Below are 72,089 nucleotides of genomic sequence, written 5' to 3'. Positions count from 1 at the left end.
AACCTTACGAATCCTCTATTTCTATAATCTGCACTTAAGCTAGATTTGATGTTTCTCCTTCTAGGAGCCAGATTATCATTCTCATGAAACTTGTTCTTCTTCCAGTCTTATCCATCTCAGTGAATGAATCCACCCAATTCCAAGAAAGAAAGCTCAAAATCATTCCTAATTTCTCTATCCTTTTCTCTTTTATGGTGAGTCAATACCCAAGTCAGGTAAATCCCATTTCCAATAGGCATTTTAAAAACCATGAACTTCTTACTTTCTTCATTCCTATTACCCTAATCTATGTCCTATTATATCTTAACTGGACTTCTGTAGCTGTCTCTTCAGAGTTCTTACTTTGTTCCACAAAGCACTCTCTGGATAGCTTTTCCTCTCCACCCGGAAGCCAGAGAAATGTTTGAACAATGGGAATGTGATTAAGTCAATTGCCTTTCTGAAGACCTTTAATTGTCTCCCATTTCCTTTACATGATTTTCGAATATCCTTAACTACATGAGTTTCTCCTCTCTGTCTGGTGTCTCTCTTTGGAGCATTTTCCCCTTTTGTATGCAATCCTTTCAGCCAGCCAACTTATATTCACCATTCTGGTCTCAATTTAAATGCCTCATCCAGGTGCCTGGGTGAAGCATTCAGATGCTTCAGTTGGTTAAGCATCTGTCTTCTGCCCAGGTCATGATCTCAGGGTCCTGGGATTCAGCTAGGCTTCTGGATCCCTGCTCAGTGGAGAGTCTGCTCCTCCCACTCCCTCTGTCCCTCCCCATTGTTTGTATGCACACACACTCTCTCTCTCATGTTTTTTTTTTTTCTCTCTCAAATAAATAAAATCTTTAAAATAAAAATAAATAAATAAATGCCTCATACATAGACGATACTTTCCCTGATATCACTCAAGCTAAGTAAGAACCTGCTGTTCTATATTCTTATAACATCCTGTCCATAGCAGCTATCACAATGTAATTAACTATATTTGTTGTGTAATAGTGGGTTAGTACTCCTCTTCCTTCAAGCTTTAAAACCTCAGAGACATGGTTTATGCAATATTGGATTCCCCAGTACCTACAAAATTGCCTTGCACGTGTTAGACTCTCATTATTAAATGAGTAAATCAATGAATGTTTGTCAAAGATATTAATACCAATTTTTCTGATTTTGAAACTAATACTGCTAGACTTACTTTGACAAGAGCGCAAGATTAATCTAATTTTTATTTTAAAAATTTTCTCTTTAAAAATTTTTTGAAAGTTTTCTTTATTTTTTACTTTTTTCATTTTATTTATTTTTTAACATTTATCTAAGTTCAATTTGCCAACATATCATATTAACATCCAGTGCTCAATATTTTTATTTTAAGATCTATTTTTAAAATTTTAATATAATTTTATTTACAATTAATCAACATACTGTATTATTAGTTTCATAGGTAGATTTCAGTGATTTATCAATTGTAGATAATACCAGTGCTCATTAAATCTCATGCTCTACTCAATGCCCATCACCTAGTTACCCATCTGTTCACTCCCCTTCTTTTCCAGCAACCCTCGGTTTGTTTCCAATGGTTAAGAGTCTCTTTTGGTTTGTCTCCCTGTTTGGTTTCATCTTATTTAATCCTTCCCTCCCTTCCTCTATGCTCCTCTGTTCTGCTTTTCAAATTCCATATATGAGTGAAATCATGATGATTGCCTGTCTCTGATTGACTTATTTTGCTTAGCATAGTATCCTCTAGTTCCATCCATGTTGTTGCAAATGGCAAGATTTCGTTTTTTGATGGCTGAGTAATATTCCATTATATATGTATACCACATTTTCTTCTCTTTCTCTTAAGATTTTATTTACTAGAGAGAGAGAGAGAGAGCACAGAGGGAGAGGGAGGAACATACTCTCAGCTGACCAGAGAACCAGATGTGGGGCTTGATCCCAGGATGCTGAGATCATGACCTAAACCAAAGGCAGATGCTTAACTGACTGAGTCAACCATGTGCCCCTATATCACCTCTTCTTTATCCATTCATCTATTAATGGACAGCTGGGCTCTTTCCATAGTTTGGCTATTGTGGACATTGTTACTATACACTTTGGGGTGCAGGTGCCCCTTTTGATCACTACTATGTTGGTGTCTTTGGGGTAAATGCCTAGTAGTGCAATTTCTGAGTGATAGGGTAGCTCTATTTTAAACTTTTTGAAGAACCTCCATACTGTTTTTCCAGAGTGGCTATACCAGCTTGCATTCCCAATTGCAGTGTAAGAGGATTCCCCTTTTTCTGAATCTTCACCCACATTTGTTGTTTCCTGACTTGTTATCTTTAGCCATTCTAACTGGTGTGAGGTGGGATCTCATTGTGGTTTTGATTTGTATTTCCCTGATGCCAAATGATGTGAAGCATTTATCAATCCCAAGGCTCAATCCCAAGGCCCATGAGATCAGGACCTGAGTCAAAACTAAGAGTCAGTGGCTCAACCGAGTCACCAGGCACCCCTAAAATTATTTAAATTCCAGTTAGTTAACATATAGCATAAAGTTAGTTTCGGGTGTATAATGTAGTGATTCAACACTTACATTGAACTTAACTGGTTAGAATTAAATCACATATATTTTCATGTCTCCAACACCTTCTTGACTCTTGGTAAATCTCAAGAGTCATGTGTCAGTATGTGTGTGAATGCTAAAGGTAGTTTTGCTGAATTTTGCCAGTATTCTGTGTCTAGATATAACCTATTTTAGAAGAAAAAGATTGGAAGAGGATTTCTTTAAAGCCATCACTTTCCAAGAGTAAATGACTTGCTCAAAGCTATAAAAGACAGTTAATGGTAGGCAGAGCAGGGCTTCCCACTTTAAACTTGTGAATTTTTTCTAAGATAATGTTTAGACTTGCCTGTACTATCTTATAAATTATGGCTGCACACAGATGTTGTAGTGGGATACTGATCCTCTAAGCCAAAATGTTTACAGTTTAAGAAACCATGATATGATACAGTATCAAATATTTTAGCATATTGATTTATGAAAATGGAAAATATCATGGGCTTGAAATCTAGGACAAATTGGATACACATCCAGCGTTGGCCACATTCTCTTCTGTTACATTTCTTTCTGCTTTTGGAACTCAGGTATAAAGTGGGTGTTTCTCTTTCTCCTTAGTTCATAGCACAGTTTATTATTTGCATAGTCAAGGTTCTGTTTATTTTATTTTATTTTATTTTATTTTATTTTATTTTATTTTATTTTATTTTAGTATTTTTTTATTTCCCTTTTATCCCCTTCATTCTTGATCCCAAGTTCCACTATGAGCATTGACTCTAATGTGTTTGACATGTGTCTATAAATATGCACAGATATCTTGAGTAACATGAGCATTGTTCTTTGTTTGTTTCCAAAGCTTATATTGGTCTTTTGCTATAGATCACAACTGTTTCACTCTTTTAACAAAAATTTGACTATCTGTAAGACCTATTCATCTTACTGTTTGTATGTCTAGTCTTTATTTCTAACTACTCATGTTCTGTAATGCAAATGTGCCACATTTTATTTTTTTTTTCTTTTCTTTAAATAATTGTAATTGGATATCTTGTAGTGCTCTTCTACAAAAAATAACACTATTTTAATAGGCATCCAACTATATGCATCTTTATTGATCTCTGAGAGTATTTATTTAGAATATAAGTCCTGGTGAGAAATATCTGGGTTTGGACATATGTACACTCAAAACCACTTGATTCTTCCAGAATTATTTTCAGAATAGCTATGTTAGTTCACATTACTGCTCATAGTACATGGGAGTTCTTGTTCATACCTTTGCCAGGCCTTAATATTATCTACCTCTTTAATCTTTCATAAACTCACAGTTTTAATGTTGGTCCAATGTTTTTCTCTGCATTCTTTGTTTAGATATAATTTACCTTATATATATAAAGCAGATTTCAAATGTGCAACTCAAAGAGATCAACAAATGAATACACCTGTGTATCCACTAACCCAATCAAGACATTTATCATTTCCATCACTGTAGAAATTCCTCTTGATTTCCTATTTGTGTTTTCATTTGAATTTTCATGGTTTTCAATGAGTTTCTGTATCTTTTCACATGTTATTATGATATCACTTGATAATTATAGTTTCTATGTTAAATAATGTATTTTCTGTCATATTTCCTAGATAGGTTTACTGGTGCAGGAGAATATTTAAATTGGTCTTACATCTGGCAATGGTCAGGAACCCTTTTATTAGTCTTGATAGTGTGCTTATTCTATGGAGTTCTAGGAAATCAAATCATCAGTTAATAATAAGAGTTTATCCCTTTCTTCCCAAATTTGACACTTCCACTCTATTTGCAGTTTTTCTTGAGTTGACTGATCACTTGTTTTCAATGTCTCTAAGCTTTTGAATAAAAGCTACAGATTTCTTTTACAGTATCAGTTTATCGGTGCCCCACACAACCTTTGTATGTGGTCTGAGCACAATGAAGATTTGGGCATGCATTCTGCTGTATATTGTGTCTCAAGTACTACTAGCTCTAAGACATTGGTCAAAAAACAAAAAACAAAACAAACAAAAAAATGGCTGATGGATAGTTTGTTCACTCAGAGCACTCATTCTCAACTGGAGGTGATTTTATCTCCCCAAGAGACATTTAACAATATCTGGAAACATTTTTGGTGTCATAATCTGGGAAGTGCTACTGACATCTATGTGGATGTTGTTAAATGTCTTTCGCTGATGTAGACAAGCCCCCACAACAAAATATCAATAGTCACATGGCTGAGAAACTCTTATCTAAAATATAAATAAGACTATATGTAACATGCAGTGTTGTTTTGAATGTATTCTATCACTTACTAGCACTTTGATCTTGGAAAACTTCTTTCTGAACCTCAAAATTCCTCAGAGTGGAAGATGATACTGCTACCTCTGAGCGATGGCATGTAATATATGACAAGTGATGTGACATGAGTGTTCCGTGAAAGATGCTTGTTAGTGCTTTGCTCTTAGCTTTTTTAAGAAGAGTATAAGAAAGAGCTAAACAAAAAACATTTGTGCATCTTCTGTAGTTATGCTGTGGAATACTTTGCCACAGTGCAACTTTGTATCTCTGGTTATGTAAGTTTTCTCATAATGAATTTTTTTCACTAAAAACTTAAGAATTTCACATAACGTTACCTGTAAGAATATGCTACTACTGGGATTTTTATTAATTAATATTAACCTGCTACTGAGGTTCTATTATAATAAATTTTCTGGGATGTGTCTGTTTTATCCTGCTATAATTGGTAGGATTAAAAAATACATAGCATTTGTTAATATATGTATTTTTATGAGAACTTGTCCTTTCCATTATGCTATATAGCTTCATAGCCCTTGGATTATACATTGGTTTTAGCATATTATCTACTTATTGTAATTGATCTGATTATTTTTGTGTCTTCTGTCTGCTACTAAAATATGTGAATTCAAGTGGCTCATTCTTCTTTTCCTCCCTGACAATTATCACATGTAAGGAAACCCTCCATGCCATAAGGAAGAGCTCAGGGAGGGATGATTATGGACTGGGGATTAGACAAGTTTGAGAGAAACAGAGTTCCTGAGCAGGAAAGTAACAGAATATAATAGTGAGAAGGTGGGGTGAGGGCAAATAACAGAGGAGCTTGGATGTCAGGCAGATTGAGGGGTTTGATTAATGAAATACTGAGTCTGAGTAAGGGATTGACATGGTAAAAAGTAGATGTTTGGAAAGATTAAAGCCACTCTGGAAAACTGTGTGGAGGTTCCTCAAAGAGTTAAAAATAGACCTGCCCTACGACCCAGCAATTGCACTGCTGAGGATTTACCCCAAAGATACAGATGTAGTGAAACACTGGAATACCTGCACCCCAATGTTTCTAGCAGCAATGTCCACAATAGCCAGACTGTGGAAGGAGCCTTGGTGTCCATTGAAAGATGAATGGATAAAGAAGCTGTGGTCTATGTATACAATGGAATATTACTCAGCTAATAGAAATGACAAACACCCACCATTTGCTTTGACATGGATGGAACTGGAGGATATTACGCTGAGTGAAATAAGTCAATCGGAGAAGGACAAACATTATATGGTCTCATTCATTTGAGGAATATAAAAAATCGTGAAAGGAGATAAAGGTTAATGGAGAGAAAATGACTGAAAATATCAGTGAGGGTGACAAAACATGAGAGACACCTAACTCTGGGAAACGAACAAGGGGTAGTGGAAAAGGAGGTGGGCAAAGGGTTGGGGTGACTGGGTGATGGGCACTGAGGGGGGCAGTTGATGGGATAAGCACTGGGTGTTATGCTATATGTAGGCAAATTGAACTCCAATAAAAAAATAAAATAAAAATAAAACCATTATACTCGAAAAAAAATAAAGTGACTACAGTATGCAGGGTAAAGACAGAAAGAAAGGAGCTGGAAAGAAAAGGGACAAGTTGGGGTAATTTAGTAACTCACACAAGAAGTGATTTAGACTACTTTATCTAAATCAAAGACAAAAAACATTTATATTCATTATACAAAGAATTCATTAAACAAACATTATACAAAGTTCAGGGGAGACTTACGGAAACTGAATTAATAGGACCTGGTGACTGCTTATGGCAAATGGGGAAAGGCCTTATATATGGACTCAAAGGTTTTACTCCTGGGAATGATGGTGCTGGTGACAGGAAAAAGGAAACAAAGGAGTTAAGCCAATTTTTCTGTAGGAGGTGAAAAAAAAAATGAACTAACAACTAAGAACTGAATGTGTGCCTAATTCTAGTCTTTCTGTTTGGAGGTAAGTGGTTTACTTGATATATTTCTCCTAGAGAGATGTTTATATTTTAGAAAATTTGAATTTCAAGTATTGAAAGGCCATTTATGTGGAAATGTGTAATAGATAAATAGAAGTGCAATATGAAGCCTGGATATAGGGTAGAGTCAGTATAGAAGTGATAGTTAAAGCCTTGGACACAGACAAGATTTTCCAGGTAGAAAGCAGAGAGCATCACCAAATTTATATTGAACACTGAGTAAATCCACAATCAAAAGAGAACAGAGAAGGAACACAATACATACAATTTATTGAATACTTACTATATACCAAGCATTGAGCTAAATAAAACATTATGCATTAGTCCAGTGAATGTGCCTGGCACAGAAAAAGCAGCAAATAAATATTTCTTTTAATGAAGGAATGAATTTCCATGATAATAATATTACAAAATAGGAATTGCTTCTGCCTCATTACAGATAGAGGGACTAAGTCTAAAGATGTGTAAATAACGTCTTCATCACCATGTAACTAGTATGGGTGTTTTTGCATTTGAAGATAGTAGGTCTGTTTGAGTTCAAAATATGTGGTTTTTCTGTTATGCCACACTGCCTCTTTAGATAATGCTATTCTAAGAAACGAGGAAATTTGAACTAGAAAAGGATGATCAAATATGTAAAATGCTGGGAATAAAGAAGAGAAATAAAATTCTAAAATTTAAAATGAAAATAGTCTCAAAACACAATTATTGGTTATGAACAAAATACAGACAATCATGAATATTATATATTTGGAGCAGCAAAAAATCATAAAATATGATATTTCTATGCTGTAAGTGGGGATTTTCTAAATGGAATCAACAGAAAACTAAGTGATAGAAACGGATCTTACTAATGGAGTCATAATGACTCCCTATGGCCCAGAGGAGTAAAAAGCCAAGGAAACTGAAAGTGGAAAAGGCACAGAGCAAAGGACATTTTTCTTCAACTTGAGCTTCTGAGGGAATTATTTTGGAAAAAACAACAACAAAAAATTTCACAAAATGCTAAAAGTTCTTCATGGTTTTGCTCAGGATGGAGAAAAACAGAAGAGAAGATACAGGTTGTGAGAACAAGCCTATGATGGTTGCTTTCTGGCCTGTGTTGACCATGAAATAGCAGGCCCAAATGCTTGCTGCTGGATCATAACACTAAGAATGGAGAATTAAAGAATCGTAGCTAATGAAAATGTAGTGAGGTTAATATGGATGAACATTAGCAGTAAATCAGTTGCCAGGAAGCATAAGCACGCTGCCATTGCAAATATCTGTATCTAGTAAAAGGACCAGAATTGCTCAAATGCCCCACTTTAAGGCATAAGGCAGTCTTGTAACATATTTGCCAGGGGATTTCTCCCAAATGAGTTTTAAGTTCCTGGGCAATAGACTTTATATAACTGGGAACATTAAACCTTGTAAAAAATTAAACATTATGTGAGTCTTTTTTTTTTTTCTTTGAGATCCTTTTTTTCCTAGGACACATTGAGGATCTGCTCTGTGGCTGATGACATTAATGTTTAAAGTACAGGTTTAAGAATGTAATCTTGTAGTGTATGTATGTGGGAGAGGAGGTGGGTTTTGGGGAAGCTGATGGAAAAATTGATTTCAAAAATATTGTAGACAAGAGTCCCTTCTTTGAGATTCATGATGAACATGAGCATCTCCATAGCTCAAACATATCTTAGGAAAGAGACTTATGCATTTCAGGACAACTCTGCATTTAATTTACTTTTTCCATGGAAGAATTTAAGGAATGCTAGCACTCTGTTGGACATTTTAGGGAATATTTCTGGATTATAATTCATGTTTTGGAAGCACTGTTAGGGCCCAGGAAGTATCAAGTATATTTTTAAAGATCTGTGTTTAGATTGTTAGGTCCTATAATAATCTCATCCATTCTGGGTCTCAATTTAGGATATGAATGGGTAAGCAAGAGGTTACCCTCTTCCACTGGTCATTGGAAGCATGTGGAATATGGGAAAGATGGAGATGCAGTAACCTCTTTTGTATCAGGTTAAAAGGAACAGCATCAGTTTCAGGGGGAAAAATCTCTACTGGTACTTTGTGAAGAAGGGGCATGTGATCCCATCAGGAACATGGGTAGATGCAAGACTGGTTTGGATAAGGTGAATAGAGTTAGGTAGTCTGTACATGCATGGAATACAATGTTATTTTCCCTGTCAGAATAAAGGATTAGGTTAATAACAGATGGTCTTTACTGTGTTGAATGTTATAAGGTGATGGAAAATCCAATGAATTTTACTTTCATGATATTATGCATAGTTATCGCATAAGCAAATACTAACAGGAAAAACATGCGTGAACTGTAATAAATCAAATCTGAGACATAAAATGAAAGAAAAAGTGATTTTTGACTTAGTGAAGAATGTGACTATGCACCAAATGCAGTAGAAAACATACTAATTCACTTTATAAGCATTTAAAGTCAACATCAAAGTGACATTCATGAAGTGGTGGAGGACTTGCATCGTGTCTCATTGGTCCCAGGTAGAGACACAGGAGCAGGGAGAAGGATGAGAAAATAAAGATAAACTCACGTTTTAGGATAACCTGCTGTTATTTTCCCCTTCCCAAACAGCTTCAACCCTACTGATCACTGGCATTGCTCCAGTTTATCAGGAAAAAGAATCCATAGTAGTGGGGTATTAGTGACATGTTCCAAATTTGATGAGGAGTCCAGGATTCTTCCATTCTCTAAGCCCACACTCCATAGAGGAGACTTGTTGGTGGAGGTCAAGGCCATGGATGTTGTTGAGCTGTGCTACATGGACATGTGACATATGAATACTTGGTTTAATCTCTACTGTAACCATCTTGAAATTATTAATCATTTTTTAACAAGGTGCTTTGCATTTTTATTTTTGCACTGGGCCCTGAAAATTATGCACCTGATCTTGGCCATGGTGTAATAAGTGTACTTTCCTGTGTGCTTTGGGGATATCATTGAGTTTCATTTTGTGTAATCTTTATTGCAGACCACACTTTTAGGCGGCTCCTATTCTCATGAATTTGGAGTGATAATAGAGGACAGCTACCTTCCCTCATGATACAGAAATTTATAGGATGGGAAGAGAAGCTCAGGAAGTGGGAAAGACAGATGAGGCTTAAAATTGATCAGGAAATGAGAATGTTTTGGAAATTATAAGGTAAGACTATACGAAACCTCTGGCCCAGTGAAGTCTCTGAGCATACATAAGAAGATAGGAAAATTGGTCTGAGTGTTTAATATTACTAAGTGTTCAGACCAAACTCCACTGCAGATCTGTAGCAGTTTAGAATAGTACAAGTGAAAAACTCAGTCTAATAACACCCCTCCTTAAAACTCAGACTCAACCTCAGAATATTTTACTTTGAAGGACTTACACTTTTCTCAGCCCCAAGAGAAAATATACAGTATAGTTTTATCTATAACTCACTCAAGAATGTAGCCCAATCAGTATTTTGCTTTCTGACCAATGAGGCTAACACTTCTAAAGGTAAATTAATTAGGAACCTTGAGGATAGGCAGAGAGAATATTCTTGAATCTTTCTCCTAGAGGCCAGAAATATTCTTTTCAAATATACATAATTTTTAGAAGCTCCAGTTGTAATTGATAATAAAACTTTTATTGTTGACTGCATTTCTCTCCTCTCTCCAGCTTAATAGCTGTAGTCCAGAAGTTGGAGCAAGTTTCCCCAAGGGCTAAAACTGTTAGGATCACCAAACAAGAATGTTCATTGTGAAATGCAGTGAGCTCAGGCAATTTACAGCATTCATTCTCCCTATCCATAAATGGCACTTCATTGCTCCTCCATAGGCTGTGGGGAAATGTGTTTATTGCATTCATTTTAAGAAATATTCTTGCACCTCTTTTGTGGGCCTCCCTACAATCTCAGCTATATTTCATCTCCTAAGAAGTTTGCTAAATGTAGCTTCAAGCAGCTCACTCTGGTAGGTGTGCTTGAGCCATTATCATCCATTTTTCAATAAAGCTGTGGGTGAAAGTGTCATTGATTCTTTTTCACCAGGAGAGAATATTAGCTTTTTATCCTCATCATATTATCTCTCTGCTTGACTGATAAAACTGCCATGCTAAAGGAAAGGTCAGGAATTATGGAGTGGGTGTTCATTTAATTCCTCTTTCACCCCCCTCTTCCAACAAATGTGTTGGGAATGTAACAGAAAATTCGTGTTTATGAAATGAGAATAGAAGAGGGAGATAAATGGATGAAGTCCTCATGGATTAATGACTTCATTTTGTTGTCTCGAAATATGTGTGAGCCTTAAAGGGTCTTCATTTATAGCTTATAGTTTCCCCTTATTTCATTTTCTTACACTGATAGAAAGAATTCTCAAATGACATTTAACCAAACTATGAGACTTCTTTGATAGGTTGTCACATTCCTGGACATAGGGAGGGGTCGGAGAACAGGAGGGGACAGAAGGTTCGTGTGGCCAAAAAAGATCATACAGCTCTCATAATTCAATACACTCAAGGAAGTTATAATTAGTGGGTGTTCTTCTAACTGTATTTTATTTTCCAGGTAGAATGAATTAATGCAGCTGAGAATGGGGAGGATCCAAACAGAAGAGATTCGTTAGAGCCCTGGTGAGTAATTTAGAGGAAACCAAACTGTAAACACAAGCAATAAAACTAATGGGCCAGTTCTAGGTGCTTCTCTTCCCATTCCACTTTTTGTGATTTTCATCCTGCCCTATATTCTCTAGATGGTCTGATAAGGTGGGAAGTTTAGGATTTCCCCCTCTCTGTGCTCCTACTCCCTAATCCTAAACAGCAGTCTCACTGAACACCCAGGAGAGAGCGTGATCTTAGAGAGATCTAGTTTGAATTCCAAATCAGCCATTTCCTGTTATAGGATGTTAGGCAAGTAATTAACTTCTCTGTATCTCACTGTTCTTGTGGAGAAAAGGAGACAGAGTGAGAGGTGATTATCCCATGGGATTTCACTGTGTCTCTGAATCCAAAACTTAGAAGCCATCCTTGACTCTGTCTTGCTTTCCATCCCTCACATCCGGGTGGTCAGGAAGACTTTTCCAATTCTAACCATTAAATATCTTTTGAGTCTGTGACTTGTTCATTTCTTCAATGCCATCCCCTTAGACCAGACTGTTGTGGTGTCTTACTTGGACTACTGAAATGGCCTTCTAGTTGGTTTCCCTCCTATCTCACACCCCTTTCCAGTTCCCTTCTCTCCTAGTCAAGATAGTATTTTCCCCAGGTGCCTAGCCCTTCACTGCAACTATAAAAGCTACACTAAAGTCTGGATGGCTTTTCCTCACATGTAAACTTTTCTACAATCTAACAATTGCCCACAACTCAACTCAGTCCTCTCTAACTCTCCATTTAGTTAACTTTGTAGAGCCAGCCCCTTCGTTTCTTTGTATATGCCTATCCCTAGGCTTAAAGAGTCTCTCTACATGGCACTTCCTTCCTCACCCAGTGGACCTAGTTATTTTCTATTTATCTTTGAAACCTAGCTTAAATATGTCATCTTCTTAACCCTCCTTCATTCTTTTGAACAATCTTAATAGTTTTAACATTTCTATTGTTATAGTTTTTGCACTAAATCAGACTTTTTTTTTTAAAGATTTTATTTATTCATGAGAGACACAGGGAGAGAGAGAGAAAAAGGTGAGATAGGCAGAGGGAGAAGCAGGCTCCATGCAGGGAGCCTGATGTGGGACTCGATCCCAGGACTCCAGAATCCTGCCCTGGGGAAAAGGCAGGGGCTAAACTGCTGAACCACCCAGGGATCCCCAAAATCAGACTTTTTTAATGCATGCCCTTTTTACATATATCCCCTAGATGAAAAAGGCTAATCCAGAAGAACTTTGTATTCTGTGTCTAAGACAGTGCTGATGTTTAATATATGAATGAATACATTAATGAAGTCATGAGTATTTGATAATAATATAAACCTTCAGGGTCACAGTCCATATTAAGTGCCAATAAATGTTAGTCTCTCTTTTTCTTTCTTTCTTTTCCCTTTTTTAATATCAGCGTTTTAGTTAAACACACACACACAATGTGAAAAAGACATCCATGAGAAATGCCTACTTTAGGGAAACCAAGTAAAAGATAATTTCTAAGGGAAATAGCAGAATAGGTCCATAAAGCCACCAAAGGTGAAATGAATGATACAAAATCAGTTCGTTTAGATTAATTTCTTATTGGTACAAATCTTGGTGGGAAAAACTCCATTTCCCATCTTCCTTCCCAGCATTTTACCAAGCTCCTGGAAGTTCACCAAAAGTGCCTTTCTGCAAGCAGCTTTCTCTTCCTGGTATAGTCTCTCCCTTTCTTCAGCCAACTGTATTTAACTTGAACTCGAAATTAAGGCTCCCTTCTTCTGGAAGGCACCTTAAGGTGTTCAAGGCTGGTTGCATTACCTCTTCTCTGTGTTCACATAGCCCCGTGCTTTCTGCCTTTCACTCTGTCTTGTAACCACCCTTTATGCATTGTTGTTCCCCACTGATTGTGAGCTTCCTGAAGACAAGGTTGGTGTTTCATTGATCTCTATGTTCCAGTGCCCGGTACAATGTATATTCACTAAATACCTGAATGTATTTATCACTGATAGAAGTCCTTGCCTGTCACTGTTTTACACTTGCCCCTTTCTGGAGTATATCCCACTAGGGGACAACTGCTTTTTGTATCCTGCGTATGGAACATGCTTTGTCCATTATTCAGACTGGAGGCAAAAGCTCTAAAAGCCAGGAATACTTAGCCCCACCTCTTCTCATCCAAGAGCAGTGGAAGATATAAAAGGACCAATCTGAGAAACAAACCCACACTGTGGATCTTGACATCTACCTGCAAACATTTGTAACGTCCTTCTCTTTTTGGCCTCTCATTAAACTTGCAAAAATTATGAGGCAGCTCTTGGCTGGCACTTCACTTTTTCCTCTTTGAAACTTGTGAGTTCTAATTATTTGTTGCCCTCTTGTGGGTCAGAGTTCACTTCTCTGCTGGGAAGAGCCTGTCCGCTGATGCCCCATCACACCCATCCACTCCTGCCTTCCTGCTGGCATTTTAGAATGCTGTAACACTTAGGGAAACTTCTGATTAAAAAAGGTTTAAAACGAGTCAAGATGGCAGGTTAAAAATAACTGAAATGCCCCTGCTGTCCCAGTTAGTAGACGATGGTCTAGCAGTTAAACCTCCAGGCAGTGCCTCTGGCGAAGTGAATCCAGCACCTCATCATTATCTTCCAGAAATCCTTAGGTCGGCTGAATCTGTAGCCATTAGCTAGAATGGAAAGGTTTTGACCTGTCATTTAAACAAGAAACGTCAGCCAAGCCAAGTTCTTCATTACAGGGAAGAGTTTTAGTGTTAGAAGAAATCATGGCCTCTTTAATTTGTAAAGGAATGATAAGGGAGCAACTTAGTGCTTCCCCAGACTATCTTCCTTCTACTTGTGTCCCTGCCAGTCTGGATTACGTGTCCTTCTCATGTGTTCTGAGAACACCTCCATGATCCATAGCTCTCATTGCTGGGGGAGGCACCCAGGGACACCCAGGGACACCCACTTGTGTCCCTGCCAGTCTGGATTAGGTGTCCTCCCCATGTGTTCTGAGAACACTTCCGTAATCCATAACTCTCGTTGCTGGGGGAGCCACCAACCTGAGAATGGTGGCTGGGAAGGCAACCTCTGGAGTTGAATTGCCAAAAGTGGATGTCAGCCCTGCTTCTTACTAGCTGTGAGATCTTGGACAAGTACTTTACCATTCCATGCTTCAGTTTATTTATCAGTAAAGAGGAGGTAAAAATGTATTCCCTACATTATGGGGTTTTGCACAAAAACTAAGTGAGATAATATGTGCACAACTCCCTTAAGAGTACCTAGGACACCGTAGGTACTCTACATGTTAACTGGTTTTATGACTATGATGATATTTTTATAATTTTTATCACCTTGTCCTTTGTGTGAATGCCTGCCTTTTCTATTGGACTGTGAATATTCTGAGGAGAAGGATTTCATCTTTTGATTCTGAATTTCGAGGGCATAACACAAGGGCTTTGTTTTTAGTAGAAACACAATAACAATGTTTGAATACATGGAAGGGCCTAATTCAACATCTTCATTTGAGAAAGACGAAAAATGAGACCACAGATCAGAAAAGGATCAGTGTCTAGAATTATAATCCAGCTTTCTTTGTTCTGTGTCTGGTGTACTTTTCTAGGCATTGCAGGGCTATTTGTGCAAGGAAAATGGAAGACTAGGGCCCACTTCATGCTCTGGGAGTTTGGCCAGTGATAGAATTTGAGGAAAGAAAATATGAGCTTAAAGTATGAGGTATGTCATCTCACACTATTTTGGAGCCCAATTTTTCCAGAGATTTCCGAGCCATCAAACTAAAACCTGTCTCATTTAACAATGGCATTTGAAGATTAAACAATATCTGTATCTGTATTTATATCTATGTCTATCTATGTATACGTATAGTAACATGTAAAACCAAAACCCAGAGTAATTAATTGACTTGGGGTGCTTCCTCCGGGTACTCAAGGAGCTTTCTCAATGATAGCCTTGGCAAGCCACGGTTCATGAATCCTTCTCTGGTGAGCTGCCCAAATCTGCAGCACATGGAGATGTGCATGCCCCAGTGATATTTACTGGGTAGATGGGAAGGTTGGATGGCTGGTTGGATGAACAAAACAAATGTTTTACAAAGTTCATCTGTTGCTAGATGGAAGACTAGGCTGGCTGAACGGCCTAGGGCATTTCACGGCAGGGCTCTGAGCTCTGCCTCTTCATTGGTTCAAACAGGGCCTGGTCACCTCTGCACCAAGGGCCACCCTTGGCCTGGGCTGGGAACGCTCAGGGGAAAGCGAGGGAGGAGTGTCAAATGCTCAGGAAAAGTCTGAGTGTTCACTCCCTCCACCTCTGCAGAGAGTGGCTTTCCCAGGCCTTCTAGGAGGCTGCTTCCCCCCCCAACCCTCCCCCGCCCCCCCCCCACACACACAGGAAGTGGTTTATTGCTTTTAGAACAAAATAAGATGCTATTAAAACTTTTGTTAAGTGAAGAGAAACTGTTAGAACATGAAAACTTTTCTAAAACAATATTTCTGTCAGCTGATGGATGTAGGCACTTCAACAGAGAAAACTGCTCGCCTGGAACAACCGCGTGCAGCCTGAGCAAACCACCTCGAAGCGGGCCTTGCGCCTGCGGCGAGGGCACTGGGGGTCAGGTCTGACCTCCTTGCCCTGCGCCTCCGGCGCTCCCTGTCGAGCACCCACTCGCGGCTCTTCCTCACCGCCCCGCCGCGCGATCCTGCAGGGGAGCCTCCCTCTCTCGGGTGCATGCGGCCTCCTGGACCTCCTCCTCCTCGTTACTCTCGTTACTCTCGTTCAGGGGCTTTGGCATAAAGGTCGAGGGCCCAGAAAACAAGCAGAGGTAGGACTTCTTTGCCTTGGCACCATTGGGGAAGTCCACCACCCCGCCACCGGTGGAGCCAGCCCTGGTGGCCTGGGTCGTCGTCAGCTCCAACCGCTCGGAGTCCTCCGGGTTCAGCTGCAGGACGGCCCGGCCTCCACGAACAGCACCGAGGAAAGTGAAGAAAAAAAGCAGTACAGGCGCTTTGCAGGGATGTCAGACCTCTTGTTTGCATTACAGAGCCACTGTAGAGCAGAAAGGCTGATACAACCATCAGAGGAGCCTGGTTTGAAGGGGATGCCCTGGCCCATGTCCCCCAGAAGCAGGTCTCCCTCAGTGTCTCGGTCCAAGGCTGCATCCAGCATGGCAGGGCTGATGCCGATGCCCACCCAGCAGTGCCCTGCATCGGAGAGATCATCTCCACTCAGCCCAGAACCACAGCCAATATCCAGCAGGTAACAGGGCTGACCCTTGGGCAGACAAAGGAGCTCCAATGCTGTCTAGCCATCTTGGTCTGGACATCAATCACTCGTGAGTTGCACGCGTATTTCTGTACATATATATGTATAATGGGATATTACTCAGCAATCAGAAAGGACAAATACCCACCATTTGCTTCTACATGGGTGGAACTGGAGGGTGTTATGCTGAGTGAAATAAGTCAATCGGAGAAGGATAATCGTTGAAGAAGGGGAGGTGGGTGGGAGGATGGGGTAGCTGGGTGACGGGCACTAAGGAGGGCACTTGATGGGATGAGCACTCGGTGTTATACTATATGTTGGCAAATTGAATTTAAATAAAAATTAAAAGGAAACACTACCATTTGTAAAATACTGTGAAGAGAATAAAAAGACAAGCTATGGATGTGGAGAAAATACTTCATAAAAGACTTGTACTCAGACTATAATAACTCTCAAAACTCAATTATAGGAAAATAATCAAATAAAAAATAAGCAAAAGATTTGAATGGGCACTTCTCCAAAAACTATTCATATAGTAGAGAACATAAAAATATGCTTAACATACTTAGTCATGAGAAAAATGCAAATTAAAACCACAAGGTCATCCCACTACACAACTATCAGAAAGGCTAAAATGAAAAAGACTTACTGTACTAGATGTAGATGCTGATGAGGAAGAACAGTGACTCACAGTCTAGGTAGGCTTCTAAAATGGTCCAACTGTTCTAGAAAATATTTTTCAGTTTCCACAAATGTTAAACATATGCCTATCATTTGATCCAGCAATTGTACTCCTGGGAATTTACTCAAGAAAAATGAAAATATATGTTTTTTATTTTTTTAAGATTTTATTCATTTGTTCATGAGAGACACACACAGAGAGAGAGACAGAGAGAGAGAGAGAGAGAGAGAGAGAATGAGAGGCAGAGACACAGGCAGAGGGAGAAGCAGGCTCCATGCAGGGAGCCCGATGTGGGACTTGGTCCTGGGACTCCAGGATCACACCCCGGGCTGAAGGCAGCGCTAAACCTCTGAGCCACCGGGGCTGCCTGAAAACATATGTTTATAAAAAAAAAAAAAAAAACCTGTTGGGGAGTATTCATAGCAGCTTTATTTTTAATAGCCAAAACCCAATGATCATTCAGAAGTTAAAGGATGAACAAAGTTCAATGTGTCTATACAATGGAATAGTATTCAACAATAAGAAAATGATGAATGACTAATACAAACAGCAAGGATGAATCTCAAAATAATTATGCTGAGTGAAAGAAATTAGGTAATAAAGAGTACACATTATGTGACTTATTTATATTAAACTCTAGAAATTCAATTTTTTGGTGTCAGAAAGCAAAGCAGTGGCTGCCTGGAAGGTGGACCAGGAAAGAGACAGGGGGCAGGGAGATGCTTCTATGGGTGATGAATACGTTCACTATTTTGGTTGTGGTGAGAGTTTCACTGAGTATTTATATACCAAAACTTATTTAAATATGTGTTTTAAATATATTCAGTTTATTATGTATCAATTATATAGCAATGAACCTATTTTTTAAAATCTTGACTTTTGACTGTAAACTTGAGGAGGCAATCCTGAGTCAGGACCTAAGATCAAACATGCTGTGCCATGGGCTGATCAGGCATGAAGTATCTGGCAGAGGTTTCACTATAGTGATGATCATGTGAAGTCCCCTTAGTCTATTTACATGACATAGTTCTGTTGATTTCTCTTTATTTGTTTATAACTGATTACCTTGCAACCTAATAAATGGTGGCCAGAGTGTTGCTGGTTATGGGCTCAAGGACAGGTATCTAGAGTGAGGCCTTTAGCCTGATGGCTTCTGGGGGCGTGCAGGTGAACCAAGAGGCAGTGGGTTTGGTGACTTCTGAACAAACAGGCTTTTTAGCTTTAAGGATCCTGGTTTCCATAAGGATTAAGATACAAATTTGTGCATCAGGGGTTCATTCCTAAATTCAAATCCACTTGTACAGCACAGGATGCCCTTCAGTTGGATTGTGATTTCTCTTTTAAAGCCCAGGAACTTTCATCCTAAGCCACTAAAGTTAGAGAATCACCGCATTCTTCCACACAAAGCCCCCAGAGCCAGAGATATAGGCTTTCGCTTGGTCCCAAACATTCTTCTGTCTCTAAGGGGTGGCAACCCTTGAACTTTTCAGTATTGAGGTATGAGGGGAACCTCAATGAAGACACTGGGATTCCAGGATTGAGAATAGGGCTGCCTAAGAAAGACACGGGAATCAAGCAGCTGTGAATGCAAATATCATTTACATTGAGTCTAGATGCAATGGTGTGGGACTTAATGGGATAGTTTCATTGAAGACAGGGGTAGAGGTTGTGAATGCTGGGGCTATTGTTGAATTCCTATTAGAACCCTCTCTGTAAATGATACAACTACACATAATGAATTCGTCTTTCAGCGGCTTTTACTCAACTGTTCTTGGGAATACAGAAGTGGAAGTTCACAGCACATGACTCCGGAAAACTCCTGCACACCTTTCTTATCCCTTTCTTCTTCTAGAGTCTTGCAATTTAAAACAACTTTTCAATTTTTTGCATTAACTCTGTGTTCTGTCTTTCTCTCCCCCCTTTCTTCTGCTGTGCCAGTTTCTCTCCTTGTCTTCATTCCATTTCCTCAGAGAGTTCTGTGCCCTTTCTTTGTTTATTGATCATGTAGTTCTACTAGCTACCTTGCTCTTTCACTCCTAGGAGACAAGAAAGAGTGAACATCTGTGAATACTTAACCTCTGACATTTTCTTCAGTCCTTGTCTCATCACAATGATTAATTATCTTGTTTCAGTGAGCATCTTCAATATCTGCAAATCCTCAACCCCTGACATGGGCTTCTCCATTCCCCAATTCATTTTTTTTTCCTGAGTACTTACACTATCTAACTTGTCCACATATTTTATCTAATATATTTTTTTTCAAAATCATCTGTTGTCCTCTCCCCAGTTAGAAATATAAGACTCAATAGGGCAGAAACTTTTACCTTGTTTGGTCCATGGATAGATTTCGAAAACTTCAAACTAAATTTAGTGCAGGGATTGGTATTCAATAAATATTTATGGAATGAATAACTGTAATTCTTGCAAGGAGGCATCTTTTTTGGTTATTTTGCCTTTCAGAGCAAGTCACTCTCTGGATGTCAGTGACTCCCATTATTCTTTATCTGGGACTACTCCTTAAATTTTCTCCAACCATCTGTTGACTTCTCTTGGCTTATGAGTGTTTAGTAGCAATAGGCAGATTCCCAATTATTTTAATATCTGACATCGTTATTCCAATATAACATGGTCAGTCTCCTCTTAGAGGTTACATTTCCATGCAAGGGACAATGAGAAGACTCTCTGGGAATCCCTGCTCTTTGGGTACTTGGAACATTAGCATCAGGAATCAGAACTGAATCTAGATGCAAGGTTAACCAGTCTTTGAAGGACACAGATCTAGCTTTGAAATTGGATTCTGCCACTTACATACTATGTATCCTTTGACCAAATCCATAACCTTTTTGGGCTTCAGGTTTTTTTCCCCCAACTATAACACCAATAAACCAACAGGCTTCACAGGCCATATATTAAATGAGATAGTGTATGTAAAGTGCCAGCCCAGGTCAGGACATATGGGAGGGCCCCACTAGATAAATACAGGTGAAAAAAAGAGAGAGAGAGAGAGAGAAGAAAACTGCATATTCAATAAGTAGAAGTCACAGAGAGAAAGCAATTTGGACTTGAAGAGTAATATTGGGGCAATTGGATGTATGCAATAATGAAATGACACTCCTTCAGAGAAGAGTGAGTCCCTGTAATGATATCTTAAGGGAGGATAGGTGACAATGTATCTGGGAAGATAAAGAGGCAAGATGTGCACTGGGTATCAGAGATGCTCCATGTGCTAGTTCAAGGTCCTCTGAGAAGTGGATGCCAAGATGGGATTAAACCTATAAGAAGTTTCTTAGGAAAATGCCTGTGAGAGACAATATAGTCAGGACCAGAAAGGTCTGGAGAGCCTCAGACCATGATGCATTCTGATCTAGAGCAAAAGAGAGAAGGAAGATAGAGTGGAAGTGTCTCAGACTTTCTTGCAGTTCTAAGCAAGGTGTCAAAAGGTCATTGAACCAAAGCCACTGTCAAAGAAGTCACATGTCTCCCAGGAAGATGTGTCCAATATGGACACATGTTCTCAGTCGCTGGATGGGAGCAGCTAATGGGAAGGGTGGCGGTGGTACAGTGATGGAGTTCAGAGAGCAGTAGCTAGGTCCCGAGTTCAGTAGCACTCATGGAGATGGGATTCAAGCAGAGCCTTCCCAGTTCTGTTACACACAGCACTACCTTTCTTCTTGATTTCAATCTGTGGAGACTCAAGGAGAGCTCAACACTGTGAGTCCCTGAAAAGGGTCAAACACTTTCAAATCTAGTCTGAGACTAGATTTAATAATCAGTATTCTCAGAGGGTTCAGCAAATCTCAACAATCAATCTTTCCAAGAATGTTGACATTTAACTAGAATCCTTGTTTTGGATTGAATTGCACTTTGGCATTAATTAACTCTAGAGGTAGGAAAAAATTATTTTAATTTTTTTCATTGGGTCAACTTTAGCAAGAATTGGATGAAATGAAAAGTCATTTCCTAGTGCTGCAACTAGGTTGAGTCCCTCAGTTAAATTAGATTAATTAATAAAGTGAGTATCTACTCTGTGTCAGACACTGTACTCAGTGCTGATGAGATAAGAATGACTAAGAAATGGATCATGCACTCAGGACATTTGCACTGATGTCACATAGGGTATCTTATTCTGTTGACATCCGGCAACCTACTCTCATTTCTTAAAAGATGGCATTCTCCAAACCAGTGAGGGTCCTCACAACGGTAGCTCAGTATCTGCATTGCAGGATCCATCCACATCTTCCTTTCCCTTCCAGCAAGGCACAAAGGAAAAAGGACAGATTTAAGGTCAAATTCCAATTGCCTAAACATGTAAATTTGGGCAAGTTTCTTAACTTCTACAGACTTTCATGTCTTGCCATGAGAACTGGGGAAATGAAACAAAATAAAACAAAAAAAACCCTCCTACTTTCCTGGATGTTCTGAAGATTAAAGACAATCTATGCAAAACATTGTTGTAGGTAGGTCTTAGCACATCTCAGAGGCTCTAATTATCATACTTTCATTCTTATAAAGTGACACAGGATTAGCCTGAACCTTCTCCTGCTATTATGACAAGGGGTTAAGACTTGTCACAAATAACCTGCTTGACTTTATGTAATTGCCTTTTATTTTTTTTTAATTTTATTTACTTTTTATTTATTTTTTATTTTTTTAGTAATTGCCTTTCAAAATCACAGTGTCTATGCCAGGAAAATCAGGTAGTGCAGATGCCAGACCCCTTGTAAGACTTTGGCTTTGAAATCTGGAGCATCTATTAAATCATGGCTACTCCAGTCAGCCTTAGATACATATCTGACTGTTTATTCATGTAATAAGAACATACAAACAGTTATTTGTTTCTTGCCCCACAACACTATGCCAATTCAAATAAAGCCTTTAAATGACTCATTTTGGTCATAATCATTTTCTCCATTAGCTGAGCTGGTCCAATTAGCTTATTGATTGAATATATTTCAGTTCTTATTTTCCTCAACTATTTCTGTATCATTTGGCATTTCATGAAGGACTCCCTCTTTCCTAGAACATTCTTTTTTCTAGCATTTCTGACATTGAACATTCTTCAGAATTCTTTTTGATCACCTCTCCACCTTATTAATTGCTGAAATATCTGGGACTCCTAGGATCCTGTCAGGCCCCTTTTCTCTAGATTCTTTCTATGGGAAATATCATTAGATCCCTTGGCGGCAAGGGTCACCTGTATATTGATAACTTCAAAATCTGTATCTTCAGTTGAGCTACCTCAGATGAGCTCTTTGTCCATATATCCTACAAAGTGTCAAGAATCTCCGACTGGATGTTTTTATTGATGACTATCAGACGAAGACCAGGCTGCAAGGAATACACTTGTAGCCAAGTAAAATTAGATTTGCTTAGTTTATTGTGGCTCAGGAGAGTTCACACTAGAGTCACCATGGGAAAGAGTTCTGAACTGTGTCTGTCAGAAGGCAAGTCAGTGATTGGGTACCCTGGTGAGCTTTACCAGAAAGCAGGATGATTAAAGAGAGTAGCCACTCCTGTTAGTTGGACCAGGGCGATACTTCACTATTTTTGTGGTTGTAGAGTAACTACAAAATAGAATCCCAAGAGTGGCCTTGTTCATATGGCATAAATATGGTTTATGCTTGGTTGGGGGAATGATGCCTAGTGTCATCTATCACTATGAGTCTATGGATGCCTAAAAATCCCTTCTCCCTACTTTTACACTGATTTCAATCATACTGTTGCCTCAGTGAACCTCCAGTATAGGTTTAATGTCCACCCACCCATACCAACCAATAGCAACTTATGTCTCCTACCCCCTCATCCTGACCACCTACTGTCAAAGTTCAGAAACTTGACTCTTCTTTCTTCTTTTATGAAAAAAATATTTTAAATAGTGTCCTAATATATTCCTCTGTGTCACTACCATACTCCTAATTTATTTGAACATTGCTAATGTAATGAATTTTCTAAGTAGAAATCTGATCATGCAACCAGCTTATCTAACAATATTCACTGGCTTTTCCAATACTTTAACCCAGCCATTCCTGAATTGGCTTAGGAAACCTTACAGTATGATATTTGCCAGTGAACTTTAGAAATCACAAATACAATGAGCTATTACAGCCCAGCTCATGCCCTTGGGCAGCTACTAGAGATGACTCCTGTCCCCTCTTGTGATTTGGTCTAGGCATATCATTTTGAGTGGGAATGTCTCATTGGGTGAAAAAAAAAACTTTGATAAAAAGGTAGATGAGTGGAAAGATTAATAATAGAATTTATACTTGGGAAGAAACTTATAGTAGGAGGTGTGAAGAAAATAGAAAGGTTGAGAATTGGAAGACAAAGAAGGAAAAAAAAGAAAATGAGGATTTGAGAAAGGAAGAACAATAAAAGGGTATGAATGAATAAGAAAAAATAACCTGTATTTGTGTCCCAGGCATGTGAGGTTTTTGACTGTGATCATCCTATTGTGGCAGATGGGCATTTGTTGTGTTCCCCCGTATTATGTACAAGCGCTGGTAGCAGGCAGGTATTGGTTCTGACTGCTGTGTCTGCCACAGGACCTGGGGCAGGCTTTCAGGATAACCAAACTCTTTAATATACAGACAGGGGTTAATCTTCCTTAGCAGTGGTACTACTTGTTATGGAGATTCCTTGCAGTAGTTTACACTGGAAAATTAAAAAGAAGTTAGGTGTTTTATACTACACTCTGAAATTCAACTAGAGAGTATGTTCTGCTTGGTGGCTGGCTTTCAAAAAATAGCCCCAAAATGATTCAAACAAAATGTTGCACTGTAGGTCAATAGTAGGCTTTGAACAGAGCAATATTTTTTCTTCCCATCTCAAAATCTTTTGGTCCCTAAAAAAGTGAAAGCAGCGAAATAGATTGGGTCACAACTTCTAAACATGTGTTAATCCCTTGAACATTTTGACAGTCTATCAGATTCTACGAAACATGTTCAAAACACACTTCTGAGAAAGAGGAACATAATACCAACCAGATTTCCAAACCTGTGAAATGTGATATGCTAGTGGCTCGAAAAATAATATCACCTACTAAAAAATGTGTTTCTGATACTTAATTTTGCATTCACACTGGGAATAACAAGTGTGACATCACTAAACATACAGGATTTGATGCTGCTATAGTTACTATTACCGTCAATAGTCCAATTAACATTATAAACTGAAAAAAACCTGCTAATGTTAAAATTCATACATATAATCTCTTACTGAAGAGTATACTTCTTGGGAAGAGGGTATTATTTTTATTATTAAATTTTAGTGAAGTAAATGAAATTGGTGAATAAATATTGCCACACCCTCAATTATCTCTTGTGGGGAAAGTTCATTCATTTTATCATGTGCTGTCTGCATACTTTTCTTTACACAGGGTGCAAAAATAGGTTATGAAGGAGGGATTTATTAGCTATCACCGAGATGTGCAAGCTTATAAATAGCCATGGTTGAGAAAGCTATGGTGCACATAAAACACACAAACTGGGCACTGTGGGATTTCAGAAAGACTGTTCCTTTGATGTCAGACATATGGAGAGCAGCACTGCAATAAAACTGGACAGGCAGAAGCTAGGTGTAGGACATTTGAGGTGACAGGGAGGGGTGGGGCACAAAAATCACCACTTTGGAATCATTTCCAGGCATCTGCTGCTTTGATTACATCATTCATCTTGACTGCTTGCAGGGAATCGTTCTGACATTTAAAACTGAACTCCATGAAAGAAAACTCACAAATTAAGATGAAACTAACTACCCAACTCACAGCATGGCTGTTAAATTGAAATGAATCAGTGCATAAGAAACATCTAGCACATAGATGAGTGTGGCACAGAAAAAGGCAAAGGTTCATGTCTTCTTAATAACGAGGCCTATATCCCATCGCTTTCATTTCCCAGGGTTTTAGAATTACCAGGACACATAGTAAGCAGTTACTAATACTTGTTGAATGTATGAAATAGGGTTACTCATATCCTTGGAATTATGTTGGGCCAATTTGACATCTGTTTTCTCTTAATAAGCCATTTCCAACTCAAGTATCTCCATATTATGCCAATCCTTCTACAATGCCTTTTGGATCCAAACTTTTCTTCCTCTCCCTGCCACCACCCTATTGTGACTAATAGTTGCTTTATACAACAATGATTGTGTTCAATCCCTCTGTAAAACCTCAAGCCCAGCCTCTCCCTTTCTGTCTTTTCCTTTTCTAGATCTTGCCTATCTGTGGGGTGAATCTTCCTCAGATATTTCTCTGCATATTCTAGATGAGTGGTCCTCAGAGCATAGAGCATCACCACCACCTGGGAGCTTGCTCATGTTATTGCTGAGTCAGAAATCTGGGGGACGGGGGTGGAGGTCAGGCCCTCCAGGTGATTCTAGTCCATGGTAACACTTGAAAGGCCACTGATTCAGCTCTTGCTCTCTTGTTCTAGGTCCTACTGTGACTTTCTCTGCTTATTGGTTTAAGTCATACTCTCAGAGTCGCTATTAAAGAGCTTGCCCAATTTAATCTAGCCTTCATTCTTTTATATTGTCATCCCATATGAATGTCCACACACAGTCTTGTTTCAATTAAGATAATGATAGTTACTCATAGGACTTTCATAATATAGTTCTCTGGTGCAGAAAGGGGATTTGAAAAAAAATAGCAAGAGATGAAGCTGTGAAGGCCATTTCACAAAGAATATCATAAACCATCTTAAAGGGCTTAAAATTTATCATAAAAATTATGGGAACCCATTGACGTTTTAAACAGGAAAATAACCATGAGTAGATATGCATTTTAGAAAGACCACCTTAAATGTTATATGACCATTGAGAAGGGGAGTAAAGCAAGGTATACTTAAGTGGAATATCCTTCACAGAGCTCCTATGAATAAACTGATGACCAATCAACATGATATTTTGATTGCTACCAATTTCTGAATGTTGATGTAGAGGTAAATAAATCATGATACTTGCCCTTGAATTGGTCACAGTCTGCTTGGAGAATCAGTCATATGAGCCTATCTTTCTTTTTGTTTCTTTTTTTTTTCTTTTTCTTTTTCTTTTCTTTTTTTTTTTATTTTTTTTTTTATTTTTATTTTTTTTTTTTGAGCCTATCTTTCTAATGCATAAGGAGAGTTGTGTTGAGAGACCTAGGGAAATTGTCATGGCACACATTTGTGCCTGGGGGAGATTGGCCACACCTAACAAGGGAAGCTGATTTTGGTAACTTTTCTGGTGTTCTGAGTTACATTAATATTCTTAAATTTTTTTGTATGTTCTCTCCTCTCCTGAAAAAGATTTAGGTTAGGATAGACATGGCATTTTTGTGTCCTTACATGACTCCAGAACATGGGATACTCAGCAGAAATTAAATGATTTACTGAGTGTGAGTGAATCAATACATAAATGGTAAGCTTACCTTCTGACTTCTAAGTGCCCGATGCTAACTTTTAATACATATAGAGAAAAAATGGCATTTGATGGGTTACCTGGTCCGGAAGGGATTAAAACTAGAGAAGATAGTTAGTGGTTCCCATCAAGCACTTAATAGACCACAACTCTAAAGCAGAAGATGTTAGCCTAGGTGGGATAGGAGTTGTTTTTTTTTTAAAGAATGGGGGTGGAGGGCCCAAAAACCAAAAAGCAGCAACAACAAAAGAATGGAGGGATCCAAAATTAAGATATTAATGTTCAAAGTCATTTAGCATATGCTTGACTAGAGACTTTTCTTAACCTAAGTTCCTCCTAGACACTGAGATTGAGAAAGGGGCCGATGATAAAGTCTAGGAAGTCATCAGAGGGAACAGGAGTGAGAGACTAGGAGTGTGAAGCAGGAAAGGAAAGGCAGATCAGAACCTCAAGATCTTCTGAGAAACCATAAAGAACAGACATCCAATTTTTCTATCTCAAGGGCCTTAAGAAGAGAGCATTTATCCACTAACTCCTGTGCCCCATTGATCGAGCATTCTGATAGGACTTGTAGGCTATGCATATGTGAGAGTCTGGAAGGTCCCTGTGACTCTATGTCAGAGGATAGTGATAAGGGATGCTAGAGATTGTGCTGTGCAGAGCTGAGGCAAGGTGCTACCAGTTTATAACTGAGTAATATGGGTTATTACAGCAGAACCAGAGTGAATGTAAAAAAGCCGGATGCAATGCAAGGACATGTCTTTTAAACAATTCTATGAGATGGGCTTCATTGTTATAATTTCACAAATAAGAAAATTAAAGATCCTAGAGGATAAGTAACCCACTTATGATCACCCAGGTGAGCATAGCCAGGACTATAGCCTGTGAATGTCTGACTGCAAAGTCTATATGCTTTTCCAGTGACATCTCACAGCTTCTCCCTTAACTCCATAATCTTCAACCCTAAAGTAGTGATGTACTCATCAGTTCCATACTCATATCTGTCACTCTTTGGCCCTTGATGTGCACTCTTGAGTATTTAGGGTTCCCTATATTGTAGACCCCAGGTCATCCCAGCCTAGAGTGACTCATTGTGTTTCTTTCACAATGTTATGTATCTGCCCAGGTCTTGCTCTCCCAAACCTTAAAATGTACCCCTCTATGATATCATAAATGATGTATTTATGAACTTTGACATTTAAAATTACCCAGTAATACAATTTATAGTCAATAAGACTTTTATTTTTATCTAATAAGGGAATTATTATTTGAGCTTGCATTTCAGAACCAGGCAGTACAGTCAGACTACTGTTTATTTATGTCCTATAAACTTATGATAAGTGATAAACAAAATAAGAGAATGCCTATAATCATCCAAATACATTTCTCAGAAAGAGAAAGCTCTTTGATTCAATATTTATAAGATCCAAAATATTTTATTGAAACTTGTTAGTTGCAGATTTCTAAAAAAAATATGCAGAACTAAATCTGTCTATCATGGAAGAAGGCAAAAATAGCTAGGAAGGTTAGTGATCACACTGCCTTGAAAGTTATCAGTGTGAGCGCCTGGGTGGCTCAGTCAGTTGAGCGTCCACCTTGGCTCAGGTCATGATCTGGGGTTCCTGGGAATAGGGTCCAGTGTCAGGTTCCCTGTTCAGCCCTCCCTTCTCCCTCTGCCCTTCCCCCCTGCTCGTGCGTGATCTCTCTCTCACTCTCTCTCTCAAATAAATAAATAAAACCTTAAAAAAAAGAAAGTTATCAGTGAGGAAAATTCTATTACCTATTTACTTACTTATTCATTCATTTAAAAATTATTTAAACATGTATCAACTTTTATCGTAAAGTCAAGTCAAGAAATGAGTAAGGACTAAAGGACTATATATAAGGAAAAACAAGGATTTGGTTCTTATTTTACAAATATATACACAAATAGTCATACAATTTTATCTCAAATTCTCATTTGTTAAAGAGTTAGAATCATTGACTTTAATCCCCCAAATTGTCTACTGCCTCCTTCCAAACTATGGTATTATTCCAAGATGCCTAGAATAGAATAGATATTCCTTCCCCAAAAGATAACACTCCAGTATTTAATCAGAGATTGGGTGAATTGGATAATACTGGGGAGACCCTAGAATGTTATTGCAAATAAAAAAAAACTTTATGAAAACATGAGAAATTATTTTTCATTAAAAACTATGGCCCATGGTCAATATCTTTCATACACAACGTACAATTACAACTAAATCAAGAAGAAAAATGAACACAAAGATGAAAATTGGTTTAAAGACAGGAAGAGACATATCACAAGAGACAAACTATAAACGGTCAATAACAAACTTTAAACTTCACTTTTAATCAAATAAATGTATATCATATGACCCTTTCCTGTCACACTGGAAAAATTTTAAAAATAATCATAACCTCTGTTGATGAAAGCAAAGAAAATTTACACAATTATGTAGAATCAGTATGGATATAAATCTATATAGTGTTTCTAGGTAGTAATTTAGAAATGTTTATCAAATGTCTTTTTTTCTACTTTTTTATACTCCTAGGAAGATATTAAAATTGTATCTTTATAGTTTGTGCTTAATGTGAGGAAGATGATGCTTATCTTGGTTTGGTTCCAATGAAGCTGGTGGAAAATGTCCTTGAATATGATAAACGGCAGTCAAGTAAGGAATCAAGGAAGTAAAAAATCACACACTTTCAGAAGAGGCTAGTAAGAGGCTAGTAATAAGTGGAACAGAAAAGGGAATGTTGATTCCTTTTTTTAACTGAAGTATAATTAATAAACGGTGTATGTTAGTTTGGGGTATACAATATAGTGATTCAACAATTCTATACATTTCTCAGTGCTCATCAACTAAGGGTACCCAATCACCTATTTCACTCATCTCCCTACCCACCTCCCTCTGGTGACCCAGTTTGTTCTCTGTGAGTTTAAAGAGTCTGGTTTTTTGTTTGTCTCTCTCTTTTTTTTTTTTTTTTGGTTTGTTTCTTAAATTCCACATATGAGTGCAATTATATGGTATTTGTCTTTCTCTGATTTATTCCCCTTAGTATTATACTCTCTATATCCATCCATGTGGTTGCAAATGACAAGATCTCAACCTTTTTATGGCTGATATCTAATGTGCATATGTGTGTATGCGTGCATGCATGTATCACATCATTATTCATTCATGTATGGATGAGTATTTGGGCGGCTTCTATATCTTCACTATTGTAAATAATACTGCAATAAGCAAACAAGCAGAATGGTGCATATATTTTTTCAAATTAGTGTTGTCATTTTCTTTGGGCAAATACCCAGTTGTGGAATTACTGGATCGTATGGTAGCTTTATTTGTTTAATTTTGGAGCGAACTTCCATACTGTTTTCCACAGTGGCTGCATCAATTTACACTCCCACCAACAGTGCACGAGGGTCCTTTTTTCCCCACATCCTCACCAACACTTGTAATTCCTGGGTGTCCACTAAACAGTACAACATAAAGATTTCCCTGTGGTTTTCTGTGTGGGCATCTACCCTGTGTTTGGAATTTAACCCCCTGATTATGAATAATTCTCTTCTGGCATGGAGATACTCATGACTTCCAGACTCAAGAGCCTGGAAGTCACGGAATTGGATTCTCTCTCTTCTATGATTTCACATGGCTATTCTTCTAGTGATCAAGTGTTCAAAATTCAAAGCCTCTCTGAGGGCCCAGATCCTGGGTCTTGAGCTCCATGACAGGAGTTCCTCCTCCTCTGTTATACAGAAAAGGAGAATGGACAAGGAAAACAGCTTCTAAGCCTGTTACTGGGAACCACTCCTCTCTTTTATAGTGCTCTTCTAGAGCTGAACTCAGATTGAATTTCTTCCAGCCCTGCTTCCCTTTTATGATCCATACACTCTGGTCTTGATGCATATTTTCAGTGTTTCAGAACACTATGAAGGAAAATCTTCACAGATTTTTACAGCATTGATGACTTGTCTGAGTTCATCCATTTTAGTGCTCAGGGTGTGTACTAGCATTTAGAGTTAGGGGAAAAAGGGAGTGGTGAGGCTATAGACCATTTCTGCTCCTGTTTGACTATGGCATTCTAATTCTGTTAAGAAAACTTTACACTTATGGAGCAGAGTCCATTAAGTGTCTGCTTTCAGCTCAGGTTATGATTCCAGGGTCCTGGGATGGAGCCTGCATGGGAGTTCCTGCTCAGCCGGGAATCTGCTCCTCCCTCTCCGTCTGCACCCCCACCTCATATTCTGTCTCTCTCTCAGTCTCTGTCTCTGTCTCTTTCTCTCTCTCTCTCTCTCACTCTTGCTCTTTCTATCAAATAAATAGAGAAAATCTTAAAAAAAATAACTGAGGTCACATTCCAGATAATTGACCATTCCAAATAATGTATACATAATGTATATATAATTATATCCATAAATGTATATAATTGCCCTCCAGAATTACTCATTTTTTCATATTTACTTAAGTATGGCTTTTGTAATTTTCCCCTTAGACTTATATTAATTTTTATTTATATTTTCTCCTGGGAGAGAAGCATCTCTCTCACCTTTCTCTCTTTCTTTCTCTCACATTCTTAATCTTATTTGTTTGTTTCTAAACAGAGACATTATATACTACATAAAACACTGTTTAGAATGTTCATTGTAGGGCACTTAAAAATTAGTATACACTGAACTTGTCCTCAGAATATTTAATTATATGGAAAAATCATAACTCATCACACCATTTTCTTGAGATTTAAAGAGAGACCAGCTGGAATGCTACAGTGAGAAGAGTTCGCGCTTCTATCAGGTAGGAAGACGGGGAAAAAGAAATAAAGAAACAAAAGGCCTCCAAGGGGGAGGGGCCCCGCGAGGAGCCGGGCTGAGGCCGGGGCGAGTGTCCCCAGGACAGGAGAGCCCCGTCCCGGAGGAGCAGGAGCTGCACCAACCTTCCCGGGCGGAAAGGGGCTCGCGGGGAGGTGGAGCAGGACCCGGGAGGGCGGGGATGCCCTCGGGCTCCCGGGGACACTAACAGGCACCTGCGCCCCGGGAGAGTGCGCCGAGCTCCCTAAGGGCTGCAGCGCACACGGGGGACCCGGAGCAGCTCGGGGGGCTCGGGGGCGGCTCCGCGGAGGGGGCTGCGGGGCGGGAGCAGCTCGGGGGGGCTCGGGGGCGGCTCCGCGGAGGGGGCTGCGGGGCGGGAGCAGCTCGGGGGGCTCGGGGGCGGCTCCGTGGAGTGGGCTGCGGGGCGGGAGCGCGAATCCAACAGCGCAGGCTCCGGAGCCCAGGGCGCCGGGACACAGCCCAGGATCCGGCCTCCCCCGGGACAGGCAGAGGCCGGGAGGGCCCAGGACAGCAAAGACGCTCCTGCCCAGAACTGAGCAGATCAGCGGCCCCGCCCCGGAGCCTCCAGGCCCTGCAGACGGAAAGCTCCTGAGCTACAGGAGCTGACTCTAGGGATGCAGAGCTAGCCCTGCCACTGCAGTTGTTCCTCCTGGGGCCTCACGGGGTAAACAACCCCCACTGAGCCCTGCACCAGGCAGGGGGCAGAGCAGCTCCCCCAAGTGCTAACACCTGAAAATCAGCAAAACAGGCCTCTCCCCCAGAAGACCAGCTAGTCGGACAGGGGAAAAACAAATTACTGACCAAGCAGCACTGGAAAGTTCCAGGGGAAGTCGAGGGATTTACAGTATACAGAATCAGAGGATACTTCACCTTTTTTTGTTGTTGTTGTTTTTTGTTTTGTTTTGGTTTGCTTTTTAGTTTTTTTTTTTTTTTTTTTTTTGCCTTTTGATTTCTGTTTGCTTGCCCCACCCTTTTTTTTCCCTTTCTTTCTTTTTTTCTCTTTTTCTTATTTTTTCCTCCTTTTTTCTTTTCTTACCTTCTTTCTCTTCTCTCTTTTTCTCCTTTTCCCAACACAACTTGTTTTTGGCCTCACTGCACTGAGCAAAATGACTAGAAGGAAAACCTCACCTCCAAAGAAAGAATCAAGAAACCATCCTCTCTCCCACAGTTACTTAATCTGGATTACAATTCGATGTCAGAAAGTCAATTCAGAAGCACTATTATAAAGCTACTGGTGGCTCTAGAATAAAGCATAAAGGACTCAAGAGACTTCAGGATTGCAGAATTTAGATCTAATCAGGCAGAAATTAAAAATCAATTGAATGAGATGCAATCCAAATAGAAGTCCTAAGGACGAGGGTTATCGAGGTGGAAGAACGAGTGAGTGACATAGAAGACAAGTAGAAGGCAAAGAGGGAAACTGAGGAAAAAAAGAGACACTTAAAAGACCATGAAGATAGATTAAGGGAAATAAATGACAGCCTGAGGAAGAAAAACCTACGTTTAATTGGGGTTCCCGAGGGCGCCGAAAGGGCCAGAGGGCCAGAATATGTATTTGAACAAATCATAGCTGAAAACTTTCCTAATCTGGGAAGGGAAACAGGCATTCAGATCCAGGAAATAGAGAGATGCCCCCCCCTAAAATCAATAAAAACCATTCAACACCTCGACATTTAATAGTGAAGCTTGCAAATTCCAAAGATAAAGAGAAGATCCTTAAAGCAGCAAGAGACAAGAAATCCCTGACTTTTATGGGGAGGAGTATTAGGGTAACAGCAGACCTCTCCACAGAGACCTGGCAGGCAAGAAAGGGCTGGCAGGATATATTCAGGGTCCTAAAGGACAAAAACGTGCAACCAAGAATACTTTATCCAGCACGGCTCTCATTCAGAATGGAAGGAGAGATAAAGAGCTTCCAAGACAGGCAGGAACTGAAAGTATAAGTGACCTCAAACCAGCTCTGCAAGAAATTTTAAGGGGACTCTCAAAATTCCCCTTTTAGAAGAAGTCCAATGGAATAATCCACAAAAACAGGGACTGAATAGATATCATGATGACACTAAACTCATATCTGTCAATAGTAACTCTGAACGTGAACGGGCTTAATGACCCCATCAAATGGCGCAGGGTTTCAGACTGGATAAAAAAGCAGGACCCATCTATTTGCTGTCTACAAGAGACTCATTTAAGACAGAAGGACACCTAGAGCCTGAAAATAAAAGGTTGGAGAACCATTTACCATTCAAATGGTCCTCAAAAGAAAGGGGAGATTCTTTTGGGTAGCCATCCTTATATCAGATAAACTAAAGATTCAAGGGGTAGCCATCCTTATATCAGATAAACTAAAATTTACCCCGAAGACAGTAGTGAGAGATGAAGAGGGACAGTATATCATACTTAAGGGATCTATCCAACAAGAGGACTTAACAATCCTCAATATATATGCTCCGAGTGTGGGAGCTGCTAAATATATCAATCAATTAATAACCAAAATTAAGACATACTTAGATAATAATACACTTATACTTGGTGACTTCAATATAGCACTTTCTACACTCGATAGGTCTTCTAAGCACAACATCTCCAAAAACGAGAGCTTTAAATGATACACTGGACCAGATGGATTTCACAGATATTTACAGAACTTTACATCCAAACTCAACTGAATACACATTCTTCTCAAGTGCACATGGAACTTTCTCCAGAATAGACCACATACTGGGTCACAAATCAGGTCTGAACTGATACCAAAAGATTGGGATCGTCCCCTGCGTATTCTCAGATCATAATGCCTTGAAATTATTACTAAATCACAACAAGAAGTTTGGAAGGACTTCAAACACATGGAGGTTAAGGACCATCCTGCTAAAAGATGAAAGGGTCAACCAGGAAATTAAGGAAAAATTAAAAAGATTCATGGAAACTGATGAGAATGAAGATACAACCGTTCAAAAACTTTGGGATACAGCAAAAGCAGTCCTAAGGGGGAAATACATCGCAATACAAGCATCCTTCCAAACACTGGAAAGAACTCAAAGGCTAACCTTACAACTAAAAGAGCTAGAGAAAAAACAGCAAATAGATCCTACACCCAGCAGAAGAAGGGAGTTAATAAAGATTCGAGCAGAACTCAACGAAATGGAGACCAGAAGAACTGTGGAACAGATCAACAGAACCAGGAGTTGGTTCTTTGAAAGAATTAATAAGATAGATAAACCATTAGCCAGCCTTATTAAAAAGAAGAGAGAGAAGACTCAAATTAATAAAATCATGAATGAGAAAGGAGAGATCACTACCAACACCAAGGAAATGCAAACGATTTTAAAAACATATTATGAACAGCTATACGCCAAAAAATTAGGCAATCTAGAAGAAATAGACGCATTCCTGGAAAGCCACAAACTACCAAAACTTGAACAGGAAGAAATAGAAAACATGAATAGGCCAATAACCAGGATGATTGAAGCAGTCATCAAAACCTCCCAAGACACAAGAGTCCAGGGCCAGATGGCTTCCCAGGGGAATTCTATCAAACGTTTAAAGAAGTCATACCTATTCTACTAAAGCTGTTTGGAAAGATAGAAAGAGATGGAGTACTTCCAAATTCATTCTATGAGGCCAGCATCACCTTAATTCCAAAACCAGACAAAGACCCCACCAAAAAGGAGAATTACAGACCGATATCCCTGATGAACACGGATGCAAAAATTCTCAACAAGATACTAGCCAATAGGATCCAATAGTACATTAAGAAAATTATTCACCATGACCAAGTAGGATTTATCCCCGGGACGCAAGGCTGGTTCAACACTCGTGAAACAATCAATGTGATTCATCATATCAGCAAGAGAGAAACCAAGAACCATATATCCTCTCATTAGATGCAGAGAAAGCATTTGACAAAATACAGAATCCATTCCTGATCAAAACTCTTCAGAGTGTAGAGAGAGAGGGAACATTCCTCAACATCTTAAAAGCCATCTACGAAAAGCCCACAGCAAATATCATTCTCAATGCAGAAGCACTGGGAGCCTTTCCCCTAAGATCAGGAACAAGACAGGGATGTCCACTCTCCCCACTGCTATTCAACATAGTACTGGAAGTCCTAGCCTCAGCAGTCAGACAACAAAAAGATATAAAAGGCATTAAATTGGCAAAGAAGAAGTCAAACTCTCCCTCTTCGCGATGACATGATACTCTACATAGAAAACCCAAAAGTCTCCACCCCAAGATTGCTAGAACTCATACAGCAATTTGGTAGCGTGGCAGGATACAAAATCACTGCCCAGAAGTCAGTGGCATTTCTATACACTAACAATGAGACTGAAGGAGGAGAAATTAAGGAGTCAATCCCATTTACAATTGCACCCAAAAGCATAAGATACCTAGGAATAAACCTAACCAAAGAGGTAAAGGATCTATACCCTCAAAACTATAGAACACTTCTGAAAGAAATTGAGGAAGACACAAATAGATGGAAAAATATTCCATGCTCATGGATTGGCAGAACTAATATTGTGAAAATGTCAATGTTACCCAGGGCAATTTACACGTTTAATGCAATCCCTATCAAAATACCATGGACTTTCTTTAGAGAGTTAGAACAAATTATTTTAAGATTTGTGTGGAATCAGAAAAGACCCCGAATAGCCAGGGGAATTTTAAAAAAGAAAACTATATCTGGGGGCATCACAATGCCAGATTTCAGGTTGTACTACAAAGCTGTGGTCATCAAGACAGTGTGGTACTGGCACAAAAACAGACACATAGATCAATGGAACAGAGTAGAGAACCCAGAAGTGGACCCTGAACTTTATGATGAACTAATATTCGATAAAGGAGGAAAGACTATCCATTGGAAGAAAGACAGTCTCTTCAATAAATGGTGCTGGGAAAATTGGACATCCACATGCAGAAGAATGAGACTAGACCACTCTCTTTCACCAGACACAAAGATAAACTCAAAATGGATGAAAGATCTAAATGTGAGACAAGATTCCATCAAAATCCTAGAGGAGAACACAGGCAACACCCTTTTTGAACTCGGCCACAGTAACTTCTTGCAAGATACATCCATGAAGGCAAAAGAAACAAAAGCAAAAATGAACTATTGGGACTTCATCAAGATAAGAAGCTTTTGCACAGCAAAGATACAGTCAACAAAACTAAAAGACAACCTACAGAATGGGAGAAGATATTTGCAAATGACGTTTCAGATAAAGGGCTAGTTTCCAAGATATATAAAGAACTTATTAAACTCAACATCAAAGATACAAACAATCCAATCATGAAATGGGCAAAAGACATGAACAGAAATCTCACAGAGGAAGACATAGACATGGTCAACACGCACATGAGAAAGTGCTCCGCATCACTTGCCATCAGGGAAATACAAATCAAAACCACAATGAGATACTATTTCACACCAGTTGGAATGGGGAAAATTAACAAGGCAGGAAACCACAAATGTTGGAGAGGATGCGGAGAAAAGGGAACCTCTTGCACTGTTGGTGGGAATGTGAACTGGTGCAGCCACTCTGGAAAACTGTGTGGAGGTTCCTCAAAGGGTTAAAAATAGACCTGCCCTACGACCCAGCAATTGCACTGCTGGGGATTTACCCCAAAGATACAGATGCAATGAAACGCCGGGACACCTGCACCCCAATGTTTCTAGCAGCAATGTCACAATAGCCAAACTGTGGAAGGAGCCTCAGTGTCCATCGAAAGATGAATAGATAAAGAAGATGTGGTCTATGTATACAATGGAATATTACTCAGCCATTAGAAATGACAAATACCCACCATTTGCTTCAACGTGGATGGAAATGGAGGGTGTTATGCTGAGTGAAGTAAGTCAATCGGAGAAGACAAACATTATATGGTCTCATTCATTTGGGGACAATAAATAATAGTGAAATGGAATAGAAGGGAAGGGAGAAGAAATGGGTAGGAAATATCAGAAAGGGAGCCAGAACATGAAGACTCCTAACTCTGGGAAATGAACTAGGGGTGGCTGAAGGGGAGGAGGGCGGGGTAGGGGTGGGGGTGACTGGGTGACGGGCACTGAGGGGCACACTTGACAGGTTGAGCACTGGGTGTTATTCTGTATTTTGGCATTTTGAACACCAATAAAAAATTAATTTTGTATTAAAAAAATAAAAATAAAAAAATAAAATGTTATTTTTCTCTCAAGTATAAAAAAAGTAGAAACAGTCCACTATGTGTTAAGGGTACCCAGCTCCTAATGTTTATCTTCACAATCCTAGCGCATGGCTTCTCCACTTCAAGGTAAAATATAGTACAAAAAAGATCTTCTAGAGAGCTCTAGCCATGATCTATGCATTACATGTTGGAAGGAGACAAAACAGAGCAGTAGGAAAAAACACCTCCTAGCTGACTTGACTTTCTTTCAGAGCATTCTCAGAAATTCCATATTAAACTTCCAATCACTTCTTATTTGCCAGAACACCCCATGAATATACTTAGTCACAAGTGAAATTGTGAATGGGAGATTTTTTTCCCACAATAGCAATATGTCCCATGAAAAACTCAAGTAAAAAGCAAATACTGGTAGAGAGGAAGAGGAGACTAGATATTGGGGTAGGCAACTAGTAGTCTCCACAACAGCAAATAATAATAGTAGTAATTGTAATAATAATAATAATAATAATAATAATAATAATAATAATAATAATATAGTGTGTTACTAAATAGTCCTTTGATCGTTAGTAATACAAAGGCTTTGTTTAAGGTTTGGTAGACAACCGAAGTTCTTTTGTATGTTGTTCAGGCATATCTTTTGGCCATTTTTTTAATTGAAAAGAAACATGAAATATTCTTGTGAAAAGAACTTGACAACAAAATGGCAGAGATATGACTGCATATGAAGAAGGAAAGCATGGAAACAGAACTAAAGGTGAATGCTGAATTCATTTAAATATAAAATGAAGACCAAGTGTCTTTTGGGAATGTAGTTGCAGAAAGTAAATACTAGGAACTCTGACAACATAAAAGTAAATATGATGAAAACAAAACCTGGAGATGGGAGATAAAGGAAGTTGTGAAAGACTGTGCAAATGTCCTTATATATTTTTTAAATACTCTGTTAATAGCTTCTGCTTAATTTAGATGCACCTTAGAAAGGGATGAAGGAAGTTGCAGAGTACACCAGTGGAAGAGATAATAATTAGAATATGTTAATAACAACAACAAAAGTAAATATGGAAAGCTAGAAGGAACAGAGGAGGTGACAAGAGATGCAAGGTTCTTATTTTTTCACCTGCTGTAAAAGACACTCAATATAGGTTGTAAAAAAATGACCCAGAGAGGTATGTGTACTATAAAAAGTAAGTGTAATCACTTAAAAACCATAAGGAGACTCTAGATCTTTTAAAATATAAGAAGGAAATCACACACACACACCACATATCCTAAAATCTACATTAACCACGTTGCAAAAAGACAGAAAATACTACAAGGAAGAAAATTACATAAAAGGATACTAGGGGGACTGATTCTGCTAGTTCAATAGAAAAATGACATAAATTTTAATCTCTCGAAAGCATTAAAGGCTCAGATTGCATCAAAGAGTAATGCCCAATGCATATTACATGTAAGAAACATCTAAAACAGTGTGACTCAGAAAAGTAAAATATAAAAGGATGGACAAGTGAGTACTGAAGTGTAGCGGCAAAAATAAGTGAAATTGATGTCAAGCTAGGAGTAGGGGGAGTTTTTAAGGGATCACCATTAGACGATGCTTAAACAACTATTTTAACTATGAGGCTCAAAAATTTACAAAGAGAGCAACAATAATGGAAATGTATGAACTGACTTTACTTATGAATATTAAGGTCAAACTAGAAATTACATATAAAAACATAACTCCATGAATTTCAAAAATAAAATGTACCATGACCCAAATGGTAAGTATGCAAATATGGTTCACTGTTAGAATATATAGCAAATATGGTGGTTTGGTTCTTCCAAGGCATATGCCACTGTTGAAGAGGCTAAGCAGCTAAAATTCTGCATGTGATGCTTTCTCTGTGGCAGAGAGACAGATGACCAAGTAATCACTTGAAAAACCATAAGGAGACTCTGGATCATTTAAAATATAAGAAGGAAGTCACACAACACACAGACACCCCACATATCCTAATATCTTACATCACCACATATCTTATCCTACATAGCCACACTGCAAAAAGAAAATACTAAAAAGAGGATGTTAGTTGCCAAGACCAAAAATTACAAAGGTGATTGATGGCTATCTCTGATCTAGATCTTAACTTGAATGGTGATTTCCTTAAGTTATCAAGCATGGAGGCATCTCTCTGACTTCAAGATCCAGGTGAAGGTGGTGTGATCCTGGACTCAGTGAGATGTTCAGAGGTACCAGCTGCTTTGGGGGGTCAGTTCTGCAAATTGTTCTGGAAGCATCTAGAAGGACATTCATACTCTTAAAACATACTCTAAACAAAGATACTTAAATGAAATGAGATAAACTTTCTCATCTATTCAAATGGCAAAAGTTTTAATTTGGTAATGTCGGTACTAGAAAGTTGTGTAAATTATTATTTCTCTTCAGCGGAAAATTAAAAAAAAAGCTGAGTGCTTAGATTCAGTGATTCCAATCTTTTGATTTGTACCAGGAAAAGTTGGCCAAATTGTTAGGACTAGAATGTTCTGCACTGCTCTGTTTACTATTAAACAAACAACAGTAAACAAACAATGGTCAAAATGTATTTAAAAATATAAATAAATATTACAATAGGCTCTTTTATAACCATTACAATATATGAAGAGGATATATACATACATTATTATGGAAAGATCTCTAGCATGTGTTACTAAGCACAATAAACAAAGATCATTATACATGTACACTATTAGCCATTGTATAAATATGAATGATGATTATCTTTATATTCATAAACAAGTATACACTGATAAATGCATTTTAAAAATTGGTCTTAAAGGAATTATGTGAGTCTGTTGTCTTGGTGGCTTTGGACCACAGCACTTGGAATGTGAGAGGACAGTTTTCTTTACACTTTTATTTTTCTATATTATTTGGATTTTCCAAACTTGACCATGAGATATTTTCATTACAAAATTTATCCACATGGATTATTTAAAAATGTGAGATTGTAGGCATTTTGCCTTCTTCTTAATTTTATTAGTAGTTTAAAGGACCTCGTTAGTATGTATGAAGGGCCAGGGTATCTAATTTTTCTTAAGAATTAACTAGGTGACCATGAAACAGTTTTCCCTGAATTCTCTCTTTAATTTATGCCACCATGATGTAAATCCTGTAAGACTGATGCCACCACTCTATGTGTGAAGCTTCAGAGACTCAGAAGTGTCCATAGCACTAGGCGCATGTCACACACAAGGTAGGAGATAAGGAATTTCAACACACACGCTTTTTCCACATGCTGTGTTTCTTCCATAGATCTTTGCTTCCTAGTATCCGTAACAAAAATTAACTTCCTTTAAATAATACATTTCTAATATTAAAAGGTATTTTAGTTCTAAGAATGGGTGAATGTTTACTTTTTTCCCCATGAACAAAAGTGGAAGATAATATGCCAGGATGACACTGTCTCAATAAAAAATGATATTCATTATTATAGCATATGTAGTTGTGTGATATCTCCTCGTTTAATGACTTGCTATGCATAAGTGCCAGAAGACGAACTTGACATTTGATACTGATACAACTCTAAAGAGAAGACCTTGTATTGTGGCCTAATATAGCTTCCTTAATGTGTCAAGTGCTTTATTTTCCAAAAATGAAAATGTAGGGTTTGTCCTACCCAGAGAAGTCAACAGTCCCCCTGATTTTATATTTTATTTTTTTTCTTCCCTCTCCAATGACCCTTCCCAATCTCTTTATTTCTCATGCCATGTGACCCTTTTCCTCTTTGTTCCCTCCATTCCCATAACCTGAGTTTTTGAAAGTGTCAGTGGCTCAGGACCATCATGGTGAGCAACTCCTGTATGTTGGCATTAGCGAGATGCTATAATTTGACCCTGCATCAGTAGACATTTTTGTATTTTAAAACATTTTTCCATCCCCCATCAAAGGAACTTAAGGAAGAGGATGAAGATGAGAGTTTCTTGCTTAGAACTGAGCAAAGGTATATGATCTACTGATCTACTGATGTCTACTGATCTACTGAGACCCTAGAGGCTGCTTTTGTCTAAGGAAAGGTCATTTCTGTTTCAGTCTTCTTGTAGCCCCAGTGTGGATGCTGAAGAATGAAACATGGGCTTGAAAGAACGCCTGGAAGAGGACAGAGGCTAAATCTTGCTTGTCTTACTTTGTCTCTGTTTCTCTTAGTCTCATGTTCATCTTCTCTTCTCATTACCACAGTACCTCCTCCAATGCCACCTTTTCCAGGAGGTCTCTGCCTTACCTGGCTGGAGGAGAAAGAGGAACCAAGAATTGGCTTGTAAAAGCTATTTTGTTTACCTGAAGGCTTTTCCTAAATCCTCTTGCTCAGAAGCCTGCAGTGCTTCCTGTAGCACCTTTCTGTGTCTAGGCTGGACTCCACCACCTAACACAAGGCCCTCTGCAGTTGGCCTCCCCTGTGCTTCAGTACCCTGCTCCCATGACATCCTATCTCCACCCTTGGCCTCAAGCACCACACTAAACTCCAACACCTAAGTACATAGAAAAACCCTCTTCACTCTGGTAACTCACACATGCCTCAGGGCACCTCTCCCTCACTGTACCACCTTTTTGTCTCAATTGCATTACATTCATTCTGTAGATTTACATCATGAGTCATCAGCTGTAATGGTAACATACAATCTCTTCCCTTGGGGTGCTCCAGTCCACTTTTTCTATAGGGGTTCACTGTGTATCACTATAGACCATGTCCCATGGCAACTGCATAAGCATAATTCCTCCTCCACCATAGTATAAGTTCTATTTTATTTATGTCTGCAGCTTCCCCTCTTCAGGGCCTTGCACATGGCTCAAGAAAACATTTCCTCTATGGCAGTGACTGATAGGAACTACAGGTGCTCTTTGAGTTTACTGACAGCCATATCATGGACTACTGTGAACAGAAGGCATTCATATAAGACCCAGATTTTCTGAGATTTCCCTCCATTTAAAAAATTTTGTCTTATTTTCACAAATCTTGAATTCCATATTAAAAATTTGGTGACAATAGTGTTTTACATTTCTCTTTATGTGAAATATACTGCTCAACACAGGAGTATCATTTCTACTCTAAACTCAAAGCAAAATTCATTTTTCCCCTATATTGTACTTTACTTGTAGTTGTTCCAATTCATATGAATGTAAACAAACAAAAACACAAGTTTGATGTCTGTGTTGTATCATCAGTAAGACTGAAATCAGTGCAAACTCTTCTCTTGATCATCTCAAAACTCTTCTTTTTTTGTTTTGTTTTGTTTTGTTTTCAAAGGTCTTCTGCTGCCAGCACATCTCATCAGCAGCTCTGCAGTACTTTTGCTAATGCATGCCTTGAGTACTGGGGATCAGAGCTTTCTAACCACTGGAATAGAATTTTCAGAACCAGGAAGAGAAGGAAGGCCATGATAATTGGAGTTAATGATAACTGTTTCATGTAAAGGTTTTCTAAAGTCAGACATCTGAATGTCCTACAGGACCAAGGTTGGGATGGAAAGAAGTATTTTTTCCCCTAAGCCCCAAAACTGAAAACTTACTGAGGTTGAACACTTCCCACAAATCAATGTCCTAAAACCAAATATCTTCTGCTAAATATGGAAGTGGATACGTTTCAATATTCATTTTTCCCTCTCCCAAATCTCCTTCCCTTCATCCTTCCTATCACTCAGCTCCTGCTGTCCCTCTGATCACCAGCTGCACCTCTTTCTTTGCAGGACTATAGCACTGAAGCAGCACACATTTTAAAGCAGAATTTAGGACTTGACACAGAGGAAGGGATCCAGCTAACTCTGTGGAGACAATCTAATTAGGTAGATGGGATTTGAGAAGCTGAAGCTTTTCTAGGACATCTGGCTCGCCCTTCTGTGTAATGGAAGTTGTCACTGGCCCTTTGCTGGCAGCTGAGGCACCAGGATGTGGGTGTCACTTCTTATTTGAATTAAATGCTGCCTCCAGCATGACATGTCACAGGCAAACAGGAACTGCTGGGTGCCCAGGCATGGGATCTTTACCTGAAGTCTCTTTCAACTCAGTGACACTATAATTTTGCACAGGGAGAAAGTTGTCACCTCAGCAGAAGAAAGAACTTCCTGAAAATCAGAACTCTCAATCACTAGGTAGACTCTTTAGTTGAGTACTGGGATCTCCACTACTGGCCAAGGACAGGCAGAGAGGTGGCTTGGTGGGGAAAGCAAAGATGGGTCTACCTCTGAGCCTGAAGACTTGCTAAGTTAACTCAAAGCTTTCAGCCTCAGTCTTTCACCCACAAGATGATGGATATTATATTCATTCAGTCACATATTCAATAAATATTTATTGGGAATCTGCAGTATACTAGGCATTCTTCCAGGGATGAGAATAGAATGATTAACAAAAGAAGTGAAGTCCTTGCCCTCAGGGAGCTTGCATGTTAATGAAAAAAGGCAGAAAGCAAGCAAATAGATACTTGGCTGTGCTAATACTGGCAATAAGGGATAGAAAATGGTGGTGGAAATGCTGCCAAATCTGTGGAATTAAGTGAAATTAAATGATATTAATAGCAATTAAATGAGATAATAATGACCACCATTTATTAAGCATTTTTGGGTTCCTGGCACTGTGCAAAGCACTGTGCCTTAAATAAACCTCGTATCAATAAAAACCTATATTATTTTGTAGACCCTGCAGCTGAGACTTTGAGTAGCTGTGTAACTTGTCAAGTAAGCCTAGCTAGTTAAAGGTAAAGCTGGCAATGGAATTCAGGTGTGAGCATCTGGCTCATAACAGGTACCCATTAGTTATGTTGTTTATGGAATTTGTTAATATTTTTATAATATTGAGCTATGACGAAAGTTATTTGAAGTTAATTTTTTTTCATTTAACAAATATTGCCTATGGCATAGTGCTAGAGGCTATGATGCATGTAAGGAAACATACAATGCTACCTGTGCTTTGTTCTACATTTCCATCTAATGTGGAGAATGCTATCTTGGGAGAAATTAAGTTAAAGCAGCATGTGACTCTGATATATAATAGTTCTAGACAACAGAAGTCACTATTACCATGGGCAGCAGGGGGAAAAAAAAGGAGTCAGCAATGGGGTTCTCTGTGGTCAGGAAAGACGTGGGTTTGGGTGAGGTCTTGAGGGGAATAAACCTGCAAGGCTCTGGTAGGAAGTAGAGAGTAAAACAGATGGGATGGTTTGTTTGCAAAAATTAATGAAGCTTCAGCAAAAATTGGAAGCAACCCAAAAGTCCATCAAGAGGACAATGGCTAAACAAATGGTAGCATATTTGCCCAATGGGATATTATCCAGTGATAAAAAGGAATAAACTACTAACACATGCAACAACATTGATGAATCTCAAATGCCTTATGATGGGTAAAAGAATCTAGACACAAAAGAGTATGTATGGTTTGGTTCCATCTGTATGAAATTCAAAATTAAACAGAACAAATCTATGGGAATAAAAGTCAGAAAAGTGATTCATTTTTGAGTGTGAAGGAAATAAATCAGGAATGGGAATTAAGGAACATTCTGGGCTGATAGAAATGTTCTGCAGTTTGCACTGTGTGGTAGTTACATAGGTGTATGCATGTATAAAATGTCACTGAGTTGTACATTTTGCTGCATGTAAATTAAACTATGGTAAGTCAAACACAATAGAGGAAAAGGTTAGGGTTGGAATACTCTTGATCAGAGATTGGTTCATATAACCAAGACAGAGATCACCAAAGGCGTTTTGGGGGAAAAACAAAGTTTGGAGTCAGTTACCAGACTAGTCCTCATAATAAAAAATACAGGAATTATCATTTATCCTATGAACAACAAGTAGGCTTTGGAGTTTTGGGGTAGAAAATTAATAAGTGATGTTTCAGGAGGGCATCTGTCAGAGATCTGAGGTCTAAGGTGGAGGAACATAATCTGGAGGAAAGAAAGTGTTAAGGGTCTACTGTGTGCTAAACTGGCATTTTCATAATTTGCTGGTTGAAGGAGATAATGCTCAGAGAACTTGGTTTCCCTGGGTCACAAAGCTGATCATTATAGGAGCTGGGATTTTGGATTCCAAAGCTCAAATTTGTGGCACTATGCTATTGTTTTTCCCAGAAGTTCTGAAGTGAGGAGACAGGCTGGTCTATGGAAGGGAAGAGAGAAAAAGATGTAGGTACATAATATTGAAAAGAAACATAAAGGGACTTCCAATGTGTGTGGATGTAGCTATATTTTCTTTAGGTTATCTCAAATGAAGATTAAATTTCCTTGAGCAGAAGGACACTTCTGGCATGGTATGAAGATTCCATCCACCTTGATGAAGGAGGACTAAATCTTCTGGCATTTGAGACTATATAGAAAGTTGTCGATACATCTTCAAAATAAATAGAACAAGAAATATACAGATATTTGCATACACTGGGGAGAAATTTTGACTTCAGGGATAGGCTTCTCAACTGGGAATGTGGGGAGTTCCTTAATAAGATATATAGAGGCAATCCTAAGTCTAACACAAAAGGGTGTGAATATTTCATCTCTCTCTCTCTCTCTCTCTCTCTCTCTCTCCAAGGTTAATATAACATAGCTTTTTTTTGAGGGGGGTGGGAGAAGGAGTTGCTTTTTAAAATTCATTTTAATTCCTTAATTATAACCTGAATTCATCAACCTAGAAAAATATTACATTGAAACAGAGTCCTCCTGGGGGCACTTGATGGGATGAGCACTGGGTGTTATGCTATATGTTGGCAAATTGAACTCAATAACAAAAAAAAAAAAAAAATAATAATCTTTTAGTTCAAAAAAAAAAAAAAAAAAAGAAACAGAGTCCTCCTAACTGATTCTAGTTCTCTCCAAGGATGTAACCACTATTTATATTTTTATATGTATCCCTATAATATGCTGTGTATTAACATACACATGATATATAATATAGACATGCAATCATTTTTGGTGGCAGTTTTAAATAAATTCTTACAAATTTTAAGGATTCTATAGCTTTCTTTTTTAATGCAACAGTATGTATTGGGGAGATTTTCCCGTCAAAATATATAAAAGGACTTCATTCAATTGTAATAGGGGGGTGCATTGCTTAAGATGAATGTGCTTTAGTTAACTTAATAGTTATCCCACTTACTGTTGTTTTTATAAGAATACCTGCATGGAACCTCCTTGTTCTATGCCTCCATGTGCATATGTGGAAGTACTTTTCTCGGAAAAATTCTAAGAAATAGATTTATGGTTTAAAATGATAATACATCTCTTAAAATTTCCCTCAAGCATGGTTGAACCAATCCTGATGCCTCTAAGCAGCATATAAAATTGCCTGGCACACTTTACAAATACCCTATTGTATAATTTTCTTGTGATCTGTGTTTTTCTTAGTAATTATATTATTATATCTATTATTACTGATGCATAGAGGACATAAATCTTGCCCTGCCCAAACTGGCAATCAACATCTCTGTGGTTTATGGTAAAATAAAGAAGGTAATTAAGAAATAAAGATAATAATGAAACTTCCAAAAACACAAAACAAGACATCACAGAGTAATGGTCATTTTTGATGACTTTCTGATATTTGTTGTGGGCTTCTGTTCTATGATCATAAAGTCTGCAGAAGTGAGTTGTCTCAGTGGTGTTCTATATGACCAAGAATCTCCAATGGATTCAAAGGTACTTCTTTTGACTATAGGCAGGAGGATTGCCCAGGAAGCAGCATGGAATGGTAGAAACCATCACTGATGGGGGTGCTGAGTCTGGCATTTTCCTAAATCCATTGGTCATTCTGGCCACTCTATACATCCTTTTTGAGCATTAGTGCCTTCACTTGAGTAAAGGAAAACCCCCAAATGTTCTTTATAGATGTAAATTTTCATAGTTATAAGAACCAGTGAAATATGTATTTGAATAGGGCATTCTTTTTGCACAAACTTCAGTGAGTGTCAGAATTACCAGGAAAGTTTGTAAAATGTCAACCTCCAGGTCCCACCAGCAGGGTCTTGTCTGGGACCTGGAAATATTCATCTTTTACCAGTTCCTAGGTGATGTTGATGCTGTTGCTGCTGGTGTGGCAATCACACTTTATTGCTTTAGTGTGGTTCTCAGGCACTATGGAATGGACATTGAAAGAAAGCCTGAGAGATAGCGAGCTTTGAAGATTTTTGAATGATAGAGATATAAGGCTCCAGACGCAACGAGTGTAGAGACAAGTTGTGTTTGAAAGAGGCCATATGGAAGCTGCAAGAAAGGAAGGCTGGGCCAGAGAGAAGCCATCCAAGGAGGAGGCTTCTGTTGTAACTCAGGAGAAACATGAACAGAGTTTGAACTGGGGTGACATTGAAGGGAATGAACAGGAAGAGATTTATTAGGAGTAATTTGGAACTTGGGTTAAAGGACCTGGAATTGTATGGTAGGATGAAGGTAAGGGAGGAGTCTTGGATGCCTACAGATTTCTAGTCTGGGTAATAAGGTGAATGATGGTATTACTTGGAATGTAAAACAGGGAAAGATCATTATCAGAAGGTTAGTCAAGGTGTGTGCAAGTTCTGCAAGGGGGTGGTGTCACAAACAGCCCCAAGTTCCTGCATGAGGGCCAGAAATGCGTGGGAAATAAGAGGAATGAGACCTCGATGTGACCTTGATTAATGGGACCTTTAATTGAGAATTATTTTACCAGAGCTGAGACCAAATAGGAAAGTCAAGAAGATGGGTGTTTGAAAATAGGGTTGATTTTATTTTTAAATTATAAAGTTTTCCTACATTTCAAAATATAAGGATTTTGACAAATATTTTGGAACTTCAATAAATAAATAATAGCAAGGTCTGGGCAGCTATGAGAGAGTGATAAAGAGGCAATTGTGGCAGCAGCAGCTACAAATTCACAAGGATAAAATCAGAGTCACTAATAAGTCAGAAGTGCACACACATGTATATGAGATGGCAAGGAGAAGAAAAGAAGGCTGAGCTCTCTAAACAATCTTAGCTTATATCTTAGATGAATAATAGTAACATAGATTATATATAGATATGTATTATAAACACATACAGAGAGATTAAATAGATGAAAGATTGTAAAGAAATATATTAACGCATGGACAGTGGTTCTATCTGGGTGTTTTTAGACTATGTTTATTGTCTTATAGAAATTTTTATTTTCTTATTTTCTATAATCAACGTGTCATGCTCTTAAACCTTGTTAAAGGTATTTACATTGTTTTTTTTTTTTGTTTTTTTTTTTTTACAAACTTGTTTTCAAGTGGTGGGGAAAAAATGACAGAATTCTTAGAGAATAGACTGGAGAGTTTGGCTTTCTACTTCTCTTCTCTCTACAGCCCAAGACAGATCTTGGCAATCTCATGAATCATCTAGATCTCTCATTATTGAATGATGGGCAGGCTGGACCCCCTGAGTGTTGCAGCCTCACAGGCAATTTGATCCATTCTCTTTGGGAAGCCTGAAGCTAAGAGGTAATATTTAGAGGGATATAACATTGAAACCGATTTGAAATACACACACACACACACAAGTGTTAGTGATTCAGAACAGTGTAGCCACAACTCACTCCACCTGCCAGCCTCTGGACAAGTAGGGCCCCTGGGCAAGTAGAGGTGCTCTAGTAAAAGTACCCTGGGAGCTCTGGGCTGGCTTTGTTTCCCAGGATTCAGAGGACCCAGCAACAAATGGCCAGGCCCACACAGCCAACACAGATGGATGGCAATAATAAAGCAGAACTTTTATTTTATTTATTTTATTATTTTATTTTATTTTATTTTATTTTATTTTATTTTATTTTATTTTATTTTATTTTATTTTATTTTATTTTAAGCAGAACTTTTAAACATAAAACACACACGCTTCCCATTGCTCTTTACTAAGAAGTAAAATAGGGCTGATTTTAAGATCCATTCTTCATGGTGCCTGGATGACTCAGTGGGTTAAGCGTCTGACTATTTATTTATTTATTTATTTATTTATGAGAGAGAGAGAGAGAGGCGCAGAGACACAGGCAGAGGGAGAAGCAGGCTCCATGCAGGGAGCCCAATGTGGGACCCGATCCCGGGACTCCAGGATCACGCCCTGAGCCAAAAGCAGGTGCTAAACCACTGAGCCACCCAGGGCTTCCAGGCGTATGACTCTTGATTGTGGCTCAGGTCATAATCTCAGGGTCAAGGTCTTGAGATCCAGCCTTGCCACAAGTTCTGTGCTGGTTGGAGCCTGCTTAAGATTCTTCCTCCTTCTGTGTCTTCCCACTCTTCCAATCCCCATCCCTGCTCACACTGTCATGCTCTCTCTCCCTCAAAAAATAAAAAAATGAAAAATAAAAATCAGGTCTTTATATGGGACAGGGCATTCATGGTAAAATAATATGACAGTTTTTGTTCCCACATCCCACTGATCCTTGTTTTCTTCTTTAAATCCATCCCTTTGCTTTGCAGTTAGTTCTGATTCTAATTATGTGGCTCTGTGACCTGAGAAATGGAAACACAGGGGTTCACAGTTATGTGGATGCTTTCCCTTATTGCTCCATGTTCTCTGCCTTCCTTCTCTTTAGAAGAACTCAAGCCTTGAGCCCAAGTTTTAACAAGTACAGGTTGATTGCTGCCTACAGACATGCACATGTGCCTTTCTGCCTTGTCTTCCAAAATCTCTCAACAATGACCCACTGAATATTTTTAAACTTTTATTCATCTGTATTGGATAATTTTTGATTAGGTTCACATGGAAATCACATTCATCCTTTATTTAAACTTTTATTTCTGTATACTGTACATTTCAGTGAGGACATGCAGTGACCCACTATTTCTCCTTTAGCATGATAATCATAGTTGTGAGGTGGCTGTGATCACACAATGGGAAAATGACGTGGAAAGTTTCTTGTCTGCTTCTCTGCAAACATGACATCTTTCTGAATCTCTTTGAGGTCCAGGCTTGGCCTTTTTATCCTAGCAGACAGATTCTCTGACATTGGGTAGGCCTGAAGGCTAAGGAGGGAGTAGTCATCTGGGGGAGAGAGCTGGCTGCCACTGTAGCCGTCAAATGGCCTAGCAATAGGAAGGGAGCTTCCTCCATCTCATTTCCAAGCAGTAACGCCCACTGGCATAAACCAGAATCTGGAGGGATTTCACTGCATGTTTGTGCTCACATACCTGAAAGTGCCTATGTATATCTATCTATATAGTCTTATTTTATGTAAATATTATACATATTTTTCTGCAATTTGTTTTCTTCCTTAATAATATATGAGCAAAATCTCCAGGATCTCCACTGAAATGAAATGGGATCTGGCCAGGAAATACTGATAATCAGTCTGCAAGCACAGGTTTCATTTCTATACTATTCCAAGACTCCACCATTAGGGTAAAGCTGAGATCAGGCCCTTTGTTTAGGTGCATGTTTTCTCCAGGGTTATAAAGTCAGACAAAAGAAGGTTTTAAAGTATTGTAAATCACAAGAATGTTACAGAATGTTATAGTTGTTTTGCAACATTGACTGTTTTTCCAGGTTAAAAAAAGAAAGGGGAACTTTTCTGGCTGGAAAGGTCATTAGTTAATTTGAGATAAGCAATTTACTAGAAACAAGGACAAATGTATTTCTGAGCTGATTCATAGGGGAAGGTCATGGGGAGGACGTGACCCCCAATTGACTGGTGAGCAGAATGGAGGCTCCCAACCCCTCCTCTGTCCTTACAGTGTACCATCCGCCCACCTTTCCCACTGTTTGCTAGGATGCCTCCTTGTGACTGAGATTGTGTTGAGACCCTACAGATGACTGGTGTATGTGACTGAGCTCTGTTAAGGTCTCCATAGAAACCTTAAGATTCTGGCAGCAGGTGGAAATCTACTTGTCTTGAAGCCCCAAGACAAGCCTGGTGAGTTCCCATGCTGGTTAAACCTGCCACCTGCCAATCTGTAGTGTCCCCCCACCCACCACCACCACCACTTCGGTCTCTGCCTGCCCTCCTTGCTCCAGGCCAGTTTCAGATTTCACTCAGGAAGCTCTGAGATTTTGAACCAACAGAGGCTACTTGAGGTGGATAAGGAAATTACCTTTGCTCATCCAAAAGTAATTTGTAAAGAAGTTATGATTTTAAATATTTTTGGGAGGAGGGTGAGGAATCATATTATATTTTATATCTTTTTATATGTTCCACCTCAATGAAATTGTCTTAGTATCACAGTGTTTTAAATGCCTGGATATTATTCTGTATTAGCTATGCACTATAAATTGATTCCTCACTAACATATTGAAGGGCATTTATATTTTTCCTGATTTTTCTTTATTCTAAACTATATCAAATCTTCTTTTAATAATTTCACATAAATATATGTTCAATACTTTTAATAGATAAGCAGTTTAATGGATAGCATATTGAGAATCCCAAAAGTTTCCTTCATATTCCTTCCCAAACATTCCTCTCTCTCCTTTCCAAGGTTTATAAATAACATGGTTTCTAACATTGTGTATTAGTTTTTCTATTTTTAAATCTTACATAATGGAATGATCCAGTAATAATCTCTTAGGTTTGCATTATTTGGCTCATATGGTTGCACTTGTCTTTTTTAAGATTTATTTATTTAGGACCGCTGGGTGGCTCAGTGGATTAAGAATCTGCTTTAGGCTCTGGTCATAATCTCATGGATTGTGTGATCAAACCCCACAGGGGCTCCATGCTGAGTGGGGGGTCTAATTGAGATTATCTCCCTCTGCCCCTTTCCTATCCCCCACTGCTTGGGTGCTCTCTCAAATAAATAAAATCTTTAAAAAAGTTTTGAGAGAGAGAGAGAGGGCGTGCCCATATGTGGGGGGAGGATTAGAGGGAGATAGTGTGAAAGTAAGAAGAGAAAGGGAAAAAAACATCTCAAGAGAGGGGTCCCGAGTGGGTTGCCGCTGTGGGCTTTTATGGTCTGTCTTTTACAGAATATTTACCAGGGAACTTGGTAACTTTCAGTGGTCAATCTGTAACTATATGAAATTATCTCCCTCTAATATTTAAGACAAACAAGGTGGTCTTGCTATGTTCCCTTCTCTCTGGTTTTAGAAGCCTCAGCATTTCCACATCTGGGATTTCTATGAGCCTAACCATGTAGTGCCCTACCTATGTCTCCCTACATAGCCCCACTTGTCCCTTATTCAAGACCATGACCTGAGCCAAAAATCACTAGTTGGTCACTGAACCAACTGAACCACCCAGGTGCCCCAAATTTATTTGTCTTTTAACATGGAGGGGTGGTTCAACATCTTTATTATTGTATTGTGTTCCACTGGCATCATTTGGAATGTGTGGATATTTGTGCAGTTACTAGTTTGTGGCTATTATGATTAATAATGCTATAAATATTCTTGTGCATATATATTCTTTTGCACACTAGTGAATTCTTGCTAGATATTGAAAAATTATATGTTAGGTTCAAATTTAGTTGAAAATGCCAATATGGTAGAAAACATATGTCTGAGGCAAACTGTTAGTATTGAAAAGGATTTCATTGTTTGACATTCTCACTAAACTTAAATTATAAAAATTTTTAAATTTTTAAACATTTCAGTGAATGTGAAGTGATATTTCACTATTGATTTTTTTTCATTTTAGTGATACTAATGTAATTTCATATAATTGTCCATTTTGTGGAGCACTTTTTAAAATTTCTTGCAGTTTTTATTAGATTGTCTGGTTTTTAATTAATTTTAAATTAAATTTCCTATTGAATCAAAAGTATTGTTTATATATCTTGATAGGAGTCTTTCCTTGTTTATGTATATTGAACATCTTTTCCCATTTTGTGGCTTATTTTTTTCTGTTTCTTTTACTTCCTTTCTTTCTTTCTTCCTTTTTTTTTTTTTTTTGAGGGGTTATAATTTTTCAGTTCATTTCAGTATAAACATAATATAAAAGGCATTGCATCCTCTTCCCCTCCTGGGGTGATCCATCAAGCCTGTCAATCTGGACCATTAGTTCACAGCTCACCATGAGTTATGTGCAGGGCGTGGTCACATAGATCTAGTAGCTTACTACAAAGTTTGGCTTTGACGTTGTTAGTGTGGCTTACTTTTTATTTTTATTTTTTTACTGGAATCTCAAGATAAACAAAAGTTGACAATTTAGTTGCCCTATTTTTCCTGAGGGTTGATATTTTCCTAGTTTCATTTAAAGCTCGGTTCTCATATAATGTTATAAATGTATTCTTCTGTATTATAGTCTCCTAAATTTGCTTCTTGCTTTTTACATTTATAGTTAAAATCCACTTGAAATGTATTATTGCTAGGTTGTGAAACAGGGAGCAGGACTTTTTCTATCCACATGGATATTCAATTTTCCAAGCACCATTTATTAAAAACTATCTTTTCCTTCATTGTTCCTGAGTATTGCCATTGTCAAAATTAAGTGGTCATATATCTGTAAGTCTGTTTCTGCACAGTCATTTAATCCACAGAGTCTGTTTTTCTAGCTGGTGCTAATAACACAATGTCTTCATTACTGTAGTTATATAATAATTCTTGGAAATTGGTAAAGAAAGTCCTTCTACTTTTTTCTTTGTTCCACTTGCTCTTCTTCCAGCATATCTTGGCTCTTTTTTCATCCCATAGAATGTTGAATAAAAATGGTATAGAGGGGTGGGCATAAATGCCTTTTTTTCTCTGATATTAAAAAAATGTTTTCTGCAAGTGACCATTGCATCATTTCTCTTCATGATTATTATTTTAGAAATATGCTTTACCAATTTTCTTCTTATAGCTTCTAAGACTTTTCCATCATAAATAGAATTTTTTGTTTCTTGAGTATGCATATAATATTTTTCAGTAATTTTATTAATATGGAAAATTACATTGATATATTTTCAGTTGTTAAACCAAACTTTCATTCCTGCAATGTCTTAAATTTGGTCATGATATGTCCATAGATATAGATATGAACATAGATATAAATTATATATATATTTGCCATCATTAGCATATTTTCAGTATTATTTGTGTATAAAACAGAATGTTTCTATCTCTTAATGCCTTTGTGAGGCTTTTATATATTTATTTATTTTAGATGGGGAGGGAGAAGGAGGGTGGGAAGGGTGGGGCAAAAGGAGAGGGAGGGGGAGAATATTTTTTAAATTTTTTATTTAAGTTCAATTTGCCAACATATAGTATAACACCCAATGTTCATCCCATCAAGTGCCCTCAATTAGTGCCTGTCACCCAGTTACCCCATCCCCCTACCCTCCTTGTTTTCCAAAATCCTTTGTTTGTTTTCCAGAGTTGGGAGTCTCTCATGGTTTGTCTCCCTCTCTAAGTCTCCCTACTCAGTTTTGGAGGAGAAGAATCTTAAGCAGACTTTATTATGCCAACTTCAGAGCCCAACTCCAGTTTTGTCTCACAACCCTGAGATCATATCCTGAGCTAAAATCAAGAGTCTGATGCTTAACTGATTGAGCCACTCAGGTGCACCCCTCTTTTGTTAGGCTTTGATATCAAGTTCATGCAGATCTCATACAAATTTTTGGGAAATATTTCCTATATGTCTCTCAACTGAAAGAGTATTCATAAGATGATTTTTTTTCCTTATATATTTGGTAATACTATAATAAAGAAATATACCTGTGCCAGGTATACTTTGTGGGAAGTAATTTTTTTTTCAAATCACAGATTGATTTTCTTTAATACTCATAAGACTATTGCACTGTTCTTTAATGTTTGTATTATTTTTAATAAGTTGCACTTTACCGGGAATGAGTTCATTTAATCTAATCTTTACTCACTATTTTTGTGCTTTTCTTTATCCTCTTTAGTATATCATGTTCATTTATAATAGCCTTATAAATACTTGTATTCTAATTCTATAATCTCTGTGATTTCTGGGTCTATTTCTAGTGATTGATTCCCCCTCCCCTTGTTATGGGTATATATTGCAGGGATTTTTTGTGCCTGGTGATTTTTGATTGGGTTTTGGAAACTCTGAATTTTATATATGTTGGATGTTGGAATTTGTTGTGTTCTTCTAAATGCTGTTCAACTTTGTTCAATTTTGTGGTCACTTAGGGTCAGTAAATTCATTTCCAGTCTTATTTCAAACTTTGTTATGATGAGTCTAGTGTTTATCTTAGGGCTAACTTGACCCCACTGCTAAAGCAACAATATTCTGAAGACACTACCAATGTCATGTTTTATGATGTTTTCTCACTTATGTCATGTTTGTCACAACTAAAGAAAAACATTGGTATATTATTGTTAAGTAAACTCCACATTTCATTTGGATTTCATAGGTTTTTTTTTTTTTTTCCTTTTACCCAGTGTCCTACTGTTTCAGATCCCATTCAGGATACCACATTATATTTAGTCATTATGTTTCCTTGAGTTCTTCCAGACTGACAGTTCTTGATGACCATGACAGTTTTAAGATGTACTAGTTAGGTGGTGGGGTTTTTTAGAATTCCCCTCTTATTTTGGGTTTGTCTGATGGTTTTCTCAAAGTTGGACTGGAATTATGTTTTTGCTAACAGAAGTAAAGATTCATTCTCTTCTTATCATATCAAGGGTACATGCTAATGATGTGACTTCTTGCTCATGATGTTAACCTTGGTCAAAATGACCAAGGTGGTATTTTCTATATTTCTAACTGTGAAGTTACTTTTCCACCCTCTTCCACTGTGTGCATTTGTGAAGCAAGTTCACCAAGCCCGACCCACAATTAAGGATAGAAGGTGTACATGAAATTGGAGAGGGTAGTATATACCTAAATTGTTTAGAAGTCTGCTTTTAGGATTCTTTCTCTTCTCTTCACTAAATATAGTGATATTTTAAATATGTTTTTAAACAATGTATCTGATTATTTGACATATAAATTTTCTTGGGTTTTATGTTGATTTATTTGCATCGTTCATGATGTTTTGCTTCTTTGTGTGTTTGACAATTTAATGTTGCAAGCACATTGTTAAAGGAATTTTATTTGTGGTAATCATATGCAGTATGGCATATAAGACACTACTTATACTCCATTTCAGAGCCTCTCAGCTATATTGCCTCTTGTTCCCACTGCTACTATGGTCACCAGCTCTCCTTGGGCTTAGACTTTTCATGAAGACACAACCCCATATTACCTAGTCATATGTCTCATACCACCTATGTTTTGCCTCTTGCCCAGGGCTTCCCTTTTGATGTCAGAATTTGGAACCTCAAAGACCGGGCTTTGCAAACACTCGGACATTGGGGATGTTAATGCCTATAGGGCAAATATTTGATGAATGAAATATCAAAGCCAGGAAAATAGAGTTGTCCCCCTTTCTCCTTTTGAAAATATCAATGAGATGTAGTTATATGGTTTGTATAGGGTCAAGTAAATAGTCACACCCATCAGCAGCCTACCATTAGAGTTCCTCATTTCAGTGGCTCTTCTAGCTTGACTCTGCTTGGAGTCAGTCACCCTAAAAAAATGGTGGCCGATAAGTCCTTTGCCACAGGCTCTGCTTTCTAAGGAATCCCTAAGAATAATGCCTCTGCCTGATGCTCCTGAGTTTATCAGCCTGGGACCACCTTTTGTCTAAATTTATTAACCTGGGGTTTTTTGGAACAGGCAGACTTTGCAAATTTCAAAATTAACCCTAATAGAGAATTATGTTTATAAAATCTTAGGGGATCTTTTCTTTTCCTTTATTCAGAATTCAGAGCAAAATAGACGTTTCTCCTCTTGTCCTTTATCTCTGAGGTGCCATTAAAAAATCAAGTCTATCTTCTTACTACTGATGAAGCATTTTCAGATCACATGTTTATATGAGGATCCTGGTATCTCCCCACATCCATTTCTCCTAACCATATATGGTTGTTAAAACTAACTCCATTACTGAGATTTCAGTTATACCCAAAGTGGCAGAAATCTCAGCACCTACTTGTGTCTGGTTTTCAAATTCTTCTTTATTTTGCACCCTCAATATTTCCCTTACATTCTTTATAGCCCTGCTATACATTAAAATCATGTTTATTATTTTTCATCCAATGTTTTCTAGGTGTTATTATTGGTGAGACTTTCCTGATGTATTGTCTATATAGTCCCAGGAACAAAACCCTGAATATTTGCAATTCTGCCAAGCTTGGTGATCTTTTTTATAAATGCACGTCAACTTGGAAGCAGAAATTCAAGAGGAGCATTTGCTACTAGCAAGCACATGCCTTCCCTGAGAAATAACATGGAAGTAGAAAAGACAGGAAAAACAGATACAGACCCAAACAGTATGCATTGCAGCCCAACAATAGTTAGTGTAGGGAAATCTTCTCTACATGTTTCAGCAAACCTGATCATCCAAGTCCTAGAACTAAATTATCATTAATATTAATAATGTTGACATCAAGGAAATGTAAAAATGTTAAAAATATTCATCATATCAAAGAGGGTAACACTACATAAAATATATTTAAAAATCTTTTTCCTGGGATAATTTAAAGTGTCATGTTACTTCAAAGAGTGGATAATAATAAGATAAAAATTATAGTCATTGTCAATTATTGAGTTTTTAATAGGTGGCTAGTACTGAGCTCTGCATTTTATCTAAATTCTTAAAATGATCACTTAATTCTCACAATAAACCTGCAAGAAAACTATTATGAGTTTTACTTTATAAAAAGTACATTAAAGTTATGCAGCAAGTGGCCAAGACAGAATTACAATTTCCATTTCACTATATTAGTATTCTTTTCCATCCAGAAAGATTTATTATACTATAGACATGTTCTAAGAATGTATCAGATAGCTGAGGCATTATCACATTTCTTTGCTCAGAAAACTCCCTGACAACTCAGGAAGAGACAGCATGTATTCAGTGTCTTTCCTTTGACCCCTGTTTATGACCTTGTACTAGCAGACTCCCAGATGTTCAGACCCTCTATGTGGAAGAGCCTGTGATAGAGGTATTTTGGCACACATGCCAAATTTGTGGCATTGAAACCAGCGGGGAGATCTAAAAGAGGAACTAGATAGTGAGTCAAAAATGACAAAAACAGCAATAAACAGGAGAGCCAAGTTTTCAAATATGATAATTCTGTCTGGACAGTTGACAAAGAACAAATGCTCCCTTGCTCCCTATGGAAATGATAATTTTAAAAAGCAGACTGGGAGCTTTAGATAATTATTTAGTCCTTTTAAATATTTATGAGTTCCAGTGTGCTACATACATTTTAAAAGACAGTTGACAACTGCAGCATATATCATCTTGTTCCCCCAGCAAGCTAAAAATAGTTTTTTTCTTCTTAATGTAAAAACAATACTTTCAGGTTGGCGCCCGTGAAATAAAAGACTGTAAAATACTAATTTACAGGCATGACGGCAAATGATGTTATAAGAAATTCTTCATGTGGCCTTTCAGATGTGTAATCAGTTCTGTCACTTCTGCCTGAGAGAGACCATAGAGGGCACTCTTGATTAGTGGCCAGGACAGGGGCTGAAATTTTGAGGTCCTGAGGTTAATGCTGCCAGTCTCTACCCATGGGGTGTGGGAAGCTTAAGGAATCAGTTCACTTGTAGCCTGGAGGAAAAAACTTAGATTTGATTCAGAAATGAGAACCAGTCTTATGATCAAAAAGGCAAAGCATTGACAGGAGCAGGAGAAAGAAAAAAAAAAAAGAGAGAGAGAGAGAGAGAGAGAGTAAGCTTCCAAAAAGCAAGTGTTGACTGTTGTTTCAAATTGAGCTCATGTTTTTCCTCCTTTTCTAGGGGGGCAGATGCAGTGGTATAGATGAGTCTGGCTGATTTAATGGGGCAGCCGAGGACGTCCCATCCTTTTCTGTATCTCAGAAGGTAGAAACTTGTCATGGAAACCATCGGTGCCCCAACCCAGATCTCCTTCACCAGCAGGTATACTCATTCCCAGCTTCCAATAGTACTTCCTGTTTGCATTCCACAGAATTAGAAGAATTGCCCTCCTTTCTCTGAAGAATTGCCCTTGGCCCAAAAGGAGCCACTTACTTGACAGGCTACTTCTTCTTTGAGTCAAAATCAGTGATTGATTGACATAGAGTAAAAAATGCCAGCCCCATTACTGTAACATGAGAATGTCACTGTGGCACAATGCACCCTGCACAACTCCCCATGGGATCAGGCTGGACTTCCTCTTCTGTCGAGGCCACATTTTTGCTCACCCTCTTCCCCTGTCCCATTATGCTCCCTTTGCTTCTTTACATATTTCACCTAAGTTTACCCCTTTAATAAATTATTTGGTGAGAATCTCTACTCTAGGGAACCAACTAAGCCAGAAGGATAAGGAGTGACCTTGTTATGTGAGCCAAATGGAGAAACACAATCTCTAACAAGGTAAGTGGGGTCTCCCAAAGTGATATAGCAAGAGCTTGTAAACAGCCATTCTCTAAGCTTAAAATGTGTTTCTCCTCCTGAACACTGCTCATGCTTTAGGACTGCATCTTAATGTCGTTCTCTTGGAAAATGCTCTCTACTTGTCCTGCCTCTGGGAGTCCTGCATGGATCTGACTGGATCTGATTTCTCCTTCACTGGGGCTTCCATGATGGTTTACATTGCTTTGTGTTGTTGATATATCACAATGTATCATGAGGTTGGCTCTAATTTTTATTGAATGTGGCATAAATGCCCTAGCTTGCTTCAGCTAGAGGGTGCAAGGCAAGGAAATGTTCTATACCTGAGCTCCTACTTCTGAGGATGGCAATGTCTCTGCACTTCTACCTACTAGGGGCACCACACTCCCATCCATCACCCATCTCACACTGTCTGAGAGTAGCAGGAATGCCTGAGGGTCAACAGCTATTACGTTAGATCTGTCTGGAATTGGTGTCTCCAAAAGTCTGTCACACAGCGCAGTGTAGTGATAGAAGGACACTGAGATTATCATGGGAATCCAGCATCTCCCAAACAGGACTGAAGAGGAGGGCTAGCTCCAGGCCATCCTCATGAACATTAAGCTTCTTTGCTAAATTCTGTGCTATCATACAAGCTAGTCATACAAACAAACAAGGATGCTATCTCATCATGGGGATGGCTATAAAACTTCTAAGATGTCAGGTTGTTGTCTTGGTAACACCCCGTGGAGGAACTTCCAGGCCTGAGGAGGTGTGAACTATGGGGAGATGTAATGTATTGAGCTAGATGAAAATGCTACTGAGAGAGAACTAGGCCTACGGATTTCAGAGCAGGGAGCTTTGGAACCCCAGCTCCGGATAGCAGCTTGTACATTCCCTTGAGTACCATTATGCCCTGAGAGAGTCCACACATACCAGAAGACATATATGCACAGCACATGCAGGGGCTGGGGGGCACGTACACATGCAAGAGGAGGGAACCTTGTCTTTTAGTCTGAGCTGAGACCTGAGTACCTGGGTCTGCTGTATACAGTAGTGGAGGAAGCCCCTAGAGAAAAGGATACCATAAACCTGGCTCTAAGGAGCATCCCTGACCCACAGGATGGAAGGTCTGAACCTGTAGCTGCTCCTCCTTCTCACATTTAGGCCTAGATCCTCAGTCTAAGAAGCCTTTGTCCCAAGGTAGCTAAAGAGTTTGGGGGACATATGAGAAGTCTTCTGGATGGACCAAATATGAGGGGAAAGGCCTGGAATCACTCCAGGAATACCTCCTCAGAGGATAGGGCTCGTTAGTGGGTAGATGCAGACAAATTTGTGAGAACCCAACACACATGCAGGGAGATGTTAGCCCACACATGATGAAGTGACCATACTCAGCCTCAGCTAGCTGGCAAATCAGATACAGTCTTCCTGCAACTGGCCAAAAACCTGAAAGAAGAAGAGTTTGATGAGTATATGAAAATGATCCCGGAGATAAAAATCCCTCATATGCTCTTGAAACAATAACAAAAAGTCTGTCCTAGTCAACACAGTATGTGTGACAGCTGAAATCTTGTTTATCCATCCAGACAGGAAGAGAGATCATGTCCCTTGGCCTACTGCCACATTTTCAAGCCCATGGCTCAGGCTCTTAGCCTGAAACCCATGCAGTGCAATTGTGCAAGCAGAACCAACAGTGGAGGAAGCACTCAGCTTCCAGGGCTTATTGACGCCACAGGAGGTGGTAGGGTCAGGTGCCACATGGGGACCTGAACATAGGGCTGGAATTGTCCTCTGGAAGGTTCAGCCCTTCTCAAACCCTGAGTTTCAGCCTGCCCACAGGTCTCTGCTACCATGAGAAGATTAGATTTGGAGGCAAAGGACTTGAGTGTGAATTCTACTCATAAGTCCATTTATTAGTTGTCAGGCTTTAAGCAAGAAACATTAACCCTCCCCATCTGTAGAAAGGGAATGGCAATGCCCACATTTCAGGGTTACAGTGAAAAACACTTACGGAAATAAACTGAGCATTGCACCAACTGCACATGAAAAAATGGCAACTAGTTAATGAGCATCTATTCTCTGCTACATTCTCTATTCAGCTCAGTAGGGGTGATACAAAGATGAATATGACAAAATCTTTGCAGATGGTTTACAATCCCATTTAGGAGAGGTGGCTGACCTATGGCTACAGAGATCAGCTCACAGGCAGATTAGGATATATTGCAAAATATTTAAGGCTCTGCAAGAAGAATCTCAAGTATGTTTTGAGGAGAGAGGCCTGATTCTATTTCTCAAGTTTATAGAATTGAGATTAAACCCATGTCCACATAAATCCAAAGCCGGCCTTCTTCCTCCTTCAGAGATGTGGCTTATTTAGTGCTAGTGCTAGAACTACTGTCAGATTTTTTGACTGCCAGCACAGAGGTATTTTCACTACAGCACACTTTTGTTTTTCCATCAACATTAAAAGCAAGTAATTTCGATTTCAGAGTCTAAATGAAAACACTGGGGTTGACCCTTTGGGAAACGTACTATTAGACCAAATACTTTTCTTCCAAAGCATCATAAGAGATTTTTATAACCCTAATTAGGGTTATTTTATTGCAACCTAATGCCAGAGCACAGATTCCTAATACATTTTTTTTTTTTTTATGATCTAGGAACAAGGTCTTCTGATGCTTAGATAGTTTGACAATCTAGTTCCTTCTCTCAGGAGAGAGAACAGTAACATTGCAACTGAAAAGCTATCTCTGGTTTGGGAAAAGTGATTTTTCATATTAGCCAGTTAAAAAAGCTGACTAGTGGAATAAACATCCTAGTTCCTCCTTTGGAAGCCTGGGGGCTGCCCCAATGGAAATGTGCTATAGTGTGTCATCTTCCGCCATGGATTGTTCCTGAAAGCATAACAGTTGCAGGTTCAAAGCAAATCATTGTTGTGAGTGATTTCATTTGGAGGATTGTCCAGGTTGACCAAGTGGTCAGTGTTGTTTCCCCAAAATAAGAAATTGTTTGTTTCCTTCGTGCTCTCACTTTTTCCTGAGAGAGCTGCTGGAGAGCCAGTTGATTAAAGCAAGAATAAGAATAATTCTCAAAACTGATAAAAACAATTCAGCCAAATGGAAAGCTGCCTGGCACTCTGACACTCACTATTGTCATTCAAGTAGTATCTCTTGCTTATGTTAATTAAGAAAAATAAACACTGTTCCATGTTGCCATATACTGTCAAAGCAAATACACAGTGGAAAGCATAATCCATTTGCCTCACTGCAAGTCCCTACTACTGAACCAAGCCATTTAGAAAAATTGTTTAGCTTAGCTCAGGGCGACTTTATCAGTTGCTGATTCTAACCTCCAAAGCCAACATTTATTAAACTTCTACTCTAGGCCAAGAATTGTAAATGTGGGGAAAGAGATAACTCTCCATTTCTCAGGGCTCTTGCAACTTAACTAGAATTTTTTATGATATAGACATAGTATTTTATATTTATTCATCCACTCAGCAAATATTATATTTAAAAATTAAGCACCTAAATTCTAAGGTGCGGATCAATACTGAACCTAAAAGAGACAGTTGCTGCCCAATTTCTAATGATGGAAATCTGACTGTAAACAAATAAAAAAGTAAAATGCATAGTAAAATGATAGAAACCAATAAGTGATATCAAGAGGAATAAAGAAGTGAAAGGAGAATGCAGAGTACTCAGGATGGGATTGGGAGGATTATTCTATATCATGTGGTCAAGGAAGACTTCTTTGAAAGACATTTGAGAAATCAGAAGAAAAACAGAGAGAAAGTGATGTGGCTATGAGAGAAAAGGTATTTTGGGCAGAGGAAACAAGTGAAGGGACAATGAAGGTAGACTGTGCTTCATTCCAGGAGCCAAGGACCAGCAAGGAAGTGGGTGTGGCTAGAGGGGAGAGAAAAATAGGAGATGAATGTATGGAGGAAAAGCTGCACATCAAGCAGAGCCTGGTAGCATCAGTAGGAGCTTAGCCATTATTCTGAATGCTCTGGAAAGTATATGGGGGCAAGGGAGAAAGTTCAGCAGAAAAGAGACAAGATCTGGCTTGAACTTGAGAAAGAACACTCCGGGTCCTTTTGAAGAAAAAATGGTAGGGGTTGTAGATAAGCTGAGAGACCAGATAAAAAACTAATGCAGTAATCCAGGCAAGAAATGCTAGTGTCTAGTACTAAGATGATAGCAAGAGAAGAGGCCAGATTTTGGATATATTTTAAAGATAGAGAAATAGTATTTATTGATGGATTTGCTATAGGGTGTGAGATAAACGGAAGAATTGAGAATGACTCAAAGGTTTGGAGGCATGGAAATACAGAGTTGCCATTTACTAAGCCAGGGAAAGTTGTGAGGGAAGAAGATATAGGAGTGAAATTATGAATTTTGCTACTGATGTGATAAATTTCAGATGTCCCATTTAATCTAGGCTCAAGAGAAAGAAATGTGGTTTAGATGTAAGTTTGGGGGACATTGACATAAACATGTTCTATTTGTTACCAAAAGATAAGCTTAACCAGTGGGCAAGTTAATATAGTAGAGAACAGGTCATTGGTGAGTGCTGGTAATATATAAAAACTGAGAACCCAGGAATGAAATAGCAAAGGAGACAGGGAAGGAGAGGCCAGGAAGCCAGGGGCCAAGCCAGGAGAGAGGGTGATGTCATGGAATTCAGGTAAAGAAAGTGTTTCACCCAGAGAGAGAATGATCAAGAGTGGTGTGGGTGCAAGATGCATGCCAAAAACTTGGAACTAATTATGTGTTTTACAGGAGTTCAGAGGACAGAGTTATTTGTAAGGTTGGAATAGGAGCTATGGAGAGGCTTTGTTTTAGAATGGGGCTGTGAGTGGTGGAGAGAGGAAGGCTTTTTAAATGATAGATAACTCATATTAGCAAAAGCTGAAAAATGCTTAGCTTGTGCCAGGTACTGTTCTCAGAAATTTGCATGTGTATTAAATATGTATAAATATATAATCTTAAAAGTCTATGAAGTAGGTACTATTATTGTACCTTGTTATAGATAAGTGCTTGAGGTTACAGAAATAGTATGAATTGGGCAATATGATTTTGTAGAGCATTTTCTTAATGCCTTTATCCTTCTGTTTTTAAATTCTTTTTTGAATTTAAATTCAATTTAATTACCATATAGTATATCATTAACTTCAGAGATAGAATTTAGTTATTCATCAGTTGCATATAACACTCAGTGCTCATTCTATCAAGTGCCCTCCTTAATGCCCATCACCCATTACCCCATCCCCACAACCACCTCCCCTCCAGCAACCTTCAGTTTGTTTCTTATTGTTAAGAATTAACAATAATTTGGTTTTGGTTTGTCTCCCTTTTTGTTATCATCTTATTTTTGGTTTGTCTCCCTTTTTGTTATCATCTTATTTTTCCTTCCCTTCCGCTATGTTCATCTGTCTTGTTTCTTAAGTTCCATATATGATATTTGTCTTTCTCTGAATTACTTATTTGGCTTAGCATGATACCCCCTCATTCCATCCACATTGTTGCAAATGACAAGAATTCATTCTTTTTGGTGGCTCAGTAATATTCCATTATGTAAATATGTATATTTGTGTGTGTATATTCCACATCTTCTTTATTCATTCATCTGTTGATGAACAACTGAGCTGTTGATGAACAACTGAGCTCCTTCCATATTTTGGCTATTGTGGACATTGCTACTATAAACATTGAGATGCGTGTGCATGTTCAAATCATTATGTTTGTATCCTTTGGATAAATTCCTAATGTGCAATTGCTGGGCTCTTACTGTTTTTATAAGTAAACTCATGGAGTTAAGAAAGGACAACTAGATTGATAAACTGTTAATAGACTAGTTTGAGTAGAGCAGAAGATTTTTTTTACAATAGCAAGTGAAGTTAAAAGCAAGGTTAGGGCTGTATCACATGGTGTGGACAGATCTTGATGGTTTTGGACTTAATTTTGTGGGCAGTAGGGGGACATTCATGTTTCCAAATGGTACAGCTTTTAGTTAATATTTCCTTATTTTCTAAGGGACATATGACCACTTAACAACCACTGTTTTGAATTTGAAACATTTCCACAAATCCTAACGGTGCAGAAACTGACTGGACACGTAAATTAGTTCTCTAAAGTCATACAGCTATCAGCAGGCATGTCAGCGGGGCCAGACCCAAGTCTGTGCCTTTTAACCTCACAGCTTTACCAGCAGGAGTTAATGATTAGGCTGTAACTAACTTAAAATTGGCTTAGATATAGTGACTTGTCTAGTTTTAATCTTTCTTTTTATTTAATTTTATAATATATTTTATTGTGAAATATTTCAACAAAAGTTCATAAAATAAATTTAATAGACACTGCATTTCAATTTGCACCTTTAGGCTTAAAGCCTTTAAGAGCAAAGGTAATCCAAGGAGAGTCACTTGTAAAATGTTTAATAGGTGCAGCAGACACAGCTTGTGTTCTGCCCACATCCTCTCTGATCCATGTGTAGCAGTCCAAATTCTAATAGTCATCCTTGCATTTTTGTTGTTGTTGTTGTTGGGGAGGGCTTCCCTTGTTTAGGTTTCCAAAAACCTACTCTGTCCATTTCTTCATAGGTTGGAGAGTCCTGGGAGGTAATATTCTCCAGGAGCAGCCATGAGGCAATGACTGCTGGGTGTGAGGTATAAATACCAAGATTCCCTCACCCTTTATCCACTATAATAATTTTCCCCACATGATTAATGTCATGTTGTTCACTGTGGTAGCTGATTGAATAAAGCACCCTTTATGGATTTCCCTTCCCTTGACTTCCTTCTCTCCCTGCCAGTGTTATCTTTACTTCCTAAGTCAATTTTTTCATAATCATGGTCTTGGTAATTGTTTCTAGAAGAACCTAAAGGAAGACAGCATGTGCACCTTAAATGGAAATTAGGCCATCCCTGTTGCCTTTTTAAACAAATAGAAGCTCTGTGTTCTGCTGATGATTGCAGCATTGACCTGTATGGTAGTGCAGAATGTGCCAGCTCTAATTTTTAATTTGCATTTCCTGTCATCCAGAAGATGAATGCTGGTCTTGCCTTTCTTGCACACCTTCAGGAGAAGTCACTGATTTGTGTCCCTTTGTCATTTCATTTCAGCAGCAGGGGCTCAGGTCACTGGGCCTGATGGGTCACAGCAATTGCTGGCAAGAGACAGCAATGCAATTTTTTTCTTAAGTAGAGAACACACTAGAATAAGCAAGGCAATTGTTTTCAGCTTTGATTTAAATTAAAGAGCATTTGTGTCTTTGGCCAAGCTCTTGAAGCCACTCTCTGAGGGTTAATGGTGGCTGTACAAAAGGTTCCCTAAGTTGCTCTGCTCCACTTTTTTCTGGGTAATGCCCCTCCATGCTCATCACTGGTAATTGTATTTCTCATAGAAGGATCCTAATATCAACATGAAACACCACTATAGAACTTCTCACTGAGGGAAGGGAACAAACAAGTTTCCAAGGCATTAATTACTTAAAGAGATTTTATGAACAGTAGTTCCATCTCTGATGACTAAACAGGCACATGGTTGAGAAATGAAATTCTGAGGAAAGGAATTCACAGTTTTCTTTCATGCAAGGCTTCAGATCCTTTCATATACATTATATTAAACAATTTTATATTATATTATAAACAATATAAACTATTTTATAATTTTATAATATAAACAATTTTATATTATATTAAACAATTACTGTTAAAGTTACTAACAAATAAAATGAAGATCAGAGAGGTCTAGTGGCATGCCCAAAGCAGTATGCTATTTAGTGGTGGGGCCAATATTCAAATAAAGCCTTTCTGGGTCACCTGGGTGGCTCAGTGGTTGAGTGTTTGCCTTTGGCTCAGGTCATGATACTAGGGTCCTGGGATCCAGTCCCACATCAGGTTCTCTGCGTGGAGCCTGCTCCTCCCTCTACCTGTGTCTCTGTCTCTCTCTGTGTGTGTCTCTCATGAGTAAATAAATAAAATCTCTAAAGAAAACAAAGCCTCTATGATTCAAAGCCACAACAGCATGCCCTGCTTGACAGTAAAGGATGAAGAGCAGAAGTGCTCCAGCATGAAGTTTTCCTACATTCCAGAATGTGAAGCATTGCTAAAACAAGGTAACAGGGGACTTTGAGCCAAATAAGATGGAGAGTTTTGTTTTGTTCTGTTTTGTTTTGTTTTTCAGACTGAGGATGTATTCAGGAGAAGAAATAAGTATCTTAAGAATTAATTTCAATTACAGTAGATGTAAAGGCTGTATCTCTGTCATGGAGCTAAGAGTGACACAAATCAGGAGATGTGGGACTGGAATCCAAGAAGGATGATGGTATCAAACCTGGTGTCCCCAGAGTGCAAATGGTCTGATTGCTCTCTGGAACACAGGACATTCTCTATAGTCCTAGGCACGCAGCCTACAGGGAAGCTGGTTCTCAAAAACTGTGGAAAACCTGGACAACTTTCTCAGGCTCTGTAATAGATACTTTCTGTGGTGTAAGAAACTATCATGACCTCAAAAGCTTTAAAAAACAGTATTTATTTAGCTCCAAAATCTGTGGATCAGTAGATTGGTTCTCTAGGACTGGGTTAGCTTAACTGATCTTTATTGGCATCGCTCAAGCATTTGTCATCACCTAGCTAGACTGGACTGGTAACTGAATAATCAAAGGGCAACCTCACTCTCATACCTGACAAATTTGACCAGCTTTTTTTCAGGTTGACAGATGGGATTACACCTTGTATCATTCATATTTGCAAGGTTAGCCCAGGCTACTTCTCCTGAGAGAGATACCAGGAAGAGCAAAAAAAGCAAATCTCAGTGGACAAGCTTCCCTAAATAATAACATATTTCAAAACTATAATACATTATCACAACCAGGATGTCAACATTGATATAATCAAGACAATTTAATCACTACAGGATCCCTCTCATTGCACATTTATAGGCAAATCTACTTCTCTTCTGTCCCCGCCTCTTCCTAACTCATGACAAATACTAGTCTGCTTTCCTTTCTATAATTTTGTCATTTCAAGAAGTTTATGGGATGCCTGGGTGGCTCAGTGGTTGAGTGTCTGCCTTTGGCTCAGGTCATGATCCAAGGGTCCTCAGATCAAGTCCTGCATCGGGTTCCCCACAGGGAGCCTGCTTCTCCCTCTGCCAACATCTCTGCCTCTCTCTTTGTATCTCTCATGAGTAAATAAATAAAATCTTCAAAAAATATTTTATATCAATAGAATCACAGAATATACAGCCTTTGCTTGAGATTCATCCAGGTTGCTTGTATCAATAGATATGTGATTTTTATTGCTGAATAGTATTCATGATATTGGTGTTTGTTTAGCCATTTACCCATTGAAAGACCTCAGGGTTACTTCCAGATTTGGAGTATTTTGAGTAAAGCTACTATAAAACATTTGTGCACAGGTGTTATGTGGACATAGTTTTCATTTCTCTGACAGGTATAATGAGGACTGTAGTCCCTGAGCCATATGATATTTGCACATTTAGTTTTTAAAGAACATTTCAAAATGTTTTCCAGAGTAGATGTACTATTTTATGTTCCACCCAGCAATGGATGTGATCCAGTTTCTCCATAACCTCATCAGCATTTAGTGTTGTCTGATAGATCAGTAGTGATATGCTATTTATTTGCTTTTCTCTAATAGCTAATGATGTTGATGTTGAAGATCTTTTCATGTGCTTGTTTTCCATTTGCATATCATCTTGGTGAAATGTTTCTTCATGTCTGATGTCAATATTCTACTTGGATTTTTTTTTTTTAACTTGTAGAGTTTTGAGAGTCTTTAGTCTACATAGTAGTAATTGTCAGTTGCATGGTTTACAAATACAGTTTCCCAGTCTGCTGCTTATCTTTTCATCTTCTCCACAGGGTCTTTCATAGAGCAAAAGTTTACAATTTTAATGAAGTCCAGTTTATCATTTTTAAAAAAATGTATCATGCTTTTGGTGACATCCCTAAGAGCGCTTCACCAAAGGGCTTGGCCCTGAAGATTCTCTTCTATGTTTCTTTTCTAGATTGTCTCCTACTAAGTGTTATCATTTTATGATCAATTTGAGTTAATTTTTCTATCAGTTATGAGATTTGGGTCAAGTTTCATTGTTTGGTTTTCATTTTGTTTTGTTTGTTTTGTTTTTGGGTATCCAAATGCTTAAGCACCATTTATTTTGTTTGTTTGTTTTGTTTTGTTTTTGTTTGTTTGTTTTTTTAAATATTTTATTTATTTGTTCATGAAAGACACAGCGCCAAACCGCTGAGCCACTCAGGGATCCCCAGCACCATTTCTTGAAGAGATTATTCTTCCTATATTGGACTGATTTTGCATCTTGTTTTGAAAAGCTGTTGCCTATATTTCTGCTGGGCTATTTCCAAATTTTCAGTTTAATTTCACTGATATATATGTCTGTCCCTCTGCCAGTACCACAGTTTTGATTATTGTAGCTCTATGATAATTTTTGAAGTCAGGTAAAATTACTTCTCTAACTTTATTGTTCTTTTTCAGAATTACCTTAGTTATTCTGTTTGCCTCTGCATATAAGTTTTAAAATAATATCTATTATTTTACAAAAATAAATCTTACTGGGATTTTGATTATAATTGTGTTGAAACTGTCTAACAATTTGGGGAGGGGCATCTGGGTGGCTCCGTGGTTGAGTATCTGCCTTTGGCTCAAGTCATGACCCTGGGGTCCTGGGATCGAGTCCCACATGGTGCTCCATGCAGGGAGCCTGCTTCTCCCTCTGCCTATGCCTATGCCTCTCTCTGTGTCTCTCATGAATAAATAAATAAAATCTTAAAAAAAAAAACAATTTGGGGAGAATTAACATCTTTGTTGAGGCTTCCAATCTATAACACTGTGATTCTTCATTTATTTACATCATCTTTGTTTTCCTTTATCAGGACTTTATAGTTTTAACTATACAACCCCTGTACATGTTTTGTTAGATTTACACTGAAGTAATTCATTTTATGAGCAAATATAAATGGTATTGTGCTTTTAACTTCAGTCCAAGGGTTCATTGCTAGTATATAGAAATGCGATTTATGACTATCTGTCTTCTATTCTGTGTCTTTGCTGAACTCATTTAAGTCACTTACTAGTTGCAAAGTTTTTGTTTTGTTTTGTTTTTAGATTTCTTTTCCTACCTACATAATCATGTTATCTGCCTACATAAGGGTCCTCAGATCCAGTTTCCTGATACATACCCAAGGGTCCTCAGATCAAGTCCTGCATCGGGACTACCTACATAATCATGTTATCTGCAAATATTGATTTTCTTTCTTCCTTTCTCATTTATCTTTCATTTTCTTTTCTTGCCTTATTATAGTAATTAAAATATCTAGAATATGTTGAGTAAATGAGGTGATAATAGACATCCTTGCCTTATTCCCAATCTTGGGGATGAGGAGAAACATTTAGTCTCTCACATAAAATATAATGTTACATTGTTTGTACACTTTTTTAAATCAATTTGAGAACATTCTTCTCTATTCCTGATTTTCTGATAGTTTTTTTTTTATGAATTAGTATTTACTTTTTGTCAAATGCTGTTTTCCTTATCAACTCATAGGATCATGTGGTCTTTCTTCTTTCTCTTTCCTTCTCAATCTATTGATAGAGTTATTTCATTGAATGATTTTTTGAATAATGACACAGCTTTTTATCACCAAAATTTGCCTTATAGAGTAATAATGCACAATTTTCAAAATATTTATCTGAATTATATTTGTTAATATTTGGTTAAAGATTTGTGTATCTATATTCACAAGAGAAACTGATCTATAGTTTCTTTTTATATGCTTTTGTTTGATTTTTGATAATAGAGTAACATTGGTTTCATAAAATGAATAACACTAGTTTCATAAAATGAAATGGAAATCATTTCCTTGTTGTTTATTTCCCGAAAAAGTTTGGGCCGAATTGGAGTTAATTTTTTTGTTCTATAGTTAGTAGAATTCTCCAGCCAAAGCATCTGGGTTAGAATCAAACAACTCAATCAAACAACTCATTTTTCATAGGCTTATTTGCAATCTGTACATCATCTTTGGTAACAGGTGAACTATTCTAAA

General features: G+C 38.3%; 1 pseudogene; it reads right to left on the bottom strand.

Annotated features, from left to right (window-relative positions):
* Positions 1-15,787: 15,787 nt before the first annotated feature.
* On the bottom strand, positions 15,788-42,200 carry LOC144294264 (18S rRNA (guanine-N(7))-methyltransferase pseudogene; annotated as a pseudogene).
* Between the last annotated feature and the right edge of the window lie 29,889 nt (positions 42,201-72,089).

The sequence above is a fragment of the Canis aureus genome, chromosome 22 (genome assembly GCF_053574225.1).
Source record: "Canis aureus isolate CA01 chromosome 22, VMU_Caureus_v.1.0, whole genome shotgun sequence".
NCBI classification, from domain to species: domain Eukaryota; kingdom Metazoa; phylum Chordata; class Mammalia; order Carnivora; family Canidae; genus Canis; species Canis aureus.
The sequence above is the reverse complement of the archived record's forward strand: the minus strand, read 5'-3'. Positions and strand labels throughout refer to the sequence as shown.